At 37.6% G+C, this 72089-nt stretch overlaps 1 protein-coding gene across 1 annotated transcript; it reads left to right on the top strand.

Moving 5' to 3' along the window:
- The first annotated feature begins 37858 nt into the window (after positions 1 to 37858).
- Positions 37859 to 66052, top strand: LOC113836241 (L-aminoadipate-semialdehyde dehydrogenase-phosphopantetheinyl transferase-like). Its single transcript, XM_035445877.1, is given in 2 exon segments — positions 37859 to 37978; positions 65138 to 66052. Coding segments are annotated over 2 exon segments (1035 nt in total).
- Positions 66053 to 72089: the final 6037 nt, after the last annotated feature.

Below are 72089 nucleotides of genomic sequence, written 5' to 3'. Positions count from 1 at the left end.
TGAGAATGAAGACACAACATACCCAAACCTATGGCACACTTTGAAAGCAGTGTTAAGAGGAAAGTTCATAGCACTAAATGCCCACATGAAGAAACTGGAGAATAGTCACACTAGAGAATTAACATCATAACTGAAAGCTCTAGAACAAAAGGAAGCAAACTCTCCCCAGAGGAGTAGATACCAGGAAATAATAAACTGAGGGCTGAAATCAATAAAGTAGAAACTAGGAAAACACTACAAAGACTCAATGAAATAAAGAGTTGGTTCTTCTAGAAAGTCAATAAGATAGACAAGCCTTTATCCAAACTAACCAAAAGGCAGAGAGAGAGCATGCTAATTAATAAAATCAGAAATGAAAAGGGGACATAACAATGGAAATTGAGGAAATCCAGGGAATCATCGGGTCATACTTTGAAAACCTGTACTCCACAAAACTTAAAAATGGACAATTTTATGGATAGATATCACTTACCGAAACTAAATCAAGAACAGATATGCAATTTAAACAGACCTATAACCCTTAATGAAATAGCAATAGTCATCAAATATCTACCAGCCAAAAAAAGCCCAGAACTAGATGGTTTCAGTGCAGAATTCAATCAGAAATTCAAAGGAGAGCTAATACCAGTACTCCTCAAATTGTTCCACACAAAAACAGCAGAAGGGACATTGCCAAGCTCCTTCTATGAGACTACAATTACCTTGGTACCCAAGCCATTCAAAGACACAGTGAAAAAAGAGAATTACAAACAAATATTCCTCATGAACATTGATGCAAAAATATTCAACAAAATACTGGCAAATCGAATCCAAAAACACATCAATGAAATCATCCACCATGATCAAGTTGGATTTATACCAGGAATGCAGGGATGGTTTAACATACGAAAATCCATCATTGTAACCCACCATATAAACAAACTGAAAAAGAAAAACCACATGATCATCTTGCTAGATGCTGAAAAAGCCTTTGACAAAAATCCAACATCCCTTCATGATAAAGATCATGTAGAGATCAGGAATAACTGGAACATACCTAAACATGATAAGAGCAATGTACAGCAAACCAACAGCCAACATCAAACTAAATGGAGAGAAACTCAAGGTGAATCCTCTAAAATTAGGAACAAGACAAGGCTGTCCACCCTCTCCATATCTCTTCAATATTGTACTTGAAGTCCTAGATAGAGCAATAAGACAGCAAAAGGAGATCAAGGGGATACAATTTTTAAAGGAGTAAGTCAACATTTCACTGTTTGCAGATGCTATGATAGTTTACATAAGTGACACAAAAACTCAGCCAGGGAACTCCTACAGCTGATAAACACCTTCAGGAAAGTGGCTGTATATAAGATTAACTCAAAAAATAAAAATCAGTAGCCCTGCTATATACAGAAGATAAAAGTGCTGAGAAAGAAGTAAGAGAAACATCACCCTTTACAATAGCAACTAGCAACATAAAATATCTAGGGGTAACACTAACCAAAATTGAGAAAGACCTATATAGTAAGAACTTTGAGTCTTTAAAGAAAGGAATAAAAGAATATACCAGAAAATGGAAGGATCTCCCATGTTTTTGGATAGGTAGGATCAAGAGAGTACAAATGGCAAATTTGCCAAAAGCAATCTCCAGATTCAATGCAATTCCCATCAAAAATCCCAGCACAATTCTTCACAGACCTTGAAAGAATAATACTCAACTTCATATGGAAAAACAAAAGACCCAAGATAGCCAAAAAAACCTGTACAATAAATGAACATCCAGAGGCATCACTATCCCTTACTTCAAGTTCTGTTATAGGAACATAGTCCTGAAAACCTTTGGTATTGGCACAAAAATAGACAGTCTGACCAATGGAATGGAATTGAAAACCCTGATATCAACCCACAAACCTATGAACACCTATGATTTTTGACAAAGAAGGTAAAGTTATACAATGGAAAGAAGAAAGCATCTTCAACAAATGGTGTTGGCATAACTGGATAATGGCATGTAGAACACTGCAATTAGATCCGTATCTATTGCCATTTGGGAAATTGATATCCAAATGGATCAAAGACCTCAACAAAATTCAGCCATACTGAAGCTCCTAGAGGATCAGGTAGGCGGTACTCTGAAACAAATTGGTACAGGAGACTGCTTTCTGAAAATAACACCAGTAGCATAAACATTGAGATCGAAAATTAATAAATGGGACCACCTGAAACTGAAAAGCTTCTGTAAAGCAAAGGACACAGTCAGCAAGACAAAACACCAGCCCTTAGAATGGGAAAAGATATTCACCAACCCCACATCTGACAGAGGGCTGATCACCAAAATATACAATGAACTTAAAAAGCTAGCCACCTAAACACCTAACAATGTATTTAAATGTTGGAGTGCAGAACTAAATAGAGAAATCTCAACAGAGGAATCCAAAATGGCTGAAAGACTCTTGAGAAAGTGCTCAACATCCTTTGCCATCAGGGAAATGAAAATTAAAACCTTAGATGCCATCTTACTCCTGTCAGAATAGCTAAAATTAATAACACCTATGACAATCTATGCTGGAGGAGATCTGGAGAAAGAGGATCTTGAGATAGATCTATTTCTAGCTTCCTGAGGAATGGCCACATTGGTTTCTATCATAACTGTACGAATTTGTACTCCCATTGGCAATGGATGTGTTCCACTTTATTGCAAATCCTTAACTGCATGAGATGTCATTTGTTTTATTGATCTCAGCTACTTTGACAGGAATAAGATAAAATCTCAAAAAAGTTTGATTTACATTTCACTGATGACTAAGAATTTTGAACATTTCTTTAAGTAATACTTAGTCATTTGTGTTTCATCTTTTGAGAATATTCAGTTTAGATCAGTACCCCATGTTTAATTGGGTTATTTGTTTTCTTGATGGCAAGGTTTCTTTGTGTATTTTGGATTGTAGATCTCTGTCAGATGTGTAGTTGATAAAAATTTTTTCCCATTCTATATACTGCTACTTTGACTGAATGATGACTTGAACACAGATTCATGACAGATTCCAGACAAATCCTTGTTCCAGTAATTGTTTTGAAAGTTGAAGACAGATGACTTTTTATTAAATAGTAATCAATTACTCAGTTTCCATGAATTTTTTTAACTTTTTGGGAGCTTCTGTAGAGTCCTGGAGATAAGTGTGGCTCTCATTTCTGTTTAGTACTATTTGCCCATGATTAAACTACTTAGATTTATGAATACTAAGGTTTGCCTTACATGTAATCCAAGGCATTATTATCTTCTCTCTAGGATGTTCAGATGACTAAAGTTATTTCTACAAACTTGTTACAGTGATTTCTGGGATGTGTCAATATTTGATAATTGTGACCATCCAAAGTTGAGGTTTTGTCTTAGAGATAACAGTTACTCTTATAAAGGAGCTATTTAGCCTTCTCTTTCTAGGAAGCAGCTTGCAACAAGAATGTGGAGGTCATTGATGTTTTGTCACAGTGGCTAAAAAGGAACTAATACATAGCTTAGGAAGCAAAACAGAAGCCGTAAAGAGATCCTCCATGGACTATCCTTATCCCTTGCAGATCTCTCACCCATCTGTGAGATACCATGGTTAGCTGCATTAAAGTTAGAAAACTAACCCCGTTCTTCAATGCATCTCTCTCTCTCTCTTATTGCATCTTTAACATTTTCTGTAATATAAAACAGATTAAGTGTGATTCATTGTTAAAAGAGCAAATAATCAATGTAACTATTTCCCCATTGATTTCCTTTTACACTTTTAATCAGTATCAGCAGAGCACTATTGTAAGGAATTTCCTTATGGCTGGATGGGAGTAAGCAGTGACTGAGTCATGTTTCTAACTAGGAGTCTTGATTAATTTTGCTACTTTATCAGCAAACTGGAAGTTTGCCAGATGTTCAGGATTTTTTTCTGCTTCCTTACATGATTATAACAAATAATTTTTCACTTCTATAAAGGATTATTTTAATGACACTTACAATGCCTCCTCGGTCCAGGAAAAAAAAATGCTTTTTTTCTAGTTATCAATAAACAATTACTTAATGAGGAAAATATTCAAATAGGAACAGAAGTCTCCCCAAGTGACAAAAAGGGTTGTAATTGTCACTACATGACTCCTCATGTTAGGTAATCCCAAAGGACTATCGGGTGTAGGAAACGTGTTTTCTTTCCTTGCCCTGCTAATCGTCTCTACTCATTGCATGTGCACCGCATACGCTAAGCATCACTTAGAATTAATTTTTACTCAGGGCTATCCCAATTAAGTGTTTGTTTCATTATTTTTTAATGGTTATTTTCTTTATCTGATACTAAAATCTCTTAGCTTATTATTTAATTTTCTTACTCAAAATCTATTCTGAAAGCCTCTAAAATCCCACATGTGTGGCAAGAGTCAAGAAAACAAGTCATCAATTAGGATAACAAATAATATGTCATGTTATGAAGTAGCAGCACATGTACTATTATTTGCATGTCTTCATCAGTGAACTGCTGGAGACTCTGCTGTGAGCTGGGAGGAGAATATCTAGGAGATTTTCAATTCCCAAGATAATTAAAATTTGACACCCGCAGATACTTGTTAAAGGTGGTATATACACATTTTAAAAATCAAATAACACCTTGCATAAATATTGATGGTAAAGTTTATTTTTCTGGTCTTATGCTACAGTGCAACTTTTCATTCATATGCTATGGGATAGAATGATGACAAAGGGGCAGGTGTCACAAGTGGTGGCTGCATTTCAAGTGAGATCTTTATAACATTAAGTTAACAGAGAGGTATTCTTACTGTACATTAAAATTGATAATAACGTTTATGAAGGTGAGGATATAATTATATCATAGACCCAAGAAAAGTGATAAAATTGTGTTTATTGGGAAACAATTACACAGAAAAATACAAAGAACCCCTAGTGTGTTTCCCTGCTCTTCCTACCAGATATGCTGACCCACCAGAAAGAGTACACCAAGGAAAGCCTTGCCTCAACCTCCTCTCTTTATGCTTCTTTCTGCCTGAGGCCACGACCAAGGAGGAATGGCCACTGTTACAAGTTCACTGACAAGATGCATACAAACTTATCCTTTGTATAAAATCAAGTGACATTGGAGAAGTCATAATATATTTAACTTTTGCTTTATTTAGAATAAAAATGGATAGATTTACACTTAGGGATATTATATTAAATATCCTCATGTAGCTATATATGTATATTCATAGTCTATGCATAAGTGTGTCTATCCATATCAATTTTTGCATATCAAAATCAAATCCATGTCATTATCTTCAACTTTGTATTCTCCTAATCTCTTATGCTTTGAAATCTGCTAATCTCAATAGATAAGATTCACACATTACCTGAATACTAACAGGATCAATAATCAGATATCTTCTATTAGCCATATTTTGTTGTAACTTGGGATGGGATGTACTAGCTTTTAAAAAATATTAGTCATTCAAAATGAAGGGTGGTCTTAATATAGCCCTTTAAAATTATTATCATTTAAATTTTCTGTACAAATTCATTGTGGATAGTTATATAAGGGATTCATAACACAAGTTTGTTGAACATATTCTTCCTCAAAACCTCTCTTATCTCCTCTTTCACAGACTTTACCACTCTGGTTAGTCTTCTTTGTTCCCATAAACAATTTCATGTTTACTTTCATTTTATACATAAGTCCATAAATTTGTCTACATAAAATCTGGGAATCATAAATGTGGGAAAATCTGTTGTCTTTGTGGTTTAAAATTCTGGATAATGTATTTTTTGGCATTTGTTTTCCTGAAAACAATATTTTTCTCTGTGGTTTATAAATTTCAATTGTGCATATGTAATCACATTTTCTTTAAGTACTCCTTTACTGTTAGATACCTATGTATTTTCCATAACTGAGGTATTGCAAATTGCTCTACAATAAAAATTGAAGTGAAATATCTTTGGAATACATTGACTTGGAGTTTGTATATATTTAGAAGGGATATGGATGAGTCATATAGAAGTTTACATTCCTACCCATAGTGTATCAGGGTTGACTTGTGTTCACTTCCGTGCCAGCATTTATTAGTTTTTTTTTTTTAATGACTACCATTCTGACTGAATGAAACAGAATTTTAATATCATTTTTATTTTAATTCCCTAATAGCTAGTAAGTATTCCTACTTCTGTCAAATAGTTTTGAAAATAGCTACAATGGCAGCAGAAATGGAGGGGTCTTCAATGTAGGTCACCCATATATAAAGATGATGGAATGTTGGAACCCAGCCCCCACGGGGTCTCTAAGAGTTGTTTTCCAGCATGACCACAGATACCTCCTGTTTGCCTAACCTCACCCCATTAGGAACAATATCCTGCTGTGAACCCTTTGACCTGGGGTTTTTGTAAGTTTGTATATAAGGCTGCTCCACAATAAAGGAGAGACATTCTCTCAGAAAAGGACCAGGAGTCTTGTGGTTCATCCAAATCTCCAGGCTTTCACCCAATACTTGGACTTAGTGGTGGCCAAGAGCAGCCACAATGGAAGATGGTGAGGAGTGGGGGCACTTAGCTTCACAATTAAGTCTCAAGAACACAAATTCCCTGCACCCAATCTCATCATGGAGTTGAACAGTGATGTACTCCTCAGGGAAAAGCAACAGAAGTCATGAGGTGCTTCTATGAGATGCAGCTTTCCAGGGACAGGGGAATATTATTAGCAGAAAGAAAATCATAATATTGTTAAATGAAGATAACACCATACATGAGGAATTAGTTCATGAGCAGATATCCCCAGTTAAAAAAACAAAAATCATTAGATTGTATTTAAAGTACAAGGTGGCAGAAGTGACATACTCAACCATGGTATGAAAATCAGTTGAGTGAGCTAACAGATATACAATTAAATAACCAGGTGTACAGGAGTGCCAGGGATAGAGAAAATAATTGAAGTGATAGTGGCTCAAATATTTTTCCAAAATAAATGACATTAGTCTCAAAAGTACAGTCATCTACATCACTTCTTTGCCTTATGGCTAAGGTGAAATATAGTATTTAAAAGATCATAGAAACTGAATCAGAGTAAAAGCATATTCAAAGAAATACATGCAAACATATTGTTAAAAAATTAAATGTCAATGATATAGGAAAAAGTCTTAAAGGCAGTGAGAGATGAAGAAACTACAATGTATAGTATACAAAGGTAAGAGATTGGGAGAAAATCAGAAGTTGCTAAGAATGGTGGATAAAACATTGAAAGTTTTACAACTAGGAAAAGAAATTGGAGGCTGTTGCCTGGCAAGGCCCTGTGATTATCTAAACCAAATATTTGGGCTCTAAATCAGCAAGAGATACAAACTAAATGCAGAATCAGACCACTGAATAAATATAAATTTTTTAAATAACCACATTCCTGCTTTTCTAGCTGCAATTTTCAGAATTTTTCTGAATTTTTTTTTTCTGTGCCTGGTTGAGGGGGTTGGTAGGGGCTATATGATGATAGGAGGGAGAGGGAACAGGGGAGATTGATATATAAAATGATTGTTTCTAAATAAAAAAATAAAGTATTTTCCCACACATGTGCAAGGTAGTGCATCTTGGTCTCAAAATATAAAGTTGTGTGGTGAATTTGAAAACCGGTGACTGAACTTGACCAGTACACATTATATGCTTTTACAGTGATACTCTGATCTCCATTAATGTGTATAGTTAATATCTACTAATAAAAACAAATAAAATAGGAAAAAACAATAAGAATATTTATTATATACAAGAAGTACACCAATAAGACTCCATCAGGATTGCTTGATTTAGCCTTCACAGTAATTGTGAAGAATCTAGCATTTTACATTCTCTATTTGGTAATTTTAGTTTTGGATTTAAGTTTATATAGTGTTCATGTTCATGAATTAGACACAGATACGATAAGTTTTATAAGAATAAATGCGATTATTTTTTCTTTAAGTATTTACTTGGAGACTCCATTCATTTTCAGAAACACCTCATTAAGCTTTATTTCACATCTTATTGATCAGATTTGGGCCAAATTTCCATTTCATTATCTTTAGACCCAATTAAGTACAGTTTTGGAGATTTATGTTCTTTCTGATTCCTGTATGATAACCTGGAAACTGAATATTCCACAAGAAACTAGAATTCGAAAAATCAAAAGAGATGTATGTTCTGGGCAACAATAATAATAATAAATGTTAATAGTGATGGGGGATTCTCTATATTTGGAAAACTCTTGGCTTCCATTAGATATTGTGTTTCTACTAATTTTGCAAAGTTGAGCTTTTATACCTCTCTCCTGTGATATTTTTTAATTTCCCACAGCTTTTTCAACTTGGATAAACCAGGACTTGGTGAATACCTAAAATAAATTACTTATATATAAATTATGTCAACTTTTCTTTGGATCTATAGTCTTCCAAATTGGCATATAGTGCCTACATTTTGAGAAAGAGACTGAAACATTTAACTGGAGTTTTTTTACACTTCAACAGTGTGTATTACAATATGCCAAATTTTTGTACAAAGATAAATTGTTTCTGCATCCAATTTTTATATTTTGAGTGACTGGCTTTAAAGCCAGATAACTTACTAATCATATAATAACTCAAACCCTATAAATTGTCAGATGACCACATGGCTATTAAAATATTTCATTCATCTGTTAGAGATAACAACTTGATGGAGAAAATGTCAGATAAAATTACTCTTAAATGGTATTGAGCCCCCTGTGGAATTCAGGCAATTCTAATTCATATCTTTTTACAAATTTAGTGCCTGAATTAGATGTAATTTCTATAACTAAATAAACATCTCATATAGTGTATCACTAAGAGTCACTGGGTGTATTATTCAAAATCAGTCTAAAAAAGAAACAACTTTTTGATGGCAATTCTAATAAAAATCTTTAGAGTATTAAATTTATACTGAATTAAACTATCAAAAGCATTAATTTATAGTTGTTTATATTTGATATTTAACAGACTTTGAGCAGAGATAAATACTTTAATTATTTTTAAAATATTTATTTATTTATTTATTTATTTATTTATTTATTTATTTATTTAAAATTCAAACCATCTCCCTACCTCCCATCTCCACATCATCCACACCTCCATTTCTATTCAGAAAAGGGTAATCCTCCCCAGAGATATCAAAGAAACATTCTGTATCAAGTTGCAGTAGGCCTAAGCATCTTCCCTATTAAGGCTGGGCAAGCCAACCCAGTATAAGAAATAGTGTCCCCAAAGCCAGCAAAAGAGTGAGAAACAGATAGAGCTCCCACTGTTATGAGTACCACAAGAAGACCAAGCTACATAACTGTCACATCGGTCCCATGCTGTCACCTTGGTTGATGGTGCAGTCTCTGTGAGCTTCTATGAGCCCAGGGTAGTTGAGTCCATGGGTTTTCTCATGATGTTCTTGAATACTCTGGCTCCTGTAAATTTCCTCCCTGTCTTTAGCAGGATTCCCGGAGCTTGGCTTAATGTTTGGCTATGGGTCTCAGCATCTTTTGACATAAGTTGCTGGATAAAGCCTTTTTGAAGACAACTCATCCTTAAAGATACCAGAAACACAAATAAAAACTACTTTGATATTCCATCTTATACCTGTCATTATGGCTAAGATAAAAAGAAGCCACAATGGATACCTCATGCTGAAGATGATGTACATCAAGGGTAACACTTTTCCATTGATGGTTGAAGTGCAAATTTGTACAGCCACTCTGGAAATCAATATGGTTGTTTCTCAGAAAATTGGGAATCAATCTACCTGAAGACAAAAACCATACCACTCTTGGGCATATACCCAAAAGATGCTCAATCACACCACAAGGACAGTTGGTCAAGTATGTTCATAGCATCTTTATTCTTAGGATCCAGAATCTGAAAACAAGCTAGATGTCCATTATCCAAACAATTGATAAAGAAAACAAGGTACATTTACACAGTGGATTAATTCTCAACTGGGAAAACAATAACATCATGAAATTTTCAGGTAAATAGATGTAACTAGAAAAGTATCATCCTAAGTAAGGTAATCCAGATCCAGAAAGACAAACATGGTATGTACTCACTCATAAGTAGATACTGACTATAAAAAGGATAAATATCCTATGATCCAGAGACCCAGAAAAGCTAAGTAACAAGGAGGGCTCAAGGCAGGGACATGTGGATCTCTCTGGAAAGGATAAAGAGAAAAGGTTTCATGAGGGGATTCAAGACAGTTGGGGATAGAGAGGGAGAATAGTGAAAGAAAAGGCTGGTAAAAGGGGGGCATTTTGGAGTCATATAGAACCCTGCTGCAAGGGAAACTCAGAGATCTACAAGGATGACCTCAGTTAATATTCCTAGGAATAGAAGAAAGTAGCCTGTACTAGCCAGCTCCTGTGATCAGGCAAGACTTCAAGTGGAGGGCCTGGGATACTGACGCACGCACCTAAACTTGATCTAAACTCTGTTCTGCCTATGAGATATTCTGGAGATAAGTGTGACACAGATATTCTGGGAGTGATGATCCAATGACTGTTCCAGCCTGACACTCATGCCATGAGAACGAGCCCATCCCTGATACTGCCTGAAGTTCCAGGAACCAGAGGCTACATGGGCCAGAGACCTAGGATGGAACCAAACTAATTGGGAAAAAAAGGCAATGTAATATTGCCTAGCAATATTCTGATATCCTCATAGATTGGTGCCTAGCCCAATTGTCATTACAATATTTTACTTCTATTGTCACTGTGTCTATGTCCTTATAATGAATAAAATGTCACAGAGAGAGTAAGGACCTCAGTAGTCCATTGCTTCACAATTGTTCAAATGATAATGAGTTTAGAATAACCCTTAAATTACCTAAAGCCTTATACAACTTGGACAACATTATGTCAAGGATACTCTCTGGCTTTTGCAAAATCAGTTTAACAGTGTGTTTTTATTTTCTAATCTAATCCCTCACATTTCAGCTATTCATCACTCATCTTCCTAGATCTGGAGAAAGGAATGGAGGGACTGTTTTTTTCAGTCTGACTTTGAAGGGGACTTATTACATGACCTCCCAATAAATGCTCCACCCAATAAAATTATATTTGAAAAACATACAAACTTTATAAAATTTGTCCAGTAAAAATAAATAGCAATTATAACCAATACATTGTAATTACCCAAATTAAGCTTTGGATGTATGATTTTTGATTACATAGTTCCTGTTTTTAACTTTATTTCCTTTAAAATGTCCAATTTTCATGCTTGGTGGTTAAGACCAGTTGATTTTCTTTCAAAGGATTCATGTTTCATTTTCTGTATCCACAGGTAGCTTACAAGCATCCATAATCCCATTTCCAGTTACTTCCATGTAATCTTCTGAACTCTGAAGGCACCAGTAACACACATGGTATAAATACAAACATGTAGGTAAAATATTAAAATGTGCAAAATAGAATAAATATTTAAAGAGTTAAAAACAAAAATACCCAATTTTCAACAGAGATATTCTAACCTACAAATATATCTGAGAACAGACAAAATAGGCTTTATATTGTCCAAATGGAAGGTCCCCTGTTCTTTGGAATGTAGACTTGAAGAGGAAGCACCAACTTCAAGGAGCTATGTTTTTTGCAGCAGCATTAATCCATGCATGAAGAAAGGGCCCTCATAGTCTGAATGACTTGCCTCTTGCCCCACCTTGCATTATGATATTTGGTTGCTACTAAAATATTCAGACAAAACCACAATTTACTGGTTTCAAATGAAGGTATGAAATGATATATAGCTTAAAAATGTGCATGAATCTTTGTGACTTTGGATCATACAAAGCTTTGCTGGACTTGATACATTAGCCAAAGGTCACCAAGATATTTAAGTAAAATATACTTCAATAAAATTAAAATGAATGATAAAAACAGCAACAAAAGGAAATAGTGCCCAGACTGTGAGAAGAATTTTGAAAACTTTTATCTATAATATCTAATGGCCATTTTTAAAGAGATATCAAAAACTAAAATGAAGAAATGCCACAATTAATAAATGGGCAAAAGCTTTTGTGGGATATTTTCAAATAATTTGTACAATTGACTAATAAGTGCACAAAGAAAGATGTGTTATATTAGTTACCAGGGAAATTTAAGTGAAAATGACAGATATGACTTCACATCTACTAGAATGGTTCTAATTCAAAAAGGAAAACAAACAAGTGTTGGGAATAATGTAAAGCATTTAAACCGTCATTCATTTCTGGTACAATGGAGTATCCAGTATGGAACAAAGTATGCATGTAGCTGAAAATATGTTACTATATGACTCAAAACTTCACTCTTAGATATGCATTCAAATGAATTTAAGAAGACATTCAAATAAAACTTTACACAAATATTCATAGCATCATTACCCACAACACCAAAAAGTAGTAACTATTCAATCAATGAATAGAAAAATGTTCATTATTCATATCACAGAATGCTACACCTGCAGTAAAATCAAGTTTTTATCAATGTCACCAACTGGGTGATAGTTATAAAATGTTATGCTAACTAAAAGTGGGCAGTCATAAGGTGTCATAAATTTCAAGGTTCTATTTCATGAAATATACAGAATGCTAAATTCATAGAGACAAAAAGTATGTAAGTTGTAGCTGAAGGCTAGCAGAAAGAAAGGAGCATGAAGAAGAGATGAGGGGTGCTAAGGGAGGAGAGGAGAGGAAAGGAAGGAGAAGAGAAGGGAAGGAAGGGGACAGGAGAGGAGGAGAATCACTGCTAATGTCAAACTTTTTACTACGACATACTACTTCAGAAATTATGTGTCACTGCAGTTTCATACTGCCATAAGTATAAGAAAAATATCAATGCTATGTGTGTGATAGCACAATGCAAGTTTCATGTTGTGTCTTTTAAAACAGTAGAAAATAAATCACATGTTGTTCTTTCTGTCTTTATCTAGCTCATTCACAATGTAATTGATGATTCTAGTAATATGATTAAAAGCCTTTTCCCAGGACTATTTGGTAAAAATATATTTACTCAGTGATGAATTCAAGAAATGTCTAATAATAGGCCTCTTAAATTTATATTGAGAGGTGGAGAGCTAACTGCAGAAATCTTATTGCAAAATAAAGGACAGAAAGAGAAAATTTTGTATCTAAGTCCTTTAATATAGAGAAAACACTGAAACGTTTTCAACATAAGCCCTATCTATTAACATATTAATCTCCAAATATCTGAAAAAATACATCTGGAATGTGAAACATGTATAAAATTAGAAATTATATGGCATTAAAAATTCAGAATTAATTGCCTGGTGTTGGTGGCCAGCCTGGTCTCCAGAGTGAGGAGCCAGGATAGGCTCCAAAGCTACACAGAGAAACCCTGTCTCAAAAAAAAAAATTCAGAATTAAAAACTCTGTTGAATATCTTTGGTTTTACAGATGTGACTGAAGGAGAAAGAAAACACAGTATTTTAAAGATTTGCTTTCTAGACTGTTATACAAATTGCTGTGTGGATAAAGGTTTATGTCTATAATGTGTTGAAACCGACTCAACTGGCCCAGACTATAACATATATGAGAACTATTTAAGTTTCAATTTCTGGAAAAAAGAGAGGGCAGGGTGAACAGATTCTCAAGTAGTAGAGAAATAATAAAGGAGCTCATTAATAGGGTTAAGCCTGAACACCACGTCTACTGCAATTGTTGCTATTAAATTTCACAGTGGTTTGTTTGCATTGTGCTATCACACACATAGCATTTCTCACATTACTTCATAGATGCCAAAATAGAAAACAATACACATAAAAGAGGTATTAATGATCTGTACATGGCAGTGGGAGACCATTAGTTGTCATTTTCAAATTAGCAATTTCTTTCTAGACTGTAGCTTTCCATCCCGATCTCCAGCAGTGTCCTGAGAAATTTGAGTCTCTTTGGGTTTGTTTGTTGAGACACAGTAAGAAGTGGGTTTGCATCCCCAAACTCCAGATGTTCACAGTTTGAAATGTGTAGCACCTTTTCCACTGATCAAAGTGTCTGGAGCACCTTTTATCTAGGAGACAGAAGGTCAGAGGAGTCGTATCTTGGCATAAAGGTGGTGTATAATGTAATTCAAGTAATTCAAGAGGCACATTGTTTATTTAAGTGAATCAATAATGTGAGATGATGATTCGTGTTATTCCATCTTCTGAAAGGATGTAGTGCCATTGAAAGCTTAGAAGAATTTAGAAAATCAATGTTTTCTGCTGAGAAAATGTAGAAGAAAGGCAGATGTTATAACATATTTCCATTAATTTGTAGGTAAAATCATGTGTCTTTTTTACTCTCTACTATCTATCAAATAAGTAAAAAGCAAGAAAACATACTAGACAAAATTAAGCATTTAAAAATACCATTTAAGCACACTATCTCAAAAAAAGGATGCAAAATATGAAAAGTAAGAGATCATTGTGACCACTGGATCCTTTGTTTGTTTGTTTGTTTTTCAAGACAGGGTTTCTTTGTAGCTTTTGAAGCCTGTCCAGGAACTTACTCTGTAGACCAGGCTGTCCTCAAACACATGGAGATTCATCTGCCTTTGCCTCCCAAGTGCTGGGATTAAATGCATGCACCACCACCGCCCAGCTCCCTTTGGATTCTTTTATATTGCTTTAAGTAAGAACAAATTCCTTTGTCATATTTTCTATTTTATTTTTGTTTTTGGCCTTTGAGGAATCTTCTGAAATACTTTGTACAAAAGGATAATCATAAAAATATTCAATTCACCATAACTATTTGAATTGCCCAAGATGGATCAGTAATTATAACTCAATGAGTACTTTTCTTCCACTATACATGACATTCAGCATTTCATATGTTTTTATGGAGAATTTAAAATGTGTTTAATTTTCCTGATGCCCAGGCATCTTTATCTTCCCATGGACAGAGAATCTGGACAGGAATTGTCCCATGGAACAGACTGTCATCAGCTATCTTCAAACTCCAAGCATGAGTCTCAGTGTCCTTGTTTAATGGTTCTAAATTATCTGATAATAACAAGAATCCTGCTGCTAAGTTTACTGAATGTCCTACCTTCAATATCAGATCACTGTTGGTAGCTGATCAAAATCTTTGTGTTTAGGTGATGGTTAATTTCCATGTTATGGCTTCAGCAGGATCTTGTATAATCGTTTAACCACAGCCATGGTACCTGATTAATATACTTAATTTCCTGTGTAGTTTCCCTTCCTTCTCCCTGCCTTACATTTTAGACACAAGCATCTAATTGTTTGTGCTGTATTTGAAATCAGCCTTGTTCTCTATTCACTATTATTTCTTCTTCTTGCAAGACTTCCTGAACACAAGTGTGTATTTATTCTTTTTATTTGCCAGTTCTGTTTCCTTAATATTTTAAAATTTATTTTTATTATTTTAATATATTGTGTATGGGTGGATATTGCACATGACAGCAGTGGCCACAGAGGCCAGAGATGTGAGATCTCCCTTGATCTGGGGTTACAGGCAGTTGTAAGCCACATTATATGGTGCTGAGAACTGAACTCCGATGCTCAGGTAAAGCAGCATATCCGTCCTCTTAACTACTGAGCCATGTCTCCAGCCCCAGTTCTGATTTCTTTTTTTGTTTTTCGATACTGTAATTACTCTCCTCAGATACTTTTTCTAATATCTTCACCTACAAATAATCTGGTTTTAATTTAGTTTTACCAATCGATATACTTATAGAATGTAATGTTTGACATGGCATGTTTCAGTTTAAATTGGAATATGATTTTCAGTTTTTTCCAAGCCAGAATGATCTTTCCAGTAAACTACATATAACAGTTGCATATGGGGATGACTAAAAAGGGCCAAAGAATGACAAAGTAATTGTGTCATAGACATTGTAATATCTTCTGATCAGTACTTCTTTATTCTCTCATTTGGCCAATATTCCAGCTAATGTGTGAAGACTTACCAGATTATTTCTTGGCCTTGGGAGTGTACTAGAGTTATCATTTAACTTCATTTGGTATAGAAAATAAACTTATGACACATTTTATATTTTATTTGCATGCTTACTATACAATATTATGGCAAGAATAGTGTGTATTTAATATTTATATCAGATTCCCACATAAATAGTCAAAAACAGGAGGAGGGCTGTAAATTTTGGCAATCATGATGGGCAGGCGTATCTTACTATTAATGAACAGTTCCTTCATTACACAAATCAATTTTAGATATTTTATTAGGAAAATCTCTGTTACCACCCTTTAAATTTGGTCTGATAATAGAATTACTTGCTAAATGGAACAAATCCTTAAAATATTGTGCCATGAATTTTCATAATTAAGCAATTGTCCATTATTTTTTCAATCATAAATTGCTCTGATAGTGAAATAGATTGGGATATGTTTGTATTGTTTCTTTACTCATGAATGTGTTCTGGGAGCAGTATTTTATGCCCTATTAAGGAAAGCCATATCCAGCAATATTATATAAGATTGCTTTTGTTTCAGTGTAATACAAGCTTTGATTAGTGTTAATCCATGCTAAGAGCAGTTTGCAGTCTTGTTGATTCTAACAGTAGAGGGTCAATATGATTCACTTGTCATTTATGACAACTCATTTGAACATGTAAAAAGGGTTCACCAGATGTATTCCTGTTGTCACTGGGGAAAGCTCCTTTTCTTTTTCTATAAGTGTGTCATATCTTTTGCCTAGAGTAAGCACTCATATTCTTGATTGTCCATCATTTCAGGTAGGAAGATGGCTATATGGTCTAATAATTTCACTGTCTGTCACAGCATCACGCAGATGGAGTTGGTGATGCCAACTGGTCTTTACTCCTGATGTACCGGCTTCTTTGAGATGAACACTTTCCTGATGACATAATGGTAGAATAGCACATCTTGGTTTATTCAACTCCTAGTTTCATTGATGTAGCATCTGTTCCTAGAAGATTGCTGCCACTTGAGGCTTGCATATCAATGCAGATGACTCAATTTAAAGAACTTTGTCAGTTAACATCTATCAATTTTCCTCTTTACTTGTTTTTGCTAAAATATCCAAAAATTAATTATTATTGTCTCCAATTTCCATGGATATTTATCTGAGAGTCCTTTATAGTTAAGATTGATCAATGATGTTACTTGGTGAGTGAGACATATTCCCAGGTAGGCAACAAAGACTGAAATTTCTAAGAATAAGAACAACTTTTATTGCTATATTGTTAAGTACTATATCTTCAGGATTTTTAGATGTAAGTATTTACTAGGCTACAAGAAAAATACAGGCAGTAATGATGTGGGATGTACTTCTGTATATGTTTCTCTCTTTGGTTGATGAATGAAATACCGGTTGGCTAATAGCCAGGCAGGCAGTATAGGTGGGGCTGACAGACAAGGTTAATCCTGGATAGAGAGGAAGGAGAGAGACTGCCAGAGGTGTGTGCCATGTGTAGACCAGGAAGATAGGATGTGCCAGCTATTTCTGGTAAGATAAGACCATGTAGAAACACACAGATTAGTAGTTATGGGATAATTAAGAGAGAGCTAGCCAGTAAGAAGCCCTAGCCACTGACTAACAGTTTTATAACTATATGTCTCTGTGTGCTTATATGGGGCTTAAGCCTATCAGGACCTGGCAGGACAGAAACTTCCATCTTCACAGTAAATTTTTATTACTTTTGTAAATGGTCATTTTATGTTATATATGAATAAATACAACTAATTATTGAATACATACTTTGTACTGGGCATTATTCTAGGCCAGAACATTGTATAAATAAAATTTAAAACCCAAAGTGTTTTCTGTAAATATACAATATTGCCCTAGGAAGGAGATACAATTAAATTCAATATCACAATGTTTTTAAGAGTAAGGCAGGAAGTACTGAGAGTGCTTTAAAATTAAGAAGGGTCAGTGTTACTAAATTACTGATAAGGTTGTTTGTGAGCATTCTGCACTGAGATTCTCTTGTTGTCTAACCAAGTGTTCTCTCCTTTATTCTCTAGATATAGAGTAAGTATTATTTGGGGGGGGCTTAAAATAAATTACTAGATGGAATATAATTGATGTTCATTTTGTGTTTTGATTTTCTATTATTGTATTACTTTGTAAAATCTATGTTTCCCGTAATGACCCTATCTTTAGCAAGAGTGCTTATATTTGAATTAAATGAATCTTCCAAGGCAATGCATGGGAAAGGTCCATAGTCTGCTATACTCTGCTCTGAAATTCTGTGATTTTTTCTATCCTCTCAACTATGGTGAGTGGGGGTAGTGTTGGTAGAAGCTTGGCAGGATTCTTTTATCCTGCCATTTAGGAGGGCTGCTTCCTGCCATCTGTGTTAATCTATGTGATTTTTCATGACAATCACTTTGCTTCAAAGATGTAGGGAATACAGGGAATCTGCTGTCCCTAAGTTATACTTCTCTTGCTGTGATAAGTAGAGGGGTTCATTCTGTTCTTCAAGTTGCACATTTTAGAGATGTATAATTTTCCATCTCTTGCTGTTATGTTTATGTTTAATTTTTCTGCTTTTGCTTCAGAAAAGCACTTTTCACTCTATGTAAAAATTCTGTGTTTCACAGTTAATTTTCTACATTTATTGAGACAATGGTCTGCATTTCTAATTTATTCTTCTCATGTATTTAATTTTTGAGCAAAATGGGTAACTATTTGACATTATTGGGGCCATTTCAAGGTCTATATTACTAGCATAAATTTTGAGTCATTAAATATAACAGCAAATTTTAAATAATTTTACAAAATTGTGGTACTATTGTATTCTATCAAGCTAATAGAAATTAAAGAAAATATATAAGTAAATCTTTAATGGAAAATTATTTATTTGTTAAAAACTAAAGATAGGAGTCATAAAAGTTTCCTGATTAACTCATGGGATGTTGAGCAGATGTAAGACATAATTAAATTATACCGAATTTAATTATAAATTCCATACAGGATTAAATGATACATTTCATCCACTAGTATTAAAACATTAAATCATATTTATTTTATCTATTAAAGTAATTTTATCATGGAAGACAAAATGCACAGAGAGGTTAAATGATTTAATAATTTAATTGCAGTGATTAAATAAGCTTGCAAAAAAGCTAGTATTAGATTGAGTCCTGCTTCTAATTTTTTAAAGCTAAAAGTCAATATTTAACATCTGCAAGCTAAATGATAACAAAAATGTGGGAAGAATGAAGACATATTCAGTAAAAAGACAAAGTGAGATTTCAGCAGTCATTAAGTGTTTCCATAAATACAAATGCCCTTCCATGTCCTCCGAGGACTGCTCACAGACTACACTTCTCCCATGAGACAGCTACATTAGTGAATGTTGAAATTGTTCTGTAAAATGCTAAGTACAGACAGTTCTATGTCTACAGTATTTCATGTGTGAATTTAGCCAAATATATACCAAAGATATTTCACCAGGGCTGAAGAGAGAGAGAGAGAGAGAGAGAGAGAGAGAGTCATATGATAAGTATTCCTAAAACAATGGAACCTTTGACATAGTTTTTATTTTGTATTATTTATTATGAGCAATCCAGATATTATTTAATATAAGCATCTTAACGGCTTCAACGCATTTCCAACCATAATTAGGAAAACAGAGTGGGGAAAATAAATCTATTAGAGTGTGGTCATGATATTTAAAGTATACAGGAGTATGTGTTGTATAACATTCAAACACTTTGTCATTATTTTATTAAAAATTCAATCACTGGAGTTATTTTATATCCTTGCAGTATTCAAAAATGCCAAGAAATGACTGTATGGATAATGTATGCATATTTACTCATATGCTTTAAGTCATATTTAAAATAATTATAATAAATAGCACAAGCAAATATTATGCAAATAATTGCCATGTTATATTATTTAAGGAAAAATAATAAGAAAAAGCTTATGCATTTTATTACTTAATAGGTCCTTTTCTGGATATTTTCCATGCACTATTTGGGTTAAATTCATGGATATGTAAATGGAGGGCTGGCTATGGGATGGAGACCATGTGATTTCAGTGCTTGTATTCCCCTATACACAGTCTGTGTTGTGGGGAGATGTGGGATAGAGAGTGAGACAGAGCAAGAGAGGGGCAAAAAAGGAAATTCAGAGGCAAACATTTCACTAAATAACGTTTATTTCCCAAAATAAATAGCTAACCATTTGTTCTCTTATGTGTACTTAATGCACAAACAATGCATGTGCTTTACATAAGCATCTTAACAGCTTCAACGCATTTCCAACCATAATTAAGAAAACAGAGTGGGGAAAATAAATTTATTAGAGTGTGGTCATGAGATTGATTACCATGTTTACAGCTACGTCTGAAACAGGGACAGTTGGGCTACCTGAGACCCAATGAGTAACAATCTCTTAAACAGCAAATCATAAAGATTAATAGTTCTCACAGATCTGTATTGTTACCAGAATCCAAATGAAAAGCCATGCTCTAAAAGAGCGTAATCAAATGTACATGAAATTTGTGTGTACAAAGCTTATGGCTCTTGGAAATATTTATTGTCCATAATATTAATTTTGCAATCTCACCCTTTAAAAGAGCTTGTCTGTCAAGTAAATGACATATGTTAAAATCCACATAATTATCTAGTTACAAATGATTTGCTTTAATTTTCAGCATGTTATGAATTTGATATAGAACATTGATATTGAAAATAGAATATTTTCTGGCCAGTGAAAATGAGTTTGTGCTGTTCCTACTGATGTTACAGAGAAACATGAAGTGCACCTCTCAAAAAACATCAACAACAACAACAACAACAAAAAAACCAACAAGGATCCAGAGAAATTGTTGGAGATTAAAAGCACCAGCTATTTTCCCAGAGGACCTGGGTTCAATTCTCAGCACCCAATGTCAATTAACAACTATCTCTAATTCCAGTGTTCTGGTACCCTCTTTTGGTACATGCAACTGGTACACAGACCTACATGTAAGCAAAACACTCATTCACAATAAAATAAGAAAATTAAATGAAAAACAAATGAACAAATAAAAGTATCTATCAATATCAAAATCTATACGTATATGTTGAAATTTATGATTAGAGGCCCAAGACAACAACAAGTGGCTGTCTTTAGAGACTTCTCAATATGTCTTCCAGGTGACTGGCTGGCCTTTTTGTCTTTGTATATTCTAGCTACAGCATGGGTCTTTACCCTTATCTACTCTTCTTGGAAGAGTATCTCATTTTATCTTAATGTTACAGTAGCTCTAGAGGACTGTCAAGACAAAATTCACTAAAATTTTTTCTAAGTATTCATATTGTAGAAAATAGTGTTTGTTTGTTTTCAGGTTGTGCTTTGCATTGAGAGACTCCATTTAACAAACAGCTTAAAATATCATTCTGAGAATGGAGAAGTATTTTGTAAAATACACCATGGTAAACCCACAAATACCACCATCTGTGTGGTAGACTGTAAAATGACTTATTACTGGGAGTAGAAAGGGTACCACCCTATTAACTTATCAAGGTGAGTTAAGACTAGAAAAGCATATGGGCATATTACAATTATATCAGGGAAAACAGGACTTGGTTCATAAACATCAGACAATGGAAAGGATTTTATTTTATTTTGGGGGGTATTTTATTTTTTTCCTTTTTGCCATTTTTATTAAAAAGAAAATCATTTTACATGTCAATCCCAGGTCCCTCTCCCACCCCTGCCCCCCCTTCTAAAGCCCTACCCATCCCATACCCTTTCTGCTCCCCAGGGAGGGTGAGGCCTTCCATAAAGCGTCTTCAGTGTCTGTCATATCATTTGGGATAGGGCCTAGGACAACCCCATTGTGTCTAGGCTCAGGGAGTATCCCTCCATGTAGGATGGGCTCCCAAATTCCATTGCTATGCTAAGGATAAGTACTGATCCACTACAAGAGGTCCCATACATTTTCAAGTTCTCCTCACTGACACCCACATTCAGGGGTTCTGGATCAGTCCCATGCTGGTTTCCTAGCTATCAGTCTGGGGACCAAGAGTTTTCCCTTGTTCAGGTCAGCTCTTTCTGTGGGTATCACCAGTCTGGTATGGATGCCTTTGCTCATCAGTCCTCATTCTCTGCATCTGGATTTCAGTTCAGTTCAAGGTTTGGCTGTGGGTGTCTGCTTCTACTTTGACCAGCTGCTGATTGAAGGCTATAAGATGGCATATGAATTAGTCATCAATCTCATTATCAGGAGAGAACATTTAAGGTAGCCTCTCCATCTATGCAACATGAAAAGGATTTCATTCATTCAACTGAACCCAAAAAAGTGATAGGTTCTGACACTGTTTTGTCACCAGGCCCTATACCAGCCTGTAATCTAATACCCAGTGTGAGTGGCCCGTTAATGTTGCATACCTATCTGTCATCTGCCTATCCATCTGCTGGCCTGTCCAGACCTGAAGCCACTGTTTATGCCTTTTACCTGACATTGTCCCTTCATCTCTTCAGCAGGTTATATTTTCACTCTTGGCCCCAAGTTTTCTTTGGTTTAACTCATCCGCAGCTGTTTCTTTTGTGAGTCTGCTTTGAATCTCTCACCTTATCAATGCAGACTCTACATACATTATATCAGCATGCATCTGAAAATACTTAAGCTCTGAGATAACCTCTTAAGTGTTTCTTCATTCTTTAAACTTCATATATGCACATATGTGTAATATATGCACACATGTGCACACACACACACACATATATATATGCATGTAGACAGAGAGGTTCTGCACTGTGTACTGTATGATATATTGAAACGATGTCTCCCTTTCCTTGATCTTTATCCATTTGGTTTTATGTCTTAAGGTAACTGCTTGAATTGAGTCTGATTAGAAATTTTTTAACCTGTGACTTTTTACATATTTTTACAGGTTTGGAATTTTTCTTTGCTGTTACCTTAAATTAGCCTTCTACCTCTTTGTCACTTAGTACTTTCCCATGAAAATGTCTATGTATATTTTTACTCTTTGATGCAATCCCCTATACAATTAAAGCTTCCTCAGTTTGTATTTTATTTTGTTTTATTTTCAAATAATCTGCTTTCAAATCTAGATAGTCCTTGTCTGTGTTATCTGGCCAGCTGTGGGTACATTCCATTACATTTTTTATTTTCTTCATTGTTGTTTTTAGCTCTAAGAATAGATTGTTTCTTCTTCCTTTCAGCATTATTATTATTAATTTAAAAATCGATACTCTGATTCATCAATATTCTTTTATTTCATGGGACCAATCCTCTTCATTTTCTTCAAGTACAGAAAGTTCCTCAAAAATAGCTACTTTGATTTCTATTAGGCATTACATATCTTTTCCATTTCAATATTTGTAGTCTTAGTCTATCTGCCTTGTAATGTGTTGTTTTCTTCTATGATGGGGAGACTTAGGGTTATATAGTGATGTCTGCATATTGAAGAAGGTTCTTATTACAAACTTTGTAGTATGTGAATGTGAGTGTTTTCCCTTAGGAATGTTTTCTTTTCCTTGTTATTTGTTTTTCAGCTTATCTGTCCAGAGGTTCTGGGTAGCTGGTTGAGTGTGGTCCTTAGCTTATGACAACTTCAGCTCTGCAGTGATGATGGGCATCTAAAACCACCAAGGCCAGTGCAGTACTGGGTTTTAACTGGCTTATTCCCGGGGCTAGTGCAGTTCTAGGACATACTCACAGACCATAAGTGGAGCTCTCACTCAGCACTAGAGTGTGTCTGAAGCCCATAGACTTTCTGGCACTGTGGATTATTTGGAGCCCATGGCCAATGTTAGCCTACATTAAGGAAAGTCAAATTTGTCTCACAGGCACTCTGAATTCTCACCAGGTAGATCTAGTATCACATTACAAATTTTAGCCTGGGGCTATGAGCTATTGGGCTTTTTCTAACATTTGAGTTGTATTTTGTCTGGTCTGGCATTGGAAAGTAAGGCAAAAGTCTACAGAAACTTCCTCTTTATCTATACCTCCTCTTGTTAGAAAAGGTTGCATGGACAATAAAATTTGAACTTGCCCTCTTCAAAAATTTTTCTTTTTGTCATGTAAACTGGGCAGTATGATCTCTCATTTGATTTATTTTGCGTTGGGATAGTTATTCCAACTGAGTTTTCTGCTGAGGGATAATGAATGTGAAGTCTTTCTTGCCTTCTTGCTTTACTCTTCTGCATGTAGTATTTTTAGTTTTCATTTTATAGCATTGCAAATAAGGGCATAGCACATTATGTATTCCATTATGCTTTGTTTGCAAACCATCAATGCTTCTGTTGATTATTACACAGAGACAGGGAAACTATTAATCATAAAGTAGGAAAGGATAAAATAAAATCCACATATATATTTTACACTTAATCCCTTAACATTAATGTAAAGGGTAGTACTTCAAAAATATTATAACATGAAAAATAAAAACCCAGGGATAGATAGTGGGGTTCAAACTGATTGTCAGATAAGGAAAGCAGCCATGTCAGTTGCTCTTACCTCTAGCCAGGCTAAAGAAATCCTGCCTTTAATGTGACTGGAGAGTAATTGCCTGAACATGACTAGAGGCTAAAAATGCCCCAGACTGAATACCTGCTGCTATCCCATGTACCTCAAGTGCTGATATTAAAGGCATGTGATCCCAAGTGATGAGATCTCCTGTGTGTGAGCTGTTTTTTTTTTTCTTTTAGATTAGATTAATTTTATGTAGCTCACTGGGCCCTTGAACTAACAGAGATCCATCTTCTTGTCTCTTGAGTACTGAGATTAAAGGTGTGTGCCACCACTGCCTAGCTCTAAGGCTAGCTAGTATGGCTGCTGGGATTAAAGGTAGGTTTCACCACTGCTTGACCTCTGTGGCTTGTGACTAGTTTTGCCTTCTGAACCATCAGGAAAATTTATTTAATCATAAAATAATATATCTCCAGAAGTATTTTGAAGTTTGAAGTAATTTTTACTCTAGTTTCAGAAATACACATTTAGTCATTGTTAGTTACAAGATTAGACAATTGATTCTTTACAAAGATCAATAGAAGAAATTACACAATTTTCATTTAACTTAGGAGAAAATGGAAGATTCTAAGAAATTTGGAAACTCAATGCAAAGACAAATAATTGACCCAAATGCTTAGAATATGTAACTGCTGTATGCTCAATCCTAAGTAGGACATTTGTATGACCCTCCCAAACCAAGGCTCAGGGAACATTATGGAATAAAGTATATAAGGATTGTCAGAGCCAGAGGGTGGTGGGAGTAGTGTGAAATGCTATCTAGAGTTACATGCATAAGCTAAAAATGAAGAAAGTCAGCATTCTAGAATGGATAACTTAGGAGCTCATGTGGCTTTACTCCACAACCAAGGAACTTATCAGCAACTAATGGTTTCTGGAGCATGAGAAGCCATTCTTCTTTGAGCATAGGTCACTGTTAGGTGTACTCCATGCTCCAGAGGTAGATGGCCCTAATAGTATCCACTCATATGTAGACATTAAAGATTGGATGTAACAGGTTAAAAAGCAAAGAAGAAGAAACAGATAAATGGATGGCAATAGACAGAACCATCCTGAGTGAAGTAACTTAGACACAGAAAGATAAACATGGTATTTACACACTCATAAATGGATATTAGACATATATCAAGAGATAACCAGCCTACAATCCACAACCCCAGAGAAGCTAAGAAACAAGGAATATCCTAGGAGACATACATGGACACCCTGAGAAGGGGAGCCAGACAAGATCCTCTGTGTAAATTGGGAACATAGGGGAGGGAGTAGGTAGGAGAAAGAGGAGAGAAAATGGGGAGAGGAGCACATGATGCATCAGGAGGCTCCAGTTGGGGCAAGAACAGAGAAGTAGAGCAAGGAAAGAGTTACCCTAATAGAGGGAACCATTATAGGCTTAAGAGAAATCTGGCACTAGGTAAATGTCCAGGATCTACAAGGATGAGCCCAATCTAAGCAATAGTGGAGAGGTTTGCTTAAATGTCTTTCCCCTGTAATAAGATTGATGACTACCTTAAATGCCATCATTGAGGCTTCAACCAGTAGCTGATGAAAACAGAAGAAGAGATTCACAGTTGAGCACTGAGCTGAACTCCAGGAATCCAGGTGTAGAGAGGGAGGAGTGAGGAGATAAGAGGTCAAGACCATGCTGGGGAAACCCACAGAAACAGCTGACCTGAGCAAGTGGGAGTTCATCGACTCCAGTCTGACTGCTGGAGAACCAGCATAGGACCCAATGAACCAGGCCCCCTAAATATGGGTGTCAGTTGTGGGGCTTGGACAGTTTATGGGCCTCTGGTATTAGAACCAGAATTTATCCCTAGTACAGGATTGGGCTCAGGAGCTCATTCCCCATGGAAGGATACTCTCTTAGCTTAGACACCAGGGTCAGGCCCTAGGTCCACTCCCAAAAGATGTGACAGACTTTGATGATCCCCCATGGGAGGTCTCATACTCCATGAGTAGTGTATGAGGTGGTTGGATGGGGGGATGTTGGGGAGAATGAGAGGACAAGAGGGAGATGGAACTGGGATTGGTATGCAAAATATGATTGTTTTTAATTTAAATAAAATTTTAAAAAAGAAAAAGAAAGAATGATGGGGAATGTCCTGTGTATGTTTATCTTACTGGTTGTTGAATAAAGTACTGTTGGCCAATGAAGAAGCAAATTAGGTGGACTGAGTCAAGGAGGATTCTGTGAAATATAGTAAAGATAAGTCTCGTGATCCAGGCAGGAAGTGACATAGCAGGCCAACTCAGAATATAAGCAGGAAATTTCTTTCTTTCTTTTCCTCTTCCCCCTGCTCTCTTCTCTATGGAGCTGCCATGTAATCCCTGGAATAGGACACCAACCGAAGGCATCCTCGATAAATCTTATAAAATATAGAGATTAAGACTGAGCTAGCATATAAGAAATCCTAGTCAATTGGTCAGCAGCATTGTAAATAACATAATAACTTAATAAAATAACTCTGTATGTTATTTTGGGCTGCTACATGGCAGCATTGCTTGGGCAGCTTGGCAGAAAGATTTATTGTTACAAAAGAAAGAAGCAGAAAAGGAAAAACCATATATTAGAACAGATTCACGATATCCTGAAGAATATAGATTTCAGCATAAGCTACCCCATTTTGTGGCACTTTAACATTTAAAATATCATCAGAAATAAGAAAATATTTCTCACCTTTTCATGATGCTTTCCCTTAAAACTATGAGGTAACCTCTGAACTATTGCCCTTCTTCCTTGAAACACAGTATAATAATTATGCAAACAGGTAAACTGGTTTTGAACAGAAAATAATCTCATTGACTAGGAAGACAGGAAACATGCAAAATGGTGTAACATGATAGAAAATTTTAAAGTTCTTCTCAAATCACTTGCCATTAAATTAAACTTATGTTTTCTATACCTCTGGGGCCTTACCCTCTTCACTGAATTCAATCTTAAACATGTATGCAGTTACCTGTCCTTTGTGCATTCATTTATATAGAGCCTTGTGTTGCAAAAATATACAAGACACAAATGTATTTGCTTTTTTCCCTGCTAGTTTGTGTTTTCTTGCCCATTATCATGAACTAGCAGTGGCTTAGAAAATAAATTATTTTCCCTTTTAGAACTTTGCCTAGGTCTTAGAAGATACTGTAATTCATCTAACACTTAAAATATCATTCTGCTCTTTTATAAAGATATATAAACACACACATACATACATACATATACATCAGAGGTACATATTAAGATGGTAAATTTCATGAGCATGGGCTATTGCTATAGACTTTTGTAAAGCAAATTACTTGACCTCCAGCAATGCTGTAAGATAAGATGTTAGAATAAGTCAGTTTGTGAATATATAAATGGTAGTTTGGGCAGAAATATTTTGTACAGAAAAACAATCCAGAGAATGTTCCTCTACCATTAAAACCAAAATGTTTCACTTTACAGAATTGAAATGATTTAATGTTATCCACCTGACAGCAAGTAGCTGTCTGGGAAGAGCTATTGTATTTGGCACTTAGTGTTAGTCTCTGCTGTAGGTATATGTGGTGTTCAGCTGTAGCTGTAACAAAAATAAACATGTAACAAATTAGACATGGTGAGTTTCAGTTCATGCCTATGACCCCATGCAAAACTTCTCTTTAGGAATCCCTGTAATAGTGAAGCATTGATATTGACTTACTCTGTTCTAGGCAGAAACAGTTTTTATTTGGTTCCATTAGATCTTCACTTGCATAACAGTAATTCTTACTTCAAGGTTCTGAGAACCAATCTGAGGAATTTGCCAGATTGTGTGTATATCTATCCCAATTATGTATTGATGACCAGAAGAAATAACCCCAGGCATTGAGAAACCACTCTGCACACTATTATATGCACTTGAAGCAGAAATCTGTTGATTCTCGGCCCCCATAATCTGCTGTGCTAACTAGTGGAACACAGTGATATTTTTACTTACCCTGTAGTGTCAGTTTACAGCCAGAATACAGTAGTGTGAAAAAATCTGATTATTTCTGTTTCTTTAAAACAAAAGCATTTTGATAAAGGGTTACATATAATCAGTAAAATATATAATCCTAGTAGGTTTGGCCTGTATACTAGGGTCTTTATAGGGATCATCATCAAAGAGATTCTGTGTTATGGGTTGGTTGATATGGATGATTTATTGAGAGTGTGGAGTTTAGTTTTGTTTGTTTATTTCATTTGGTTTTCAAGAGAGGGTTTCTCTCTGTAGCTTTGGAGCCTGTCCTGGTACTGTCTCTGTAGATCAGGCTGGCTTCAAAAGCATAGAGATCCACCTGCCTCTGTTTCCCAGGTGCTGGAATTAAAGGCATGCACCACCACTGCCCAGGTTAGATTTGTAATTAACATTAAATATTTTTGTTCATTTAATTTCAAATTTTTGCTTATACAAACAAATTAGGAATTTAACAAGCTTGGTGTATATCTCCCTCCTTAGAACATAATTTCAAATAAAAAGTCCCATAAGAAAAAGTATTCAGGACATTCCGCCGCCGCAGACTGACCTGGAACTAGGTGAGTGAGCCCCTGCCCGCTCCCGACCCCAGACCAGAACACCCCACCACCCCCATCCCACCACCCCCGCCTGAGCCTGCTGGCTTGGGCCAGACACGCCCAGAGAGGGAGGAGCCACCTGCCCCACCAATCCGCTAGCACCCCATTCTTACATTCCGCCGCCGCAGACTGACCTGGAACTAGGTGAGTGAGCCCCTGCCCGCTCCCGACCCCAGACCAGAACACCCCACCACCCCCATCCCACCACCCCCGCCTGAGCCTGCCGGCTTGGGCCAGACACGCCCAGAGAGGGAGGAGCCACCTGCCCCACCAATCCGCTAGCACCCCATTCTTACATTCCGCCGCCGCAGACTGACCTGGAACTAGGTGAGTGAGCCCTGCCCGCTCCCGACCCCAGACCAGAACACCCCACCACCCCCATCCCACCACCCCCTCCTGAGCCTGCCGGCTTGGGCCAGACACGCCCAGAGAGGGAGGAGCCCCCTGCCCCTCCAATCTGCTAGCACTCCATTCTTACATTCCGCCGCCGCAGACTGACCTGGAACTAGGTGAGTGAGCCCCTGCCCGCTCCCGACCCCAGACCAGAACACCCCACCACCCCCATCCCACCACCCCCTCCTGAGCCTGCCGGCTTGGGCCAGACACGCCCAGAGAGGGAGGAGCCCCCTGCCCCTCCAATCTGCTAGCACTCCATTCTTACATTCCGCCGCCGCAGACTGACCTGGAACTAGGTGAGTGAGCCCCTGCCCGCTCCCGACCCCAGACCAGAACACCCCACCACCCCCATCCCACCACCCCCGCCTGAGCCTGCCGGCTTGGGCCAGACACGCCCAGAGAGGGAGGAGCCACCTGCCCCACCAATCCGCTAGCACCCCATTCTTACATTCCGCCGCCGCAGACTGACCTGGAACTAGGTGAGTGAGGCCCTGCCCGCTCCCGACCCCAGACCAGAACACCCCACCACCCCCATCCCACCACCCCCTCCTGAGCCTGCCGGCTTGGGCCAGACACGCCCAGAGAGGGAGGAGCCCCCTGCCCCACCAATCTGCTAGCACTCCATTCTTACATTCCGCCGCCGCAGACTGACCTGGAACTAGGTGAGTGAGCTCCTGCCCGCTCCCGACCCCAGACCAGAACACCCCACCACCCCCATCCCACCACCCCCTCCTGAGCCTGCCGGCTTGGGCCAGACACGCCCAGAGAGGGAGGAGCCCCCTGCCCCACCAATCTGCTAGCACTCCATTCTTACATTCCGCCGCCGCAGACTGACCTGGAACTAGGTGAGTGAGCCCCTGCCCGCTCCCGACCCCAGACCAGAACACCCCACCACCCCCATCCCACCACCCCCGCCTGAGCCTGCCGGCTTGGGCCAGACACGCCCAGAGAGGGAGGAGCCACCTGCCCCACCAATCCGCTAGCACCCCATTCTTACATTCCGCCGCCGCAGACTGACCTGGAACTAGGTGAGTGAGCCCCTGCCCGCTCCCGACCCCAGACCAGAACACCCCACCACCCCCATCCCACCACCCCCTCCTGAGCCTGCCGGCTTGGGCCAGACACGCCCAGAGAGGGAGGAGCCCCCTGCCCCACCAATCTGCTAGCACTCCATTCTTACATTCCGCCGCCGCAGACTGACCTGGAACTAGGTGAGTGAGCCCCTGCCCGCTCCCGACCCCAGACCAGAACACCCCACCACCCCCATCCCACCACCCCCGCCTGAGCCTGCTGGCTTGGGCCAGACACGCCCAGAGAGGGAGGAGCCACCTGCCCCACCAATCCGCTAGCACCCCATTCTTACATTCCGCCGCCGCAGACTGACCTGGAACTAGGTGAGTGAGCTCCTGCCCGCTCCCGACCCCAGACCAGAACACCCCACCACCCCCATCCCACCACCCCCGCCTGAGCCTGCCGGCTTGGGCCAGACACGCCCAGACAGGGAGGAGCCCCCTGCCCCACCAATCTGCTAGCACCCCATTCTTACATTCCGCCGCCGCAGACTGACCTGGAACTAGGTGAGTGAGCTCCTGCCCGCTCCCGACTCCAGGCCAGAACACCCCACCACCCCCATCCCACCACCCCCTCCTGAGCCTGCCGGCTTGGGCCAGACAAGCCCAGGCAGGGAGGAGCTCCCTGTGCCCCAAATCTGGTAGCACCCCACTCTTCCATTCCGCCGAACGACCAAGAAACTAGGAACTAGCGAGGAGACCACCAGGAGCTTCGAGATCATCTAGAGTTGTGGACATCGAATTCCTAGCCCCCACACACCACTGGGCCACAAGAGGAGATAGAGAGAACCCACCCGCACCCACTAAAAGGATATGGGGAGAAGACAGAATAAGATTTCACTCAACAACACAAAGACCAACATGACACCACCAGAACCTAGGGACTCCACTCCGGCAAGAGCTGAAAAGCCCAACACAGAGCATGAAGATGAGATGGACCTCAAAAATTATCTCAGCAAGTTGATAGAGACCTTTAAAGAGGAAACAAGAAAATCCCTTAAAGAAATAGAAGAGAAAACAAACAAAAAATTAAATGAATTGGAGGAAAAGACAAACCAAAAAATTCAAGAAATAAATAAATCTCTTAAAGAATCCAAAGAAAGCCAAGAAAAAACATCCAAGCAAGTGAAGGAAGCTCTTGAAATAGTTCAAAACATGAAAGCTGAAATACACACAATAAAGAAAACACAGAATGAGACCATGTTGGAAATGGAAAGGTTGGATAAACGATCAGGAACTAAAGATGTAAGTGTATCCAACAGGATTCAAGAGATGGAAGAGAGAATCTCAGCCACTGAAGACTCGCTAGAGGATATACATTCATCCACCAAAGAGAACCTCAAGTCCAACAAAACCCTAACACAAAATATCCAGGAAATATGGGACACCGTAAAAAGGCCAAACCTAAGAATAATAGGTGTAGAAGAAGGTGAAGAAATACTGCTCAAAGGTACAGAAAACATATTCAACAAAATCATAGAAGAAAACTTCCCCAACCTACAGAAGGATATGCCTATGAAAGTACAAGAAGCTTACAGGACACCAAACAGACTGGACCACAAAAAGAAGTCCCCCGACACATAATAATCAAAACACCAAATCTACAGAATAAAGAGAAAATATTAAGAGCAGCAAAGGAAAAAGGCCAAGTAACATATAAAGGCAAACCAATCAGAATCACACCCGACTTCTCAATGGAAACTCTGAAAGCCAGAAGGTCTTGGATAGATACCCTACAAGCACTAAGGGAGCATGGATGTCAACCCAGACTACTGTACCCAGCAAAACTTTCAATCACTATAGATGGAGAAAACAAGATATTCCACGACAAAAACAGATTTAAACAATACATATCAACAAATCCAGCACTACAGAAGGCTCTGGAAGGAAAACTCCAACCCAACGAACATAACTACACTCACAAAAACACTGTCAGTAGTTAATCGAATTTCACCAAACACAAAAAGAAACAGAAGGGCAAAATCCACACGCAATGATACCACCAACAATAAATCCAAAACCAAGAAGAACCAATGAACAATGGACGTTAATATCCCTGAATGTCAATGGTCTTAACTTACCCATAAAAAGATACAGGCTAACAGAATGGATACGAAGACAGAATCCATCCTTCTGCTGTTTACAAGAAACACACCTCAAATTCAAAGACAGGCGATACCTCAGAGTAAAAGGATGGGAAAAGATTTTCCAATCAAATGGGCTCAAGAAACAAGCTGGGGTAGCAATACTAATATCTAACAAATTAGACTTTAAACTGAAAGCAATCAAAAGAGATAAAGAAGGGCATTTCATACTCATCACAGGAAAAGTCCATCAAGACGAAGTCTCAATCCTGAACATCTATGCCCCTAATACAAAAGCATCCACTTTTGTAAAAGAAACATTACTAAAGCTCAAACCACACATAAAACCACACACACTTATAGTAGGAGACTTCAACACCCCCCTTATACCACTGGACAGAACTACTAGACAGAAACTTAACAAAGAAACAAAGGATCTGAAAGAAGTTATGACACAACTGGGTTTAACAGATATCTATAGAACATTCCATCCAAACACAAAAGAATATACCTTCTTCTCAGCGCCACATGGAACCTTCTCAAAAATTGACCACATAGTTGGCAGCAAAGCAAACCTCCACAGGTACAAAAGTATTGAAATAACCCCCTGTATCTTATCAGACCACCATGCATTAAAGCTAGAATTCAACAGCAATACGAATTGCAGAAAACCTACATTTACGTGGAAAATGAATAACTCCCAATTGCACCATTCCTTGGTTGAGGAAGAAATAAAAAAAGAAATCAAAGACTTTCTAGAATTTAATGAGAATGTAGACACAACATACCCGAACTTATGGGACACCCTGAAAGCAGTGCTAAGAGGGAAGTTCATAGCACTAAGTGCTCACATGAAGAAACTGGAGGAAAGTCACATTAGAGAATTGACAGAACAACTGAAAGCTTTAGAGCAAGAGGAAGCAAACTCACCAAGGAGGAGTAGACGCCAGGAAATAATCAACCTGAGAGCCGAAATCAACAAAGTAGAAACTAGGAAAACAGTACAAAGAATCAATGAAACAAAGAGTTGGTTCTTTGAGAAGATCAACAAGATAGACAAGCCTCTAGCCAAACTAACCAAAAGGCAGAGAGAGAGCATGCTAATTAACAAAATCAGAAATGAAAAGGGAGACATAACAACGGACACTGAGGAAATCCAGAGAATCTTTAGGTCATACTTTGAAAACCTGTATTCCACAAAATTGGAAAACCTAAAGGAAATGGACAACTTTCTGGATAAATATCACTTACCAAAATTAAATCAAGATCAGATAGACAGTTTAAATCGAACTATAACCCCTAATGAGATAGAAGCAGTAATCAAAAGCCTCCCAACCAAAAAAAGCCCAGGGCCAGATGGCTTCACTGCAGAATTCTACCAGAAATTCAAACAAGAGCTAATTCCAGTACTCCTCAAACTGTTCCACACAATAGAAGCAGATGGGATATTGCCAAACTCTTTCTATGAGGCTACAATCACTTTGATACCCAAGCCTCACAAAGATATGACTAAGAAAGAGAACTACAGACCGATATCCCTCATGAACATCGATGCTAAAATACTCAATAAAATATTGGCCAACCGAATACAAGAACATATCAGAAAAATCATCCACCATGATCAAGTAGGCTTTATCCCAGGGATGCAAGGATGGTTCAACATACGAAAATCCATCAATGTAATCCACTATATAAACAAACTTAAAAAGAAAAACCACATGATCATCTCACTAGATGCTGAAAAAGCCTTTGACAAAATCCAACATCCCTTCATGATAAAGATCTTGGAGAGAACAGGAATAACAGGAACATATCTAAACATGATCAAGGCAATATATACCAAACCAATAGCCAACATCAAAGTAAATGGAGAGAAACTCAAAGCGTTTCCTCTAAAATCAGGAACAAGACAAGGCTGTCCACTCTCTCCATATCTCTTCAATATTGTACTTGAAGTTCTGGCTATAGCAATAAGACAAGAAAAGGGGATCAAAGGGATACAAATTGGAAAGGATGAAGTAAAACTTTCACTATTTGCAGACGACATGATAGTCTACATTAGTGACCCGAAAAACTCTACCAGGGAACTCCTACAGCTGATAAACACCTTCAGCAAGGTAGCAGGATACAAAATTAACTCAAAAAAATCAGTAGCCCTACTATACACAGATGATAAATCCAATGAGAAAGAAATCAGGGAAACATCACCTTTCACAATATCCACAAGCAACATAAAATACCTGGGGGTAACACTAACCAAAAAAGTGAAAGACCTGTACAATAAGAACTTTGAGACTTTAAAGAAAGAAATTAAAGAAGATACCAGAAAATGGAAAGATCTCCCATGCTCATGGATAGGTAGAATTAACATAGTAAAAATGGCAATCCTGCCAAAAGCAATCTACAGATTCAATGCAATCCCCATCAAAATCCCAACACAGTTTTTCACAGACATTGAAAGAACAATACTCAACTTTATATGGAAAAATAAAAAGCCCAGGATAGCCAAAACAACTCTTTACAATAAAGGATCTTCTGGAGGCATCACCATCCCCGACTTCAAGCTCTACTATAGAGCCATAGTTCTGAAAACAGCTTGGTATTGGCACAAAAATAGACTGATAGACCAATGGAATCGAATTGAAAACCCTGATATCGACCCACGCACCTATGGATACCTTATTTTTGACAAAGGTGCTAAATCTATACAATGGAAAAAAGACAGCATCTTCAACAAATGGTGCTGGTACAATTGGATTCGGACATGCAGAAAATTACAGATAGATCCATACCTGTCACCATGCACAAAACTTAAGTGCAAATGGATCAAAGATCTCAGCATAAATCCAACCACACTGAATCTTCTAGAAGAGAAAGTGGGAACTACCCTTGAACAAATTGGCACAGGAGACCACTTCCTGAACATTACGCCAGAAGCACAGACATTGAGGTCTGCAATTAATAAATGGGACCTCCTGAAACTGAGAAGCTTCTGCAAGGCAAAGGAAACAGTCAGTAGGATAAAACGACCACCCACAGAATGGGAAAAGATCTTCACCGATCCCACATCTGACAGAGGACTGATTTCCAAAATATATAAGGAGCTCAAGAAGCTAGCCACCAAAACACCAAACAACGAAATTAAAAAGTGGGGTGCAGAACTAAATAGGGAATTCTCAACAGAGGAATCTGAAATGGCTGAAAGACACTTAAAAAAGTGCTCAAAATCATTGGCCATCAGAGAAATGCAACTCAAAACAACTCTGAGATACCATCTCACGCCTGTCAGAATGGCTAAAATAAAAAACACCAATGACAATCTATGCTGGAGAGGATGTGGAGAAAAAGGAACACTCCTCCATTGCTGGTGGGAGTGCGATCTTGTAAGACCACTCTGGAAATCAGTATGGCGGTTGCTCAGAAAAATGGGAATCAGTGTACCTCAAGATCCAGCCATTCCTCTCTTGGGTATATACCCAAATAGGGCATGTACTTACAACAAGGACATATGTTCAACCATGTTCATAGCAGCATTGTTTGTAATAGCCAGAACCTGGAAACAACCTAGATGCCCCTCTATTGAAGAATGGATTGAGAAAATGTGGTACATTTATACAATGGAGTACTACTCAGCAGAAAAAAGCAATGGAATCTTGAAATTCGCAGGCAAATGGATGGAACTAGAGGAAACCATCCTGAGTGAGGTAACCCAGTCACAAAAAGACAAGCAAGGTATGTACTCACTGATATATGAATTTTAGACATAGAACAAAAGACTACCAGTATATAATGCTCTTCACCAAAGAAACTAGGAAACATGAAGGACTCTAAGGGTTAAATGGTCCCCAGGAATGGAAATGGCATGAACTCCCGAACTAATTGGGGGCATGAGGGTGGGGGGGGAAGGAGCTGCTACAATAAGAGCAAGAGAAGAGGAGAAGAGGAGAGGAAATGGAGGGGCAGAAACATTGAGTTGGGGGAAGAATAGAGGAAAGAGAGCAAGATGAGAGAAACGATATCAGAGGGAGCCACTGTAGGCCCGAGAAGGGATCAGGAACCAGGGAGATCTCCAGAGACCTACAAGGATGACACGATCTGACAATCCAGGCAATGGTGGAGAGGATAACCTAAAAACCCTCCCCCTAAAATGAGATTGATGACTTCTCTTTATGCCATCCTAGAGCCCTCACCCAGAGGCTGATGGAAACAGAGACAGACATCCACAGATATACAATGAGCCGAAATCGGGAATTTAGTTGAAGAGAGGGAGGAATGAAGAACGAAGGGGTCTGTATTAGGATGGAGAAACCCACAGGAACTGTTGGCCTGAACAAGGGAGAGCACATCGACCTCAGATGCTGTCCAGGAGGCCTGTACAAGACTGATCCAGACCCCAGAACATAGATGTCAATAAGGAGGCCTCTGCACTCCAGGGAGCCTCTGGTAGTGGATTAGTATTTTTCCCTGGTGCAAGAAGGGACTTTGAGAGCCCATCCCATATGAAGGGTTACACTCTGGCCCTGGACACATGGGGAAGGGCCCAGGATCAGCATAGGAAGACTTGGTGGACTTTGCTGAGCTCCCGTTGAGGGCCCTACCCTGCCTGGGGAGTAGTGGGTGGATGGGGTTGGGGGGATGGGCTGGGGGTGGGGGAGAAAGTTTGGGGGTGAGGGGAGGGAGAGGGAGAAGGGACTTGAAATAAGCTTGTTCCCTAACTAGAACTAATAAAATAAAATTAAAAAAAAAAAAAAAAAAAAAAAAAAAAAGAAAAAGTATTCAGACTGGTGCATTTGCTCTGTTGTCTGTTATAGTAGTCCTGTTTTCCTTCACAATTAAAGGCCAAATTTGACCTTTACAATTCTTAAATAATTTAATAAATTCAATTAATGTCATTTTCACTGCAAAGTTGGTATTACATGGGGAAAAATAAAAATAAACATAAAGAACTCTTTAAAAGTGCTGAGGTTCCCTCAGAAACTTAATTCTCACAATATATGAAAAAGTTATATCTTCTGGAAAAGCCCTGCTGTATGGCTGAGTAGGTCTTAAATAACAAATCTATTTATACACTCTCTATAATTAGAAATTGGTATCTTTTCTTTTTTAACTTTCTTTTTATTTAGTCTTTGTATCTCTCATATCATGCCTCCTGATTCCACCCATCTCCCTCCTCCAAAAATAAATTTAAAAATTAAAGAGTAAAAACAAGGAACAAAGGAAAGAAAGGGAAAATCTGTCATGGAAGCTTCAGTGTGATACAGTGAGTCACACAGTAAATCCATTTATTCATATGTTTTTACATGCATGTATTCATTATAAAGAATGATTGGCCTTGCTCGAGGCTACAACATTGATGCTAGGCCCTTACTGGGACTCTTCCTGGACTTCCCAATGCTGGCCTGTGTCATTGAGATCCTGCAAACCTGGGTCTGCACTGGACAAGTACCCCACCCCTGTGCTCCAATAGATGATAGATGGGGTGAATGTTGGGGAGGGTCTGCACATAACCCTGGTTCTGGGCCTGAGTAGTATTAGCAGGGGTTGGTCAACCTGCCAACTGTTCCCTGTCTTCAAGACAGGACTGAACTCTCCAGCATTGCCCTGGCTACTTCATTCCCTGCATCAATGAGCAAGGGGCAGAGTCAGTTTGCCAGTTTTCATGTCTTCAGAGTTGATTCTCCCACACTTACACCTTCAGGACCAGCTCTACTGTGTTACCCAGGCAGAAACTCTTCTTTTTAAAAATATATGGTGGCTTGCCTCTCAGAATTTTCAATGTAGGCCAGCAATTTTTCCATGTTATATTTAATTTATGAATGGAGCCAACTGTTGGAGATCCTTTTAAACCCAGCCCAAACTGCAACATGAATGATAGATCTCTATTTAGCAAACCCAAGTCAATTACTTCTGCCTTACACAAAACATTATTTCTACTTTTATTCTACATACTTAGTATTCCTTCCTACAAGTGCCTCCCAAATATACATCTGTATAAATTGTAAAACTAAGCTCCCCTACTGTAGCATATTAAAGGATACTGTTGCAGTGATGAAACACCATAACCAAAAGCAAACTAGGGAAGAAAGAGATTACTTGGCTTACACTTCCACATTACTGATAATCATTCGAAGAAGTAAAGACAGGAACTCAAATAGGACAGTAACCTGGAGGAAATCATGCAGAAGCTATGGAGGAATGCTACTTACTAAGTTGTTCTTCATGACTTGCTCATCTTGCTTTCTTATAGAAGCAAGCCCAGGAGTGGCATCACCTACAACCACCAGCCACTATGTCACAATGGACTGTGTCTTACCCCCATCAATCACTAAGAGAATGCCCTATAGTGTAGGGTAGAGCTTGAGGTTATGGAGGCATTTACTTAATTGAGACACTCTCCTCTCTTATGACTATACTCTGTGTTAAGTTGCTATAAAAATACCCAGCACAATTGAACCCTTGCAAACTTGACACAAAACACACCACTGTTAAAGCACAATCATTCATTTCTAGTTCTTCTCCAAGATCACACATCAAAATACACATTACAATATTATAAACTTAAAAAGTTCCACAGTCTTTACAAATTCAAACAGTTTAAAATTCAATCTTTTATATTTTTGTTGTGAGCCTAGCCTTTAACGGCTGAGTCATCTGGGGGAGTGGAGGGTGATTAGGGTGGGGGGTAGGTCAAGGGTGGGGGATGAGGGGTGGGAATGAGGGGAGGGAGAGGGAGAAGGGATTGACATGTGAAATAAGTTTGCTCCTAATTTGAACTAAAAAAATAAAAAATTCAATCTTTTAAAAAAATCCAGTCTCTTTTGAAACCTTAAATGTGTTATAAAATTCAGTTATTCACCTATTGGTTCCTGTAAAATAAAAATAAATTAAATACTTTCTTATTTCAAGAGGGAAGAACCAAGCCACATTCACAATCAGATCAAAGCAAAACCAAACTCTGACTGTATAAATGACTCAAAGTCTAATGTCTGAAATCAACTCATGATCCACTGGGCTCTTGTAATTGTTTTGCCCCAGTTATCTGGCTCCGTGCTTTGGATCAAACACAGCTTGTCTTCTAGGCTCTGGCTGACTCCCCTTCCATAACTGTTTCTATTCTTAAGAACATGTCATGATTACTGGCATCTTCAAAATGTTGGATTCTTGTGCTGCAGCTGATTTGTACTCTTACCAATAGCTACCCAGACTCTCATCATGGTGGCAAGTGTCAAATTCTTTGCATGATCCCTTCAGTCCTGGGCCTTCAACTGCTACTGAGGCTGCACCTTCACTAATGGTCTCTACAAGCCTCTCACAATGCCAAGCTGAAGCTCCTCTCAATGATCCCTTCATGTCTCAAAAGCCAATACCACATGGGTGACTTCTACACTTCCAAGTTGAACTGCCACCAGTATAAAGGTATCTAAACAGTTATCTAAATACCTCTGGAACATAGCTTCTCTTTGGTGACCCTAAGGAAACACTTCCCAGAAGAACTTGCCTCCATGATTCTGGACTCTTTTTAATCACAGTTGATTCCAGCTCAAGCTGACCAGACATCACAAGTTCTTCATACCAATGATATTGCAGAGTCTTTGATTAACTTTGAAAAATAACAAGCCAGTCCTTGATCGTCTGTAGGGATCTCAACATCCTTACCTTCCAAACTCTTACAGAACATCTGACTGTGAACTCAACAGTGGGTGGCTTTTCTAACTCAAATTTCATATTCCTTCTATAGTTACCCTCAAAACATGGTTGGGTCTGTCACAGCAATTTCCTTCTATGCTGATACCAATTTATTTCTTAGGGTTTCTATTGCTGCCATGAAACACTATGACCAAAAGCAATTTGGAGAGAAAAGGGTTTATTTGTCTTGCACTACCACATCGCTCAGGGATATTAACATTCGTAATTGGACAGAATCTCCCTCATCAGTCATTGATAAAGAAATTACCCTACAAGCTTAGATAGAGCCTATTTTCCTGGGGGCATTTTCTCGTTTGAGATTCCATACTTTCTGATGACTATTCCTTGTGTCAAGGTGACATAAAAGTAGTCACATACTCATGAATCTTAGTTTCACCTATAGGGTCTCTTTTTTGGACTTGAATCTAATATTAATCTTCAGAAGAAATGGGAGTGTTAGTAATGGGTTCTAAGGAAAACTGATATTGTATTGGTTGCCACTGACACAGAAGAAATCATAATAGGTTCATCAGGAAATATCACCCTTTGGATTCTCTCACATTGATAGGGAAGTAAAGACTCAACTCATAATAAATATAATTTCTTCCAAGAAAATGGGTTCTGGAGATAGACTACCTTTATTAGCCTAAGGGCTTAGGAAAGATCTGGCATGATCTTGGTCATTCACATAATGTAGACATTATTTGAGTTATTAGCCTCCTCTGGTTCTGATTTGGGGGATTGGAGGAACCCCTGGCTATGCAGATAATGTGTCATTTAGACTGCTAGCCACCTCCATTGCTGGTTGTGTGAGATTGATTATGGCCTAACCCTTCAGATAATGTATATCCCCAGGATGTGAATGCAAATGGCCAGCCCTCTGAATGGAAAAACAGGTTATAGATCTTTTCCTTTCAGAGGAAAATGCTGGATGCTTAACATTCCTGGTTCCCCCTGGAAATATGTAGGCATGAGAACTTCTGTGCTTCCATAACCCCGCATACATATGTCAGCCCACAGCATCCAATTCTTTTCTAGGGAATACCATCAACTTGACAGCATTTGACTTGCATCACTGGGTGATTGACTTATAGTCAAACTACGTCAGCTGCAGGAGGAAATCCCACAGTTGCTTTTCTTCTGCTTCAAACCTGCAAATGTGGAGAAAAATGTTTTTACCCAAGAAATAGAGGAAGCTTATAGGCCATTTATGTACTGCTTCAGAAAAGAACTTACATTCCTCTTCAAATAAATTCATTTGCAAAATTGTTCATTGAATTTAGAAACAACCCAGCTGTTTTCATGTTTGTTTTTGTTGAAAATATTTAAAGGGAATCAAGGAATCTCATACCCAGACATTCAGTTCCATTCTTCTGAAAGTTTATTTGTTTTTTTGTTGTTGTTTAGGCAAGTCAACTTTAAATATTTTTCTTATCAGTCCACACCATCAACTACTAGTACTCTATTTATTACTGAAAATCATCTTAACACCTTTAATTTGATTTAGATTAGCCAAGTGAAGAAACTCTAGAAACCATATTGGATATTGGAATAGAATTCTGTTCCTCTAGCAATATCCTTAGAACCAAACCAGTGTTGTGCAGAGAAATGGATAAATAAGGAAATAGAAGGATAGAGAAATGGTATATTGTCTCATACAATTTAGTAGGCTGAAAGATATCATGCTTTTCTACTGGCAAGTTACAGATTCAGCTGGTTTGGCATAATTCTACTCTCAGTTCAAACATCTGAAAACCAGGACAATTGGTTTTAGTTTTAATCAGGAAGAAGGAAAAGATTGATATCCTTGTTTGACTCATCACTCAGAGTGAATTCTTCCTTACTTTGGCTTTCATTTTATGCAGTCTCTCAAAGTACTGACTAAGATACCCCACCACATAAGGTGTGTTGTTTTGCTTTACTCACCAGCTCATGGGGATCTTATGCAGAGTTGTAACTCACTAGACCAAATGCTTCAGTAAAACTTACACATATAATTGATAATCACATTCTATTAACAGTTGGTATTGTTTCTGGATCTTGTTTTAAAATGTTTTGCTTTCATCATTCCATGTAGCTTCAATCACCATATGGACACATTGATATCACTTTGGGTTTCATTTATTCTTCTTATCTAAATATTCTTCTCTTCAGTTCCTTTGTCATGATCATATAAAGACTATGGCAATTGGCTGTCAGGCTAAGACAATGTTTCTCAAACACCAATATTCATAAGTCACTTAAGAGATTTTGTTGAAATTTAGTATGACTTGCTAGGACTGGAGAAGTATCTATGATGGATAATTTGATCATTAACTTGATTAGACTGAGAAAGGTATAGGAGTAAATTAGATCACATGTAGGTATGCCTCCAAATGTGGATTTATAGATATTTAACTAAGAGGGGAAGACCCACTCTGAATGTACATATTATTGCTCAATGGGCTATAGGCCAGGATGTAATGAAAGGGGAAAATTTGAACTAACATAGATAGGGCATTTCTTCATTTTATGCCTCATGGTCCCATATGATGTGAGCTGGCAGCTCCACTCTAGCACTCCTTTTTGACATCACGATAGCCAAAAATACATCTTTCTCTTTAAAATTGTTTCTATCCAGTACTTTGTCAGAGAAATTAAACATCTGAATGGCACACCTTAACATTTGCATCAGGGTGGTCCTAATGATATTTACTCAAGGATTAGTATAACTGGAGCAGCATTGGCTTTGGTTATCTGCAGGTTCCTGAAAAAAAGATAAATGGTATTTAAAGGTTTTCATTTATTTGTTGTTCTTGTTGTTAATTAAAAGTGTAGAGGTAGAAAGGAGCAGCTGTGCATCTATCAGGTAATTCACAGACCCAGATGTCTTTTACAGTATTATTGTACAGTTTCCACTAGGAGTCTAATTAGAGATCACATGCCTACATTGTAGAATATGAGAATTTATTATTTTTATAGAAAAAGAATAGAGAGTATAAGGCCATTATGTTTCTCTCTTAAGATGATGCAGATATAAGACACATTAATTACAGTTCCATAGATAATTTTGGGAGTGGCTGAGAAATGCCCAGGCACATCTTGTTTAATTTTAATTTATACCTTTGTAATTCACACATAATGAACATTATTTTACAAATTAAAAGTCTGTGGCAATCATGCATCAAAATTGTCTATTAATACCAAAGTTTTGCAGCATCATGAGTTAATTTCATTTCTCTTTTTCATGTTTTCATAATTACTCAAACATTTGGTAATTATCACAACATTTACAACTTGGCCTTTATTATCATACCTATGATAGGGGCCTATGACATCCTGTTGAAATTTCTTTGGGGCAACGTGAGTGAACCATGCCCACACCTCTGTGGACAAATAATTTCTAAGATCTGCCAACTCTGCCAACTAACTCCCCCTCAAACTCTCTCTATCTCTGCAGACAATCCTGCTTCCTGAGTCACATACAAACTGAAATTTATTCATAAATAATCATATAGTGGCCTTTACATCTCAAATGAAGGAAGGGCCACACATCTGTCACTTAAATCAAGGCTGAAATGATTAAGCCTGATGAGTCAGGCTGGTTGAAAGCCAAGGCAGGGCAAAAGCCAGGCCACTTATGCCATACTGTTAATCAAGCTGTTCATGAGAAGGAAAAGGATTTGAAGACAACTTAAAATTCTACTTCACTGATGAATCAACTAGAAGAATGATGAGGAATCAAAGCAGGCATGTGGCTGGTACAGAGAGTGCAGCAGTGTTTGTGTAGGTCCACAGAAGTGCCTTGAAACACAGTCTAACCCATCATCTAAGGCAGAAAAGGATCTCACTCTTGGGGTTAGCTGGTTTTCTCACTACTATGACAACATAGATAAAAAGCAATTACTTATAGAAAGAAGGAAGGAGAAAATTCAATATTCAAGTAGATCATCCAAATGGACAGGTAAGACAATGAAGGTAAGAGAGGCTCTCAACTTTGGCAGCAAGAGTTCCAACCGACTTGCTCATATCCAGAAGCATCATGGAAGAGAGAAAGTACAATGTAGATGCTTAGGCATTCTCATTTTTTTAGGAACTTTCCTCCGTTCCTGGACAAATGTTGAGGTTAAACACCTGTGGTAATTGGAATGAGAATAGCCACCATGGTCTCATGCATTTAAATGCTTGGTTCTCAGTTGGCAGACAGTTTTGGAAGGATTAGGAGGTATGACTTATTTGTAAAAGTTGAATCACGGTGTATGGGCTCTGACATTGTAAAATCCTAACCTAAGCCCAATGTCACCCTCTTCTCCACCCCTCCCTGACCCTGTGCCTTTTGATAGGGTTGAAGCTCTTATCTACTGCTCTAATTTAACACTTGACTACTGACATCACAGTCCTCACCATGATGGTAATGGACTAAACTTAACCCTCAGAAACTGTAAGAAGCTCACAATTAAATACTTTCTTTTTAAATCAACCTTGGTTGTAATATCTCTTAATAGCAATAGAACAGGAATCAAAATTACTTCTCTTTTAAGTGCCCCCAGGGACATACATTAAGGAGTGCTTCACTAATACTTTCAGCATTTACCATTACAGTCTGGGTAACTATCAACATTAAGTATCAGCAGCCAGAAATAAGCTGATATATCTTTTTTCCCTTGCCATTTGTTCTGTAGTACATGCCCACATTATTCTTTATTAAGCTTTATGGGAGAAAATATGCCTTTTTGGAGTGGAACTTGTTTTTTTTTACATTAATATATTGGTAAATTTTGTTTTATTTAAATTAGAAACTCCCTTTTTTCACCCAAGGGAAGAGGTAAGCATGAGCCTGTTTCTGGCCCACCTACTGATGCCCTGCTTGAAGCCATCTGTATTATTTTTATTAAATTGCTGCCCTGGATTGGAGCATTCTTCATTAGATAATATGGGGGGGTGTTTACAATTAAACACTGTTGGTCTTTAATTATAAAAGTAAAGATTACATTAATTATTTATACATTACAATTGTTGTTTTAGTTCATTTATATAAAATGTTTATAAACATTCTGATAGTCAAAGAAATAGATATTTTAATTGAAAAATAACTATTATACTTTCTTTACTTTTGTGGAGACTTAAAACAGAAGTTATAGAAGAAAAGTCTAATACTACCAAAGATTTTTTCTTAAAGTTTAAGTAAAAGAGTCATCTCAACACTTAAAAATACAGTGTAACAGAATGTCCTGATGCAGGAGTTCTGGACTTTCATGGGATCTCCAAAGATGTGTCTTGGTTGGTCATACAAAATAACAGATTCTCAGTAAGACAAGAGAACTGAACATGATTTTGGAAAAAAAAAAGATGACATCAAGGATTTTCATAGCTGTAAAAGAGTAGCCAATTCTGGCCTTGACAGTGTCTAGTAACAGGCCAAGTTTCTTGTGAGGATCTAATGCAGTCAGTGATTTCAGGCTGAAGGTATTCTGAAGAGTAAGTAACATTATATACCTTAGGTCCCTTACAAGTGACATTAAATCTATTTTGCATGTGTTCCATTAGTGAACTAAACTTTGAATGACAGCATCTGCCCACAGTGTTTAGCTGAATATTCTAAGAGTTTTGTTTAAAATAGCTGCTCAGGAAGTGAGATTCCAGATGATACATTTGTGGAGAAAGAAATCAGACAAACATCACCCTTTACAACTGCCACAAACAACATAAAACACCTTGGGGTAACACTAACATTTAAGATACTGTTACTCATTGACACAATACTTGATTCTCTTAAAACTATAGAAATGTATAAGATTAAAATTCTTTCTTGTCTTGTAACAGTTACCATTCTATAACCCATGGATGAAGGATCAATTTAAAATGTAAATTTCTATAATTTAAGAAATATATTTCATGATCCATCATCCCAGGAGATAGCTGACACCAGAGGTCTGTTCACAGGTTCTGAAAGAGGCCAGCAGGCTCCAGCATTCCCAGAGACAGCCAAGGCCCTAGTATCAGTCCTGCCTCCATCAACCTGCCCAGGTAGGATGGGGGCTGATTTTGGTTCCGGTTCCCCTGCCTATGGCAGGGGACAACTGAGGCCAGAGGTCTGCTAACATGATCCAAGCTCGGCTGACAGGCTCCAGCAAGCCCAGAGACTGGCAAGGCCCCAATAACAGTCCTACCTCCATCCAGGACAAGAGGACAGACATCAGAGTATTGGAACTGTTTGCACCTACCAGAAGGGAACTTTGGTCCCATACCCACCTGAAGAGGAAGAGACTCCTGCTACACCCACCAGAAGAAAGGATGGGAAGAAGACATTTTAAAAACACATTCAACAACAGAAAAACCAATATGACTCCATCGGCGACTAGGGACCATACACCAGCAAGAACAGACCATTACAATGCAGATATATCAGATGAGAATGACCTTAAAAACATCTTCATGAAAATGATAGAGGATCTCAAAGAAGATATGAGAAAATACCTTAAAGAAATGGAAGAAAAAACAAACCAAAAAAATACAAGATATCAACAAATCCTTCAAGGAAACACTTCAAGACTGAAAAAACTGAAATAGAGGACAATAAAGAAAGCATAATCTGAGGGAATGCTGGAAATAGAAAAGCTGCATAAGTGATCAGGAACTACAGATGCAAGCATAACCAACTGAATACAAGAGATGGCAGAGAGAAACTCCAGAGTTGAAGATGCATTAGGAGAAGTAGACCCATCAACCAAAGAAAATCTTAAGTTCAACAAATCCCTAACGCAAAATATCCAGGAAATATTGCATACCATGTAAAGACCAAACCTAAGAATAATTGGTATAAAAGAAGGTGAAGAAATGCAACTCAAAGGCCCAGAAAACATATTCAAAAATCATAGAAGAAAACTTTCCCAACCTAAAGAAAGTCATGCCAATGACAATACAAGAAGCCTACAGAACACCAAATAGATTAAACCAAAAAAGTCTCCTTGTCACATAATAATCAAAACCCCAAACATACACAATAAAGACAAAATATTAAGAGCAGCAAAGGAAAAAGGTCAAGTGACATATAAAGGCAAACCTATAAAAATTACACTGATTTTTCATGGAAACTCTGAAAGCCAGAAGGTCCTGGATAGATATTCTAGCTACACTAAGAGACCACAGATGCCAGCCCAGACTACTATAACCAGCAAAACTTTCTATCAATATAGAAGTAGAAAACAAGATATTCATTGACAAAAACAAATTCAAGCAATAGACTTCCACCAATTCAGCTCTACAGAAAGTTCTGGAAGGAAAACTGCAACCCAAGGAAGTAACTACAACCAGAAAAATATAGACAACAGATAATCCCACTTTACCAACAGCCAGAAGTAAAAAGAGATGGAAACCCACACATAATTCCACCACCACCACTAAATCCAAAACAAACAAGAATGAACAAACAATGGTCATTAATATCCCACAATATTAATGGTCATAACTTGCCCATAAAAAGACCCAGGTACACAAAATGGATAAGAAGACAGAATCCAACCTTCTGCTGCATACATTAAACACACCTCCACTTGAAAGACAGATGGTACCTAAGAATTAAAGGTTGGGCAAAGATTTTCCAATCAAATAGATCCAAGAAACAAGCAGGGTTAGCAAACCTGATATATAACAAATTAGACTTCAAACTAAAATCAATCAAAGGAGATGAAGGAGGTCACTTTCTGATCATCACAGGAGAGATCCATCAGGTTGTAGTCTCAATTCTTAACATTTATGGCCCAAATACAAAGGCATCCATGGTTATAAAAGAAACATTAATAAAACTCAAATCACACATAAACCTGCTCAAACTTTTAGTGGGTGACTTCAACATCCCACTCTCACCACTGGACAGGAACACCAGACAGAAACTTAACAAAGAAACAAAAAAACTAATAGAAGTTATGGCCCAATTGGGCTTAACAGACATTTATAGAACATTCCACCAAAACTCAAAACAATATACTTTCTTCTCAGCACCATAAGGAACCTGCTCTAAAATCTACCACATACTTGGCAACATAGCAAAACTCACCAGGTACAAAAAAATTAAAACAACCCCCTTTATCTTATCAGACCACCATGCTTTAAAGTTAGAATTCAACAGCAAGATGAATTGAAGAAAACCTATAAATTCTTGGAAATTAAGTAATGCCCAATTGCACAATTTCTGGGCTGAAGAAGAAATAAAAAAAGAAATAGAAGATTTCCTAGAATTCAATGAGAATGCAGACACAACATACCCAAACTTATGGGACACTTTGAAAACAGTGCTAATTTGAAAGTTCGTAGCAATAAGTGCCCACATGAAGAAACAGCAGAATAATTACACTAAAGAATTAACAGCACAACTGAAAGAACACAAAGAGGCCAATATAATCCAGAGGAGTAGATGCCAGTAAATAATCAAATTGAGGTCTGAAATCAGTAAAGTGGAAACTAGGAGAATAGTATAAAGAATCAACAAAACAAAGACTTGGTTCTTTGAGAAGATCAACAAGATAGACAAACCTTTATCCAAACTTACCAAACAGCAGAGATGGACATGCAAATTAATAAAATCAGGAATGAAAAGAAGGGACATAACACAAACTCAGAGTAAATCCAGAGAATCATCATGTCATACTTTGAAAACCTGTATTCCTCAAAGTTTGAAAATCTAAATGAAATGGACAATTTTCTGTAGAGATTTCATTTACCAAAATTAAATCAAGAACAAATAAACAACTTAAATAGACCTATAAACTCTGACGAAATAGAAGCAGTCATCAAAAGTCTCCCAACCAAAAAAAGCCTAGAACCAGAAGGATTCACTGCAGAATTCTACCAGAAATTCAAGGAACAGCTAACAGCAATTCTCCTCAAAGTATTCCACACATTAGAAGCAGAAGGGTCATTGCCAAACTCTTTTTACGAGGCTTCAATAACTGTGATACCCAAGCCACACAAAGTCACAACTAAGAAAGAGAACTACAGACTAATATCCCTCATGAACATTGATGCAAAAATACTCAATAAAATACTGGCAAATCAGATGTGGGATCGGTGAAGATCTTTTCCCATTCTGTGCGTGGTCGTTTTATCCTACTGACTGTTTCCTTTGCCTTGCAGAAGCTTCCACATCTGACAGAGGACTGATTTCCAAAATATATAAGGAGCTCAAGAAGCTAGCCACCAAAACACCAAACAATGAAATTAAAAAGTGGGGTGCAGAACTAAATAGGGAATTCTCAACAGAGTAATCTGAAATGGCTGAAAGACACTTAACAAAGTGCTCAAAATCATTGGCCATCAGAGAAATGCAACTCAAAACAACTCTGAGATACCACTTCACACCTGTCAGAATGATTAAAATCAAAAATACCAATGACAATCTATGCTGGAGAGGATGTGGAGAAAAAGGAGCACTCCTCCATTGTTGGTGGGAGTGCGAACTTGTAAGACCACTCTGGAAATCAGTATGGCAGTTGCTCAGAAAAATGGGAATCAGTCTACCTCAAGATCCAGCCATTCCCCTCTTGGGTATATACCCAAATAGGGCATGTACTTACAACAAGGACATTTGTTTAACCATGTTCATAGCAGCATTGTTTGTAATAGCCAGAACCTGGAAACAACCTAGATGCCCCTCTACTGAAGAATGGATTGAGAAAATGTGGCACATCTATACAATGGAGTACTACTCCGCAGAAAAAAGCAACGGAATCTTGAAATTCGCAGGCAAATGGATGGAACTAGAGGAAACCATCCTGAGTGACATAACCCAGTCACAAAAAGACAAACAAGGTATGTATTCAATGATATATGAATTTTAGACATAGAGCAAAAATTACCAGTATATAATGCTCTTCACCAAAGAAACTAGGAAACATGAAGGACTCTAAGGGATAAATGGTCCCCAGGAATGGAAGTGGCATGAACTCCCGAACTAATTGGGGGCATGAGGGTGGGGGGGGAAGGAGCTGCTACAATAAGAGCAAGAGAAGAGGAGAAGAGGAGAGGAAACGGAGGGGCAGAAACATTGAGTTGGGGGAAGAATAGAGGAAAGAGAGCAAGATGAGAGATACCATATCAGAGGGAGCCACTGTAGGCCCGAGAAGGGATCAGGAACCAGGGAGATCTCCAGAGACCTACAAGGATGACATGATCTGACAATTCAAGCAACGGTGGAGAGGATAACCTAAAAACCCTCCCCCTAAAATGAGATTGATGACTTCTCTTTATGCCATCCTAGAGCCCTCACCCAGTGGCTGATGGAAACAGAGACAGACATCCACAGATATACAATGAGCTGAAATCGGGAATTTAGTTGAAAAGAGGGAGGAATGAAGAACAAAGGGGTCTGTACCAGGTTGGAGAAACCCACAGGAACAGTTGGCCTAAACAAGGGAGAGCACATCGACCCCAGATGCTGTCTGGGAGGCTAGTACAAGACTGATCCAGACCCCTGAACATGGATGTCAATAAGGAGGCCTCTGCACTCCAGGGAGCCTTTGGTAGTGGATTAGTATTTTTCCCTGGTGCAAGAAAGGACTTTGAGAGCCCATCCCATATGAAGGGTTACACTCTGGCCCTGGACACATGGGGAAGGGCCCAGGATCAGCATAGGAAGACTTGGTGGACTTTGCAGAGCCCCCGTTGAGGGCCCTACCCTGCCTGGGGAGTGGTGGGTGGATGGGGTGGGGGGTGGGCTGGGGGTGGGGAGGAAGTTTGGGGGTGAGGGGAGGGAGAGGGAGAAGGGATTTGAAATAAGCTTGTTCCCTAACTAGAACTAATAAAAAAAAATACTGGCAAATCAAATACAAGAACATATCAGAGGAATCATCCACCATGATCAAGTAGGGTTCATCCCAGGATGCAAGGATGGTACAACATATGAAAATCTATCAATGTAATCCACCATATAAACACACTGAGGGGAAAAAAACCAAATGATCATGTCACTAGATGCCAAAAAACCCCTTGACAAAATCTAACACCCCTTCCTGATAAAGGTCTCGGAGACATCAGGGATAACAGGAACATACCTCAACATAATAAAAGCAATATACAGCAAGCCAACAGCCAACATCATATTAAATGGAGAGAACTCAATGCAATTCCTCTAAAATCAGGGAGAAGACAAGCCTGTGCACCCACTCCATACCTATTCAATATTGTCCTTGAAATTCTAGCTAGAGCAATAAGACAACAAAAGGAGATCAAGGGGATACAAATCAGAAAGGAAGAAGCCAAATTTTCACTATTTGCAGATGATATAATAGTCTACATAAGTGACCCGAAAAATTCCACCAGGGAATTCTTAGAGCTGATAAACACCTTCAGCAAAGTGTCAGGATGCAAGATTAACTCAAAAAAAAAAAAATCTGCAGTCCTACTATTTACAGATGATACATTCGGGGAGAAAGAAATCATAGAATATCACACTTTACAGGTGCCACAAATAACATAAAATACCATGGGAAAAAGCAAACCAAAAAAGTGAAAGACCAGTACCATAAGAATTTTGAGACTATAAAGAAAGAAATTAAAGAAGATACCAGAAAATGAAAGAATCTCCCATGTTCTTGGATAGGTAGGATCAACATGATAAAAATGGGATTCTTGCCAAAAGCTATCTACAGATTTAATGCAATCCCCATCAAAATCCCAACACAATTCATTAAAGACCTTGAAAGAACAATCTCAACTTTACATGGAAAAACAAAAGACCCAGGATACCCAAAACAAGCTTGTACACTAAAGGAACTTCTGGAGGCATCACCTCCATGACTTTAAGTTCTTTTACAGAGATATAGTCCTGAAAACAGCTTGGTATTAGTAAGAAAATTAACAGGTAGACCAATGGAATAGAGTTGAAAACCCTGAAATTACCCTACATACCTACAAACATTCAATTTTTGAAAAAGAAGCTAAATTTATACGATGGAATAAAGCAACATCTTCAACAAATGGTGCTGGCATAACTGGATGCTGGGATGTAGAAGACTGCAGATGGATCCACGTCTATTGCCATGAACAAAACTTAAGTCAAAATGGATTAAAGAACTCAACATCAATCCAGCCACACTGAACCTATGAGAAGACAAAGTGAGAAATACCATTGAATTAAATGGAACAGGAGTATGCTTCCTGAGCATTACACCACTAGCACAGACACTGAGATCAACAATTGATAAATTCGACCTCATGAAATTGAGAAGCTGTGTAAGGCTAAGGACACAGTCAACAGACTGGGAAAAGATATTCACCAACCTCACATCTGACAGAGGTCTGATATCCAAAATTTACAAAGAAATCAAGGAGCTAGCCTCCAAAACACCAAATAATCCAATTAAAAAGTGGGGTACAGAACTAAATTGACAATTCTCAATAGAAGAAGCTAAAATGATGAAAGACAAATAAGAAAGTGTTCAACATCCTTAGCCATCAGGGCAATGCAAATGAAAACAACTCTGTGATACCACCTTACTCCTGTTAGAATGGCTAAAATCAAAAACATCAATGATAGAATGGCTAAAATAAAAAACACCAATGCTGGAGAGGATGTGGAGAAGGGGGAACACTCCTCCACTGTTGATGGGAGTGCCAACTTGCACAACCATTTTGGAAATCAGTATGGTGACTCCTCAGGAAAATGGGAATCAGTCTACCACAAGATCTAGTAATCTTACTCTTAGTCATAATTAGCACATTCATATAACAAGAGAATCTGTTCAAGGATCTTCATAGCAGCACTATTTGTAATAGCCAGAACCTGGAAGCAACCTAGATGCCCCTCAACTGAAGAATGGATAGAGTAAATGTGGTACATTTATACAATGGACTACTACTCACCAAAACAAACAAACAAACAAACACAATGGAATCTCAAATTTGCAGGAAAATGGATGGAACTAGAAAAAAACACTCTGAGCAAGGTAACCCAATCACAAAAAGACAAACATGGTATGTACTCACTCATCTGTGGTTTTAGACATAGGGCAAAGGGTTACCACCCTACAATCCATACTGCCAGAAAAGGTAGTAAACAAGGAGGACCCTAAGAAAGACATACATGTTCCCCTGGAAAAGGGGAAAGAGTCAAGATCTCCTGAGCAAATTGGGAGCAAGGGAGGTGGGGGGAGGGAGATAGGAGAATGAGAAGGGGAGAAGAGGAATGGTGGGGAGGACATGAGGGAGCAGAAAGGTTGAGTCAGAGGAAGAATAGAAGAAAACAAGAAAGAAGATACCATTATAGAAGGAGACATTTTAGGTTTTCAGAGAAATCGGGCACTAGGGAAATGTCTGGAGATCTACAATGATGACACCATCTAACAATCAAAACAACAGAAGAGAGGCTATTTTAAATGCCCTCACCTGATAATGAGATTGATGGCTGTGTTATATGCAATCCTTTAGCCTTCATCCAGCAGTTTGTGGAAGTAGAAGCAGACACCCACAGCTAAACACTGAGCTGACCTGGAATCCATTTGCAGAGAACAAGTGATGAGCAAAGGCGTCAAGACCAGGCTGGTGAAACCCACAAAAATACCTGACATGAATAAGGGGGTGCTCTTGGTCCCCAGACTGATAGCTGGGACTGATCCAGACTCCAGGAATGTGGGTTTCGATGAGGAGACCTCAGAAATATACCGGAACTCCTGTAGTAGTTCAGTATGTATCCCAAGCATAGGTGTGGACTTTGGGAGACCAATCCACAAATAGGGATACTCCCTGAGCCAACACACGGGGATGGGAATAGGCCCTATCCCAAATGATATGATAGACTCTGATGACCCCCTATGAAAGGCCTCACACTCCCTGGGGAGCAGAAAGATATGTGATAAGTAGGGTTTAATTTTAGGGGGAGCAGGGGAGGGAGTTGGATCTGCGAGTGACATGTAAAACAATCTTGTTTTTAATTCAAATAAAAAAAAGATGGAAAAAAATTGAAATACATTTCATAAGGCAATGACTGCCATTGGTGGTCAGTATTCTGATTATATTCAAAATGAAAAAAATATTTGTATAGGACACTGTATGTTAGGTACCATGAGATATATTCATCATTTCCTATAAGGACAAAGAAAAAAATTACATACTAATCACCATGTTTACAAGAAGATGTTTACAATATCGGTGGATATTTTGGGAGGAAAGGAAGGAAGGGAAGGGAAGAAAGAAAAGAAAGAAAGAAAAGATGAAGGAGAAGAAAAAGAAAAAAGACAAGTTGTATTGGAAGATCTGCCTATATTGCTACAATCTCACAGTAAGACATTAGTAGATTAGCAGACATTTTTGCATAAGTGTACACAGGAAATGGTTTCTTAGGATGAAATCTATTTGTGTTGCTGATACTGTTAACAGTGGCAAAATGATAATTGAGGAATCAGACAAATAGATTGTGAGGTTTAGTTTTATGTTAACTCTACCCAATATATAATCATTGTGAAAGACAGCATCTCAGTTGAGAAAATGCTCCTGTCACTCCCGACTGGTTTCCCCCACCACCGACTGTGCAAGCCTGATATTTATTTTTTTCATTGATGTTTGATGTTGAAGAATCTGGATCACTGTAAGTGGTGACTTCCCTGAGCAGATGGTCTTTGTTGCTATAAGAAAGCAGAAGCCAGCCATGAGGATCAAGGAATTAAGTAGCACTCCTCCATAGTCAATGCCATTGCCCTGCTTGAAATCATACCTTGGCTTCTTTCAATGATAGACTGTAATATAAAACAAGAAGCTGAAATAAACCTTTTTCTCCCCATATTGCTTTCTCAGCAATAGAAACTCATATTAGGACAAAGATTAACATAGGGGAAGCTGTGGAAGGATTTGTGAAGACTGACTCCAAATTTGGAAGGACTTTTATTGCACAGGGTACTATTCCCCAGCATCACATGTCACATGATATAGAGGAACTTTGGAGAAGTTCTGTCTCCTTGATAAGTTCTCCATGCTTGATTCTTTAGTTCTGGCTTTGAATTTTTAACACATTATGAAAATTAGCCATGTAATACTTACCTATTTGCTTCTCATTAACAGGAAAATATAAAAATAGTTGAATATGCATTGATAAAATTTTGAATTTTGTGATTAAATTCAGTATGTCTACAACAGTTTTATATGTCTTCTGTATACAAGTATCAATTAATAGTCACAATTAATATAGCAGAATAAAACTTTACATTTGTCTTTAATAATATGATTTATAATTAAGCAGGGTGGAGATATGGCTCAATGAGTCAATGTCTCAGAGGCAAACTGAGCATTAAGGCAAGGAATATCTAGGATACTAACATTTCTATTGTCCCATTGATTACCAAGGTAGAAGTTATTTATAGACACTGATAACAATGTGGAATTGTGGAATGCATGATGGATGGCAAAGAAGAAAATTTGGAAGTCTTGGAGAGTATCAGACATTGGTAATGGAAAAAAGTTTTGGTAAGAAAAGATGCTTTTGATTGCTCTATTAGCAATGAGAACAAGAGTTCAGATTCCAACACTAATGCACAAAACTGTTACAGATGCATGACTTTTAATCCTACCACTAGGAATCAGTGATAGTTGAACCCTAGAGGCTCAGTGGCCAGGCCAACTAAATAATAATTAACCTATAAGTTCAGTAACAGAATCTGTTTCATAAAAAATAATAAAGTGGAAATTTAAAATGTACTCAGTGTTGAGTTCAAGCCTTCAGATACACACCTATAGACAAGTATACCAGCACATACATGTGTATACAAGCAACATGTACAAACATATATGCACATATACACATAAGTAGACAAAAGTTGTTTTTGTTTCCCTGTTGATTTAATTTAATACTTCTTATTACAGTCTCTACTTATCTAATATATATGAAGGATTTTATGAAAAGTTTATGTAGAAAAGGAAGAACTGAACAACAGTTATGTGGGAACTCAGCTTTCACTGTGTAGTTGATGCTTCATGTTCAGAATCCTTATAAAGCTTGAATTTACTGGGGAGAATTCCCTTAGCAAGAGGATTTAGCCTTCAAAGTTCTTCATGCAATTCTTAGCTCCAAGATGTCTTACCTGTCATCTGTAGCACAAATATCAGTCCTTCAGCATTCCCTAGCAACTTTTCAAAACCTTACTTGAAATCAGATTTCAGTTTCCAGTGGCCCACTCTAATCTCCTAGGGTTTCACCACTCGTGCTTTTGGCCTTCAGGCTATCATCTGATTTGATCTCAGATTTCTTTTCTCAGGTTCCTCTAGGGGAAGCTGTAGCCACACCTACTTAGGGGCTGGGTACAGGTGTGCCTTACCAGGCTTGTGAGGGTGTGGTCAGGGTGATGGAGAGCAAGACTTGAAGGGGACTGTGTTTTCTCTTTAGGTTTCTCTTTTGGGCTTGCATACAGACTGCTGCCACGCCGGAGTAAGTAAGGCTCTGTAAGTAAGGCTTTTCCCTATTAAATACCCTTATATTTCTACCTGACTCCATATTGGTAATTTCCCTCTATAGCTTCCTACTTCTTTCTCAATGCAACTTGTTTTTTCTTCCTTAGAGTCTTGTATAAAAGAGTTCTCTCTATTAAAACCACTTAGCATTTTGAAACAGACAACGGTTTTAATGTTTTTCACACTATTGTATTATTATTTGATTACTGTTTCTAATTTTCTAGCTAGAGCATGGCAAGAATTCCTTTCAACGGAAAAAAATCACATTGTCATTTTTTTGTAGCAGAACTGATTATCAATGAGCCTCAAAGGCAGAATTTTCTTTTAATTACACAATGACAACTTAAGTGATTATAAGTCATTATTAAGCCACACCTGCATAAGAAGATCATCAGTTGGAACTAACTAAGACTGAAACTGTGTTTGCTCTGTCATCAGCATGTACATTCAATTCTTATGACAAGAGCAGAAGGGTCACAGGGAACAAAAAGTGTGGGGAACACAGGTCACAGCCACAGTGACTTACAATGCATGTGATTATTCCTGCAAGCATATAAGACATTCATGGGAGAGTTGTAATAAAGAAACTATATTAAAATAAAGCTGTAATATATTTTAAATATAATACCCTCTATTTACTATACCAATCTTTTTAGATTCTTAAACATGGGAAAGTATAGAAAAGAAAGACAAAATGCTATAATTCTACTACCAGAAAGCCACTAAGTAGCTATATGGGTTTTCTTTCCTAGTTTTGTTTGTTGTTTTTTTCCAGTTCCTGTGGAAGGTATATGAACTCACATTGATTTAATGTTGTATACTAGATGAAGTAATACATAAAGGCATATCCAGTAGAATAACACTTGATTTCTCAGCGGAGACTCTAAAAACCATGAAGGCTTTTAGATAGTCTATGAAGCCTAAGAGAACATAGATGCCAGGCAAGATTAAGATATCCAGTAAAACTTGCAATCACAATAGACAGAGAAAAAAACTGCCACAATAGAAACAGTTAAGCAGTATATATCCACAAATCAAGCTCTACAGAAAATGCTAGAAGGAAAATTAACTTGAAAACTTTAAGTACAACAGAGAAAACAAAGGGATAAATAATGTCAAACCAATAAATCAAAAGGGGGACTCATATCATAACAACAAAATAACAGAAATCAACAAATACTGCTCTTTGATGACTCTGAATATGAATGGTCTCAATTTCACAATAAAAAGACACTGACTAACAGATTGGATTTGAAAACAGTCTCCAATATCCTAGTGGATCCAAGAAACACCTTAAAATCAAGGATAGATGTCACCTTGGGGAAAAAATGGAAAAGAATATTTCAAAGAAACATTCTAAAAGAAAGGCTGGGGTAGTTAAATGTCTTACACAATAAACTTCAAATCAAAACCAATCAAGAAACATAAGGAAGGATACTTCGCATGAACTCTTCCAAGGAAAAATTCACCAAGAAGAGATTGCAATTTTAAACATTTGTGCACCAAACACAAAGTCAGCCATGCTGATAAAAGGAATGATACAACAGTTTAAATCTTATGTTGACCTTCATAGAGTGAAAGCAGATGACTTCAATACCTTTTCCTTACCAACAGACAAGTCATCCATATAAAAGCTAAACAGAGAAATTCTGGAGTTGATGTTATAAAAACATATCTAACATATGTTCACAGGGTATTTAATCCAAACTCGAAAGAATATACCTTCTTCTTTGCACCTTATGAAACATTGTCCAAAATTGAGCCCATACTTGGACACAAAGCAAGTTTCAAATGTTGCAAGAAAATGAAATAACATCTTGCATCCTTTCTGACCACCAGAGATTAAAGCTGGTTATCAGCAAAAACAGAAACAAGAGAACGCTTATAAAGTTAGAAAAAGTGAATAATTCTCTACTGAATGAAAAAAATGGGTCAAGATAGAAATTTTAAAAAGTTAAAAATTTTCTAGAATAAAATGAAAATGAACATACAACATACTAAAACTTATACAAAACAATGAAAGCAGTTCTAAGAGTCAAATTAACAGTACTACATACCTACATGAAAAAAAAAATCAAAGAGATCATATTAGTAACTTAACATAATGGAAAGCTCTAGAAATAAAAGGAGATACCATCCTCAAAGGAATAGACAGCAAGAAATAATCAAACTCAGGGAAAAAATCAATACACTGGAAAAAGTATAAAGAATCAATAAAACAGAGAGTTGTTTCTTTGAGAAAAATCAGTAATATTGACAAACCCCTAGCCAACTAATTGAAAGGCAGTGATTGAAGATCTAAATTATCTAAATTATGAAAAGGAGGACATAATAACAGATAGTGAGACAACCCAAAGATCCCTAAAAATAAAATAAAAAATCTGTAGTCCACCAAATTGGAAAACCTGGGTCAGATGGATACATTTCTTGATATATACAATATACCAGTGTTGAATTAGGATCAGTGAAACAACATAAACCTATAACCCCAGTAAAATAGAGCAGTAATTAAGTCACCAACCAAGAAAACCCAGGGTCAGATGGTTTTGGACTTTCAAAGAATTTATCCCAACATTCCTCAAATTATCCTACAAAGTAGAAAACAAATGAACATTGACAAATTCTTTTCATGAGTCCTGAATTAGGTGATACTTAAACCACATAAAGACCAAATAAAGAAAGAGAATCACAGACCAATTTCCCTTAAGGGCATGGATGCAAAACATCTCAATAAAATACATGCAAACTGAATCCATGAATACATCAAATATTCATCTTCTATGATCAAGAAGACTTCATCCTGGAGATGCAAGGATGATGCAACATATGTAAATCAATAAACATAGACTACCATATGGGCCAACTGGAATGCAAAAACCACACGATTATCTCATTAGATGCAGAAAAGGCCTTTGAAAAAATCAAGTACTCCTTCATGAAAAAAGTCATAGAGAGACAAGAGCTACAAGGGAAATAACTCAACATAGTAAAGATGATTTATATCAAGCCACAGCCAACATCAACCTAAACAGAGAAAAAACTCAATGCATTTCCACTAAAATCAGGGACAAGGCAAAGATGTCTATTCTCTCCATACCAATTCATATGTGTACTTGAGACTTAAATAGACCAAAAAGAGAATTGAAGGATATGAAGGAGATACAAATTAGAAAGGAAGAAGTAAAAGTATCCTTATTTGAATATGACAAAAGCATATACATAAATGACCTTTAAAAAGTCACAATGAAATTTCTACAGCTTATAAACACATCCAACAAAGTAGCATGATACAAAATTAACATACAATTGTCCGTAGCCTTCCTATATACAAATGACAAATGGTCTGAACAAGAAACCAGGAAAAATTTTCCTCTTACAATATCCTTTAAGAGATATCTTAGGGTAATTCTAACCAAGCAAATGAAAGACTTGTATGATAACATTTTAAAATATTGAAGAAAGAAAATAAAGAAGAAAGATGGATTGTTAGGATTAATATATTAAAATGACCATCCTAAGAATGCAATATACAGAATTAATGCAATCCCCATCCATATTCCAGCACAATTCTTCACATAAATTGCCATGTCGGTTTTCAGATACATGTGGATGCAGGGAAAACTCAGGGTAGTTAAAAAATTACCTAAATAATAAAGAACTGCTATAAGTATAATTATGATTATCCCCATTTCAAATTGTACTACAGTGCTATAGCAATATAAATAGCATGTTATTGGCATAAAACCAGAAACTTTGATCAATGTAATAGAATTAAAGTCATAGGCATAAATACATACAGCTATGAACATTAAATTTTTGACAAAGAAGCTAGAAATACACACACTGGAAAAAGACAGAATCTTCAAAAATTGATGGTGGTCAAACAAGATGCCTTCATGTAGAATAATGCAAAAATATCTATACTTAATCACCTTACAAAAACTTCATCTCCAAAAAGATCAAGTATCTCAATGTAAACCTAGATTCAATGAATCTGAAGAAAGAGAAAGTAGGAGATATTCTTGAACTCTTTGGTGAAATACTTTCTGAATAGAATGTGGATAGCGAAGACACTAAAAACAGCAACTAATCAATAAGATCTTGTTAAAACTAGAAAGCTTCTATATAGCAAAGGACACCATCATTCAAAGAAGCAGTTACCAGAGTGGGAAAATATTATTCTAACCACCATCTTTTAGAGGGCCATACATAAAATATATAAAGAACTCAAAAGAAACTGAATTATCAAGAAAATATATAATCTAATTAAATTTTGAGTATAGATCTAAACAGACTTCTCAAAACATGAAACAAATTGTGGAGAAGCACTTAAAGCAATGTCCAGCATCCTTAGTAGTCAGAGAAATACAAATCAAAACTACTTTGGGATTTCATCTTATTCAAGATTTGTCAAGATCAATAAAACAAATGACATGACATGCTGGCAAGGATGTAGAGTAAGAAATCTCACAATTGCTGCTGACAATTCAAACTTATAAGGCCACCTTGGAAATCAGTATGGGGGTTTGCTGGGAAGCTTGGAATAGGTGTACCTCAAGATTCAAACATATCACTATTGGGTAAACATCCAAAGGACACTTCATCCTACTACAGAGATACTTGTTCAGCCATCTTAAATGCAGTTCTATTCATAATTTCAAAAATTGGAAACAGCTTAGATGTCTGTCAAAGGAATACTGGATAAAGAAAATGTGGGACATTTATACATAGACTATTTCTCAGCTGTTGAAAAAATGAAGTTATGAAATTTTCAGGTAAATGGATTGAGTTAAACAAAAAAGTACATCAAGGGAGAGGTAACTCAGACATAAAAAGAAATTTGTGACATGTTTTTTCATATGTGCATGTTAGTTGTTAAGACTTTGGTACACAGGCTACAATCTATATAACCATGAAGACTGGTTGCAGGGACTAGACATGTCTTGCCACCAGACAAAACCTCTTGTTCTGGAGATAAATTACATCAAACCATGTTTTTGGCAAAAAGCATCCCCATGGAAACCATTAAACCACCAACGTTATTGCCAGGAATATTGGTTACTCTCTACAAACTGATGTCAAGGTCATATTACTGAAGACAAAACCTACATAACTCACAGAACACAGAAAAGGCTAGCTAGTACCTACCTAAATCCCTTACCCCTTATGACCAATGATTGTGGTACTGGGAATTATTCTGCTTATTAAAAGAGGATAAAGGTAGACATCAATCTGGCTACAAATCATGCAATTTAAATGGCTACCTAGCTGCAAGATATTCTGGTGTAATAGTATCACAAAGGTTGTGGGAGTGACCAAACACTCAGATTGGAATTACAGCCAATTCTATAAGATGGAACCCATGCTTGGAAATTGCCTGGGTGTCTAAGAACCAGAGACTAGATAGGCCAAAGATCTATGGTAAAACCAAATACTATAGTTCTAATAGAATGTAGCAATGAAATGACTCCAAACCACATTCTGTTTTGCTGATATATCAGTGTCTTGCCCATTCATCATCAGAGAAGCTCCCTCCAGCAGTAGACATGAATAATAGAGAGGCCAATGACTGTGTAGTGTTCTCCAATACACACATACAGAGAGAGAGAGAGAGAGAGAGAGAGAGAGAGAGAGAGAGAGAGAGAGACAGAGAGACAGAGAGACAGAGAGACAGAGAGACAGAGAGACAGAGAGAGACAGAGAGAGGCAGAGACAGAGAGACAGAGAGAGACAGAGACAGAGAGACCTTAGAACATGAAATCTTAAATGGGAGGTTTCCATCAAATCTTTCCTCCCAGGGCTGAGAGAATTCTGTAAAATATGGGGCTGAATGAGTGTATGAGCCAGGAGGGATGGAAGACACAAGGAAACCAGGCTTTTTAGACACAACATGACCAACACACATATAGACTCACACAATGTGTGGCAATATGTAAAGGCCTTGTATGGGTCTAAACCAGACAGAAATCAAGTACTACAAGAAGACTCAAGAATCCATCCCTAACCTGAAAACTATCTCCAAGTGATAAATACTTGCAAAGGAAAAATTAATTTTCACCAACAGTATCAAACCTAATTTAAGTGCAGCAATACATGGGCATCACAAAATAAACTCAGGAGTATTTCTAGAATAAGTTTTCAAAATATTTTAAAAAGACATTTTTGCTTGATTTTTTTACCTCACCATTTTTTTGTTTACATATAATGGTTTCTGATTCTATTTTTCACAGGTTTTCTATGTGAGTAAATTTATGTGTGTGACAATATCTGTATGTCTGTATGACAATATCTGTATCTGTATGCTGTTTTCATGCATTTTTCCCATTTTTATTTGAATTAGAAACAAGATTGTGTTACATGTCAATCCAAGGCACCTCTCCCACTCCTCCTCCCCTAACACATCCCAAAATAAAACCCTACCTATCACATAACCTTTTTTCTCCCCAGGGAGGGTGAGGACTTCCATAGGGGGTCTTCAGTGTCTGTCATATCCTTTGGGATAGGGCCTAGGCCCATCCCCATGTTTCTTGGCACAGGAAATATCCCTTTTTGGGAGCTCCCAAAGTCCACACCTATGCTAGTGATAAGTACTGATCCACAGGAAGCCTCATGTATTCCTGAGGTCTCCTCACTGACACCCACATTCATTGTGTCTGGATTAGTCCAGTGCTGGTATTCCAGCTATCAGTCTGGGGACAAAAAGCTCCCAGTTGTTCACATCAGCTGTTTCTGTGGTTTTCTTCTGCCTGTTCTGGACCCCTTTGCTCATCACTCGTCCTTCTCTATAATTGGATTCCAATTGAGGTCAGTGATTAGCTGTAGGTGTCTGCTTTTACTTCTACCAGCTCCTGAATGAAGGCTATAGGATGGCATATAAGTCAGTCATCAATCTCATTATGAGGGAGGGCATTTAAGGTAACCTCTCTTCTGTTGCTAAGATTGTTGGAAGGTGTCATCTTGGTAGATCTCCAGACCATTCCTTAGTGCCTGATTTCTCTGTAAACCTAAAATGTTTCCATCTACTATGGAATCTCTTATCTTGTTTTCTTCTATTCTTTCTCTGACTCAACCTTTCTGCTCCTTCATGTACTCCTCAACCCTCCTCTTCTCCCCTTCTCATTCTCCTAGCACCCTATCCCTCCACCCATGCTCCCAATTTGCTCAGGAGGTCTTGTCCATTTCTCCTTCTCTGGGGACAACGTATGTGTCTCTTAGAGTTTTCCTTGTTACCTAGATTCTCTGATGGTGTGAATTGTGGGCTAGTAATCTTTTTCTCTATGTCTAAAATCCATATATAAATGAAAACATACCCTGTTTGTCATTTTGTGATTGGGTCACCTCGCTTAGGATGATTTCTTCTAATTCTATTTGCCTACAAATTTTTAGATTCCATTGTTGTTGTTTTTTTTCTGCAGAGTATTACTCCATTGTTTAAATGTACCACATTTTCTCTATCCATTCTTCAGTTGAGGGACATCTAGGATGCTTCCAGGTTCTGGCTATTACAAATAGTGCTGCTATGAACATCATTGAAAACATGTCCTTTTTGTATGAATGTGCTTCTTTTGGGTATATGCCTAAGAGTGGAATTGCTGCATCTTGTGGTAGACTGTTTCCCATTTTCCTGAGGAGTCACCATACTGATTTCCAAAGTGGCTCTACTAGTTTGCACTCCAACCAGCAGTGGAGGAGTGTTCCCCTTTCTCCACATCCTCTCCAGCATAAACTGTTATTGGTGTTTTGATTTTAGCCATTCTCACAGGATTAAGATGGTATCTCAGAGTTGTTACGATTTGCATTTCCCTGATGGCTAAGGATGTTGACTTCTTCCTTTCCAAATTGTACCCACTTGATCTCCATTTATTGTCTTATTGCTCTAGCTAGAACTTCAAGGATTTTGACAAAGTAGTCAAAACTATAAACTGGAATAAAGAAAGCATCTTCAACAAATGGTATTGGCATAACTGGATGCTGGCATGTAGAAGACTGAAGATAGATCCATGTCTATAGCCATGCACAAAACTTAAGTCCAAATGGATCAATGACCAACATAAACCCAGCCACACTCAACTTATTAGAAGTGAAAGAAGGAAATGCATTTGAACAAATTGGTACATGAGACTGCTTCCTGAACATAACACCAATAGCACAGACACTGAGAACAACAATTAGTGAATGGGACCTCCTGAAATGGAGAAGCTTCTGTAAGGCAAAGGACACAGTCAACAAGTCAACATGACAGCCCATGAATGGGAAAATATATTCACCAGCCCCACTAAGCAGAGAGATCCAAATATTCCCTCTGTATCCCCCCATTGTTACTGATCTTCTCTGTCTGTGGATTGTAGCATGGTTACCTTTTACTTTATAGCTAATATCCACTTACAAGTAAAAATATTCCATGTTTGTCTTTCTGGATGGTTAATTTTCTCAGGATGCCTTTTTTTCCGAGTTACATCCATTTCTTTTCAAATTTTATGATGTCTTTAAAAAAAAGTTGAATAGGGGCCCTGGGAGGCGCATGGTGCTTCCCCCAAGAGGCTGTGCATCGTGCCGGCCATGGAGGGCATTCGCTGGGCCTTCTCCTGAGGCAACTGGCTGCCCAGTCGAACCGAATGGCTGCTGGCGCTGCGGTCGATCCAGCCCGAGGAGAAGGAACGCATCGGCCAGTTCGGATTTGCCCGTGACGTCAAGGCGGCCCTGGCTGGTCGTCTGATGATACGGAAGTTAGTTGCAGAGAAATTCAATATCCCTTGGAATCACATTCGTCTCCAGAGAAATTCAAAAGGAAAGCCCGTTCTTGCAAAAGACTCATTGAATTTCAACTTTAACATCTCACATCAAGGGGACTATGCAGTTCTTGCTGCAGAACCTGAGCTACAAGTTGGCATTGATATAATGAAGACTAGTTTTCCAGGTCGTGGTTCAATTCCAGAATTCTTTCATATTATGAAAAGAAAGTTTACCAACAAGGAGTGGGAAACAATCAGAAGTTTTAATGATGAATGGACTCAACTGGACATGTTTTACTGCCATTGGGCACTGAAAGAAAGCTTTATAAAAGCCATTGGTGTTGGATTAGGATTTGAAATGCATCGACTTGAATTTGGTATATCTCCATTAAACTTGAATATAGGCCAGGTTTATAAGGATGAGGAAGAAGAAAAAGAATGGGCTTTTGAGGAAAGCAAAATAGATGAGCACCATTTTGTTGCAGTGGCCCTTAGGAAACCTGGTGGATCTAGACATCAAAGTGTTTTGTATCAAGATGATTCTAAACCATCCCAGAGGCAGTTCACCATCCTTAACTTCATTGATTTGATAGCATCTGCTGTTCCTATGACACCTGAGGATCCTTCATTTTGGGACTGTTTTTGCTTCACAGAAGAAATTCTTATACGAAATGATACCAAGTCATGATAGAATCCCTGAGTAAAGAAAAGAAAAGAAAAGAAAAGAAAAGAAAAGAAAAGGGGGCAGTCTTCTGTGTTCACTAAAATAAAATACTGGGATGTGGTGAAATTTTATTTATCAAAATATTTTTAAAGACCCAAATGCTTTTAAAGAGCAGATTTCCAGTTCAGTGGCTCCTTTGAATATATTTACTTCTTACTGTCCAGAATTGTAATTGATAGAAATGATGACAGAATCTTCCAATGGGAAATGTGCTTTATAGAAGGAAAAAAGTATAAAATTGCTGAAGGCAAGCATTTTCACAGAACTACCATAAGACTTGAGTTACTATTCCAGAAACATTTGTTGCAAATGAATCCATATTAACTTTTTTTTAATGAGATAATGTGTTTTGTAATTTGAAGAAAATACATCAGCTCTTCGTAACTGTTCTTGTTGTGTAGACTTAGTGGTTTTAAGATATTGTCTTTTATGATATGTGTGGCACATATTATAAGGGTTAAGTTGTCATTAGCATTATGGTACTCATTTTGCCTTAGCTGCAGTAACATAAACTGCTGCTGGAGCTTCCAGGTTTATATCTTTATAAAGTTGTCACATTTGTTTTATCAGTGTTGAATGACTCCCCAAAGATTCCCCCACTTTAGATGTCTGACATATTTTACCACTGTCAAAAATAGACTATTGAAAGGCAAAGCTAAGCCTGCCTTGGGAGAAAATCATTGAGGTAACACTACCGGGCTTGAGGGAGATGTACCATAGTGTACTCATTTCCTTGTTAGCAGTTTTAATTGTGTCTTTAGTGGAAGCTGTAGTACAGTGAAAACTGGTATTTTGAGAGACATGCTTAATTGTATCTTGCAGACAGGTTTTAGAAATTGAATGACTTTTTCAAAGGGTTTAAACAAACAACCTTGGTATATGTTACCATATTTCTCTTGAACTTTAGTTAGTCATGTGTGAATACCACTATCTTTGTACCCTCTGGTTAACTGTAGGTATTGCCTTGCTATTATCTGAAGATTGATATCTTTTTTGTTCTTTCCTTCTATTGGTCTATGTAACCGAAAGTGATACCATATTTTAAGTTTGCATTTCTTCCACAACAAATGAGGTTGATTATGCCATTGTTACTGGTTATTTGTATTTCCTTTATATGAACCTGTTGTTCATCTTACCTGTTTTTCTTTACTAAATAGACTTAAAGTGTGAACATAAAAAAAAACAGTTGAGTAATACTCCATTGTATAAATGTCCCACATTTCCTTTATCTATTCTTTGATTGAGGGGCATCTAGGGTATCTCCAGATTCTGGCTATTATGAATAAAACTGCTGTGAACAGAGTAGAACAAGAATCCTTGTGAATAGGATGGATCATCCTTTGGCTATATGCCCAAGAGCGGTATAACTATTTCTTGAAGTAGAAGAAGTTCCAATTTTCTGAGGAAGTGCTATGTTGATTTCCACAGTGGCTGTACATGTTTGCACCTCCACCACCAATGGAGGAATATTCCCCTTGCTCTACATTCTCAACAACTTGGTCGGTCACTTATATTTTTGTTCTGAGCCATATGTTAGTATACACAAGTGAACATAAAATTTCTCATGGAAAGTTCTATAACTGATAAACACCTTCAATGAAGGGTCTGAACACAATATTAGCTTCAAAAAATCCTATATAGCCCTCATGTATACAAATGAAAAATGGGCTGAGAAACAAATCTTGGAAACAACTATTGGAGGCCATGAGAGTTAAATCAAGTGTCAACTAGTGTTCAGCTGTCAACCTACCAAAGAAAAAATTCTCTAGTAGAACTTCATACTTTCCATGCAAGATGTGCACGACCATCGACTCTGGGAACAGTTGGTCACATTTGCTAAAGCATCTTGGTGTCACCTCAATATCTGCATTTCAATGTGGAATCTCATGTGATATGTTTATGTAATCTAACGATAACAACACAATCTTGGTGCCACATATGTCTATGGATGGTCAGGACAATTTAATGAACAGAAGAAGAATAAGGCAAACACTAAAGTCAACAATTATAAATGCAACCTCATGAAAGTAAAAAGCTTCTTACAGCAAAGGACATTAATAGGAGAAAATGGCAGTGTACTGAATGGTAAGAGATTTTCACCAACTCCACATCGGGCAGAGGGCTAATATCTAAAATATAGTAGATACTCAAAACTGTAGAAATCCGAAACCAAATAATCTGTTTAAAAGTGGTGTTTACATCTAAACAGAGAATTTTCAATAGAGAAATCTCAAATGATTGAAAAACATTAAAGAAATGTTCAACATCCTCAAAGCATCTTCAACAAATGGTGCTGGCACAACTGAATGCTGGCATGTAGAAAAGTGCAGATAGATCCATGTCTATCACCATGCATAAAACTTACATCAAAATGGATCAAAGAACTCAACATAAATCCAGCCACACTGAACCTATTAGAAGACAAAGTGGGAAATACCCTTGAATTAATTGGTACAGGAGACCACTTCCTGAACATTACACCACTAGAACAGACACTGAGATCAACAATTGATAAATTGGGAGGGCCTCCTGAAACTGAGAAGCTTCTGTAAAGCTAAGGATGCAGTCAGTAAGACAAAACAGCAGCCAACAGACTGGAAAAAGATATTCACCAATCCCACATCTGACAGAGGGCTGATAGCCAAAATATACAAAGAAATCAAGAATCTAGTCTCAAAAATACCAAATAATCCAATTAAAAAGTGGGGTATAGAATTAAATAGACAGTTATTAATAGAGGAATCTAAAATGGCTGAAAGGCACATAAGAAAGTGTACAACATCCTTAGCCATCAGGGAAATGCAAATCAAAACAATTCTGAGATATCATCTTACTCCTGTTAGAATGGCTAAAATCAAAATCACCAACGATAGTTTATGAAGAAGAGGATCTGGAGAAAGGGTAACACTTCTCCACTGCTGGTGGGAGTGCCAACTTGTACAGCCACCTTGAAAATCAGTATGGCAAGTCCTCAGGAAAATGGGAATCAATCTACCACAAGATCCAGCAATTCCACTCTTATGCATATACCCAAAAGATCCACATTCATACAACAAGGACATGAGTTCAACGATGTTCATAGCAGCACTATTTGTAATAGCCAGAACCTGAAAGCAACCTACATGCTCCTCAACTGAAGAATGGATAGAGAAAATGTGGTACATGTATACAGGAAAAGACAAAACAATGGAATCTTGAAGTTTGCAGAAAAATGAATAGAACTAGAAGAAACCATTATGAACAAGGTAATCCAATCACAAAAAGACAAACATGGTATGTACTCAGCCATATGTGGATTTTAGACATAGAGTAAAGGAATACCAGACTCCAATCCACACTACCAGAGAAGCTAGTAAACAAGGAGGACCCTAAGATTGACACACATGGTCCCCTGGAAAAGGGGAAAGGGACAAGATCTCTTGAGCATATTGGGAGCAATGGAGGTGGGGTGAAGGAGCTAGGAGAATGAGAAGGGGAGAAGAGGAGGGGTGAGGAGGACATGAGGGAGCAGAAAGGAGTCAGAGGAAGAATAGAAGAAAACAAGAAAGGAGATACCATAATAGAGGGAGACATTTACAGAGGAGAGTTCACTTTCTAGTACCATTTTGTGTGACTCTAATCGTCCCATAACTGGCTCCAGCATATTATATTATGCTCTTCTGGCTTCTGTAGGTACCCCCACACACAAATATGCACATAAATGTGCACACATGTGCACACACGTGCGTGCATGCACACACACAAACAGAAGAAAATAACAGTAAATATTTTATTTGTTTTTTTTATGTGTAGGTATGAAACTGGAATCATTAAAGGAATGAACACATTTGCTTAGTGGATGTGACACAGAAGGTGATGAAAAAATGTTTGACATGAAAATAGCATGAGGAATTTTTGGGGGATAGAAACAAGCAAGAACTGGACAAAATTGAGGAAGAAACAAGGGTTAGGAATAAAAACTATGACTTTATATGCAGCCTAGAACCTTAAGAGTAGGATGCAAATAATTCATTATGTTGATACTATTGTGATAATTTCCTATAAAACGAGACACATTGTGTAATATAGGCTACTTTTGCATGTGTAGATGTAGGCCAGTGAGGCTTCTAGTGCATGCACTTCCTGCCCTCTTGCCTTAGCCTCCTAAGTGCCAGGATTACAAGCTTGTCTGACCATGCCTAGTCTTATAATATACTTCATGTGGATAATGTTCAATGACATAATTTTTCTTTATCTAAAAGAAAACCACATATGGGCAAAAGTTATTTGTCCTTGTTTTAAAATCTCAAACAAAAATTAAAACACCTATTGATGTTTCTACAAAAAAATAATCAAAAATAATGTAGCTAATCAGTATTTATAACTCATTTATTCACTTCATTAATATATGATTCTCCAAAATTCATAGAATAACTTTTGGTGTTGATGCTGCATGCAATATTTATACCATTAGCAACTTTCTGTCTTTGTAGTACCACTGAGCATATTGTGTGGAAGTCACAAAGAAAAGAAAGAAAGATGTGCTAGCTCATTTGAAGAAAGGAATATATATATATATATAATATATATATATATATATATATATATATCGTGTCAGTCAAAGTACTGAAATACATTTTAGAAGAAGACATTGCAGAATACCATAAAGCTGTGATCTTTCTAGATCAGCAGTGCACATGATAGTGCTATGTACAAGGGGGGGGGGAGATGTTTTCCGTGTTGCATTGCCTGTCACCTTGTGCCACGTTAAATATCAGGCCAAGCAAAGGGGGGGTTATTGAAATGTGAATGTTTGGTACATTAAATGTTTACAGACCATGCAAAATTGACTCAAGACAATGACAACACTTGCCATCACTAGAGCAAGTGTGCAGGTTCTCACTTGTAACAGCCATTCCCAAGAATTTTCATTTTTCATGGAAGGATTCACTGCTTCTGTGGTAATCCTCCTTGAATTGTTTTATTCTCAGCATTCTTATGATTTCAAAATGCAAAACCTGCAAGGATAACATAGCAATTTTAATTTACTTATTGGCTGTTGTAACTTTAGTTTAATGGTGATGATTGTACCTGAGGAAATTAGAACTATAAAGCTTTTCCCGAAATCATCTCTGATTTGTACTATACATGTAACATCATTTTTACAGCATTACCTTTGATTATTTACAGTTGAAACTTTTATATTTTTCTGGAGAATTTCTCATTTTGATACTCATTCACAGACCTGATTTGCTATGTCCAGAAAACACTGTTCCTTTGTAGTCATCCATCATCTCTGGCTGTTACACTCTTCCTTGCTCCTCTTCTTTAGTGACCCTCAAGCTTTTGGAGAGGGATTACAGGATATATGTTCCATTTATTGCTAATAATTTTGCAATATCTTATTCACTGCCTCTTGGCCAATTGTGAAGTTGTGTTGTTCATCATTGACTGAAAACATAGAAACAATTACCCTAACCAAACAAGTGAAAGACCTGTATAGCAAGAACTTTGTGTCTTTATAGAAAGAAATTAAAGAAGTTACACGAAAATTGAAATATCTCCCATGTTCTTGGATAGGTAGGATCAACATATTGTAAATGGCAATCTTGCCAAAAGCAATTGACTGATTCAATGCAATTGCTATAAAAATCCCAACACATTATTCACAGACGTTGAAAGAACAATACATAACTTTATATGGACAAAAAAGACAGGATAGCCAAAACAACCCTGTATAATAAAGCAACTTCTGGAGGTATCACCATCCCTGACTTCAAGTTCTATGATAGAGCCATAGTCCTGAAAACAGCTTGGTATTGGCACAAAAGTAGACAGGTAGACCAATAGAATCAAACTGAAAACACTGAAGTTTACCTACAGACCTAAGAACACCTGATTTTTGACAAAGAAGCTAAAACTATACAATGGAAAAAAGTAGCATCTTCAACATATGGTGCTGGCATGTAGAAGATTGTAGATAAATCTATATCTATTGCCATGCACAAAACTTATGTACAAA

This window comes from Cricetulus griseus, chromosome 5, assembly GCF_003668045.3.
Source record: "Cricetulus griseus strain 17A/GY chromosome 5, alternate assembly CriGri-PICRH-1.0, whole genome shotgun sequence".
NCBI lineage: Eukaryota > Metazoa > Chordata > Mammalia > Rodentia > Cricetidae > Cricetulus > Cricetulus griseus.
The sequence above is the reverse complement of the archived record's forward strand: the minus strand, read 5'-3'. Positions and strand labels throughout refer to the sequence as shown.